Source organism: Caretta caretta, chromosome 9 (genome assembly GCF_965140235.1).
Source record: "Caretta caretta isolate rCarCar2 chromosome 9, rCarCar1.hap1, whole genome shotgun sequence".
Lineage (NCBI taxonomy): Eukaryota > Metazoa > Chordata > Testudines > Cheloniidae > Caretta > Caretta caretta.
Genome location: NC_134214.1, coordinates 81,892,019 through 81,943,870, shown reverse-complemented (window position 1 = coordinate 81,943,870; position 51,852 = coordinate 81,892,019). Strand labels below are relative to the sequence as shown.

Sequence of the window (51,852 nt, the reverse complement as noted above, 5' to 3'; positions counted from 1 at the left end):
CTTGCTCAGCCTATAGTTGAACTGCTCCTTACTACTGTCTAGGCTGCTTGTGTACTGCTTCATGAGCCATGGGAGCAAGGGGTAGGCTGAATCCCCAAGGATAACTATTGCCATTTCAACATCCCCAATGGTAATTTTCTGGTCTGGGAAATAAGTCCCTTCTCGCAATTGCTTGAACAGCCCTGAGTTCCTAAAGATGCGAGCGTCATGCACCTTTCCCGGCCATCCCACGTTGATGTCGGTGAAATGTCCCTTGTGATCCACCAGTGCTTGCAGCACCATTGAGAAGTACCCCTTGCAGTTTACATACTGGTTGACAAGGTGGTCCGGTGCCAAGATAGGGATATGTGTTCCATCTATTGTCCCACCACAGTTAGGGAACCCCATTGCAGCAAAGCCATCCAGTATGACCTGCACATTTCCCAGAGTCACTACCCTTTATAGCAGAACGTCAGTGTTTGCATTGGCTACTTGGATCACAGCAGTCCCCACAGTAGACTTGTCCACTCCAAACTGATTCCCGACTGACCGGTAGCAGTCAGGCGTTGCAAGCTTCCATAGAGCTTTCGCCACTTGCTTCTCAACTGTCAGGGCAGCTCTCATCTTAGTATTCCTGCGCTTCAGGGTGGGGGGCAAGCAACTCACAAAGTTCAAGGAAAGTGGCCTTACACATGGGAAAGTTTCACAGCCACTGTGAATCATCTCATACCTGCAACACTATGTGGTCCCACCAGTCTGTGCTTGTTTGCTGGGCCCAGAATTGGCGTTCCACTGTATCAACCAGCACCACTGCTGTCATGATGTCTCAATTGCCACAGCCCGTGCTTTCAGGAATGTCTGTGTCCATGTCCTCATCACAATCATCCTCCTGCTGGTTCTGCACATACTCCAGGATAATGCGCGAGGTGTTTACAATGCTCACAACAGCAGCAGTGAGCTGTGCGGGCTCCGTGCTTGCCGTGGTATGGCGTATGCACAGGTAATCCAGGAAAAAAGGCGCGAAACGATTGTCTGCCATTGCTTTCGTGGAGGGAGTGAGGGAGGGAGGGGAGACTGACGACACGTACCCCAAACCACCCTCAGCAATGTTTTTGCCCCATCAGGCATTGGGAGCTTAACCCAGAATTCCAATGGGCAGCGGAGACTGTGGTAACTGTGGGATAGCTACCCACAGTACACTGCTCTGTAAGTTGATGCTAGCCACGGTATTGCTGACTTAATGCGCTTAGTCGCACAATCAACTGTATAAAATCGATTTCTAAAAATCGACTTCTATAAAATCAACCTAATTTCGTAGTGTAGATATACTCAAAGTTTCCTCATTCTAGGGCATGTGGTAGCAGACTAGGTATACTTGGTTCAGCCTCAGTTCAGAGGACTGGACTAGATGACCTCTTACAATCCCTTCTAGCCCTACATTTCTATAATTCTATGTTTCTATAGATACCCTGTGCCTCTGCAGTGTCTACAGGTCCCTCCTGCTCATGAGGCAGTATGGTTCCTGGAACTGTGCTGCCATGGATCATTACTGGCCTCTGTTCCTAAGGCCCTTTCACAGAGGGTTCAGAGCACTTCACTACTATGGTGATGGGGCAGGGGCTATATAAGTACCTAGACAGAACATGAATTGTTGTAGGATGATCTTAAGATGGGATGCTCTGTGCGGTTTGGGGTGCAGTGGGATGATGCAATGGAAAATGGCTGTTCCTTCAGCCACTCCACCACCCCAGATACTGATCCATGCAGAACATCCACAAATGGGGTTGGGGGTAATAGGGGCAACCTGAAGCCTTAAATCAACTCATTTATTTATATAGTGAGATATCTAAACATGTGCCTTGCAACTGGTAAGTCTGCTGAACAATAAATCAGAAATATACCAAAATCAGAACTTTCTATGTGAACTGCCCTTCTCTATCCCCTTGAATGTTGGTATTTCAGATAAAATGAAACCCAGATCTTCCTCAGGTACTGATTTTGTAGAGCCGAAACCTGATAGAAGTGGTTTTGTAAAACCAGCTTTCTCATTCAATCCCTACAAAAAGTACTCCCCAAGAGCTTACAGTCTAAAGAAAATAAGTTTGGTACAGTTTGGCGAACAAAAGATTGTTGCTAGCATACCTTGTGGAACAGGTGGATTTGCAGAAATGTTCTGAAGATAGAGGGAAAAGTCTTAGTTCACATTCATTATATGTTATATACTATGGATCCATCTCTGTGTTATGTGAGAATCTCTGATAAATTCTTGATTGTAACCACATGACTAAAGCTGCTCAAAACTCAGGATTTCCATCCCATGGGAATTCTGACACTTTGACAAAGTTTTTGTTTAATTTTCAGCTGCCCTTTAGTGAGGGGAATCCCACACCATGAAGCAGGGAACCTAGAAACCCTGAGAGCCCCATCTCAAACTGGGACACTCATATTTCCAGGATTCCAACTCTGTGGTAGGGAACCTGAAAGCCTTGGGGTCCTTGGCTGAAGACCAGGCTGCATGATCAGGCTGTCATAGAGCCACGGACCTTGGAAGCTCTGGGATCCCTGGCACGAGGGCAGCCCACTTGGTAGGTCCACCCTGGAGCTGTGGACCCTGAAAGCCTGAGTTCCCTAGAAGCTTGCCAGGTGAGTTGGCAGAAAACCAGGCAGGGTTCTGTCAAAATCCAGTCTGTGGCTTGGCAAAAGTTTGTTGAAACCAATATATTTCTGTGAGACATTTCGGTTTCAACCAAGTGGCAGAGTCAGATAAAAAAACATTTTGTTGGAATATTCCCAACAACCTCCATTCATAACCCTATCCTGCCAGGGAGGTAAGCAGTATTATCCCCATTTTAACAGATGGGGAACCAAGGCACAGAGAGATTAAGTGAACTGTTGAAGGTCACACAAGAAGTTTGTGACAGCGCTGGGAATTGAACCTAGATCTCCTGGGTGTCTGTGCCTTAACTAAAAGGCTATCCTTCATCTCTGTAGCAAGATTTTTTCCTAGATCTCGTCTTTTTTCCTAAAAGTCATCTAAACCTACTGCAGCAGCGTGGTAATACTGGTGGTAGTTAAAGCATTAGTCTCTTTGACTGGGTTTACATTCGCAAATTTAGTACCAGTTTCTCAGTGCTAGTGCAGGCAGGAGTCAGGCATTTTCAGCATTGCCTCCTGAAACCCTGCTGAAATGGGCACAAAATTGGCTGGTATCAACACAGACTTTTAGGATTTGCTCTGTCATAAAATTAAGAACAAGAGCCGTTTGAAAATTATTGAATTTTCAAAAATTTCCATGAACATTTTTTAAATGTTGCTGTTTATGACCAACTTTTAGTATAGCTGAAAGATGTCAAAAATTGAAATTTCAGCAAAAGTAATTTACAAAATATGTTCTGCATTTTTTCAGCCAGCTTTATTAAGAGCCTATTTTTTCTTCTCTTTCATCTAGTATTTTGAGTACAGCTAGGTAAAAGTGGCATTGCCAATCAATCACCTTTTTCCCAACCTTAAAAAGCAAAAGGACCCATACATTTTCACAGTATTTGTGGAATTTTTACATAGATTGTTTAAGTATATCAGATGATGGTCTAAGAATCAAGGAGGCAGGATTAGAGACAACCTTAAAAGTTAAATCAAGCCAGTGCTAGGCACCTGCAGAATATCCTAGAACAGCAGACTCAACCTTTTGCTTTCTGAGCGCCCCCTGCCCCCACATGCTATAAAAACTCCATGGCCCACCTGTGCCACCTCTGTTTTTATGCATATCCAGTAGATTAAAAGGTGTATTAAATTAATAGTCATACAGTTAAACACACGTACATACAGAATCTAAAAAAGAAAAGGATAATACAGGTACAAAAATAAAAAAGTGAACATTATTTTTGGTTTACTTACTCAGTGTGAACCTTGTTTCTGGTGCTGATCAATAGTTCTGTCAAGACGTGAGGGGTATCTTCGACAAGCGTGTGTCATGGTCCATGTTCATCCTGGCTGGGCACTTTGTTCTCATTGACTTCATGGCTGATCTACACAGCCACAGCCCCTCCACCAGCTAGCCAGCCATCCAGGCGACCTGCACAGCAACACAGCCCCTCCACCCGTGCGGTGGGGCTTGGCTTCAGCTCCTTCGGCCCTGCATGGCAGAGCTCAGGCTTGGGCTTTCTGCCCTAGGTCCCAGCAAATCAAACGCCGGCCCAGCTTGGCAGACCCCCTGAAACTGGCTCATGGCCCCGCAAGGGGCTGTGGACCTGTTGAGAACCACTGCCCTAGAACACTGTCTGCACACACAGATGTGAAGACACAATCCCTGTACCAAACAGCTTAACTCTGAGACTCCAACCTGCAAAAATGCCAGGTGCTTAGTTGTCATGAGTTTAACTTTAAGCTTTACAAACAGTCCCATTGAATGGACTGGGGATTAAGAAGACAAGCAACATATGAAGGAAGGAGAGGGATACACCCCAAATATGTATAATTTTTATTTACATTTGGCCAGACTCATACAAGCTGAACAGTGACATCCAACTGCTTCTCAGTCTATGCATTATCAATTGACCAGTTACTGACTCCCCCCATTGGAAGCAGGACTTAAAGTGGGGGTAGCTTTCACACTGTTATGCAGACTATATAGGCCCCTGTTTTGATGTGTGCAGCGGCTTTATATGGTCTCAGGCCAATCTTCTTTCTTCCATTCATTATAAGAAAAGGGCACACTTTTGGGAGTGGCAGCAGTGTAATGACATTCTCTTACTTCCCTGAGGAGGGGAGACTAGACAGAGTGGTATCTGCATGGGCACTGGGCAGCAAACCACCTGGGTATCACTGCAGTGCGTGTGTCCCTCTCCCCTCTGGGGGCCAAGTGCCAGGAGAGAGGAAGACAGGAAGCGGCAGAGGAGTTCCCCCAGAGAGAGAGGCGCCAGGCTGAGCCCTCTCTCCTCCTAATCTAGACAGGGGCTGAGAGGAAAGCCCGCGCTGCCCAACCCCTCTCATCGCTGAGCTGTGGGGGAAGCCGAGCCCGAGCTGCGGGCCCCGCCCGTCAGGCTGTTCCGCGCCAGGTGCTGCGGCCGTTCCGCCGGGTGTGTCTGAGCGGAGCGGCGCGCCGCAGGGGGGAGGGGCGCGGCGCCCAAGTTTGAGCGCGCGGTTGCCGAGGGGGCCGGTGCGCGCGGCGCCGGGCAGGCGTTGGTGCCCGTCACACACCGGCCAGGGACCTCGGCGGGGCGCGTGCTGGGGGAGCCCAGGGTGCCGCGCGCGCGCCCGCCCGCCCGGGGCTGGGGAGCGGGCATTGGGGAAGCGAAGGCTGCCGGCATGGCGCTGGCGAGCGGGCGGCGGCGCCAGCAGCACGGTGCCGGGCGGGGCGCCGCTGCTGGGCGGGTGCAGACACCTGAGCGGCTGCGCTGCCTCCTCCTCCTCCTTCCCACCTCCCCCCTCACGCGGGTTTCGGCTTTCTCCCCCGCCCGGAAACTCGCCGGCCGAGCCGCGCTCGCCGCTGCCGCCGCAACAGGCCGGGCCGGGACCGGGCGCCGCCAGGTGAGTCCCAGCCGGGCAGCGACTGCGCCCCCGCGGGGGGGCTGGTTGGAAGGAGGGTCCCAGGGGCTCCCCGTCTGGTGCCCGGCCCCGGGCAGGGAGGTGGCACCCATGGGGGAGCTGGTTGTAGGGGCGGGGGAGGAGAGGCACAGGGCAGCTCCAGTTCTGTACCGGGCTGCTAAAGGCGACTGGGTTGGGTAAAATATTTTACAGATTTCCCCCACCGGCGGTAATCGACACACATCGTTGTAGTGTTTTTAAAATAGTCCCTTGCGAGTGTATGGGGCTGCATAAATAAAGCCTCATCGCAATTGACAGACTCGGCTTCGCTCACTGTTCTGATGACAAGGACAGTCCCACTCCGGCAGTCCCCTGTCACTCTCGGGTCTCCTTTATATACTTTTAAAAATTGTTTTTATTACTCTTCATCGTGTACCTTTGTAAACCTTGCAGAGGAATGGCCGTGTGGGATTTAATTCATATTGTAATAGCAAATAATAATTGAAAATATTTGTAGTTGCTAGTAACTTTGGCAATACCGTCACGTTGTTTCTAGTATAAATGGTTCCTGTTTTTATTGTAATTTTTCTAATTACAACTTTTAATTCTACATTTTTGTTCTTCTATAATGCAAGTTTATTCTTTAGGATTATATGATATAAAGGCTGACCGAGCTTCTGGGTTGGTGTCAAATTTTCCTTCAGTTTCCTTTGATCTGCCAATGGGATTGCCTTTGTCAATTTATTTTGCTTCTCTAGGCAGCATTCTAGTGCTTTTTCACATGTCATCACTTGTGTGTATAACTTCATTCCCAAGTATTCACTAAAGGCCAGGTTGAAAGCACCTAGATGCTTTTGAAAATCCCACTGGTCACCTAAATACCTTTAAAAAATCTGGCCTAAGGATACTATGCTATCTTCTATGAAATCTTTTGCAAAGGCAAATTTCTACTATAATTTTTACTAAATATAGATATGCAACCAAGATTGACAACCACAAGAATTAAAAAATGTGTTATGCATTCTAAAGTTATGAAATTAAATAAATATATTTTAGGTTCTTCTTGCCTTTTTGTTTTCTGAGCCTTTAGGGTGCACTAGCTACATGCATATACTGTTACCTTTCCCAAAGAATCTTTCCACGTAATACATTCCTATAATATTCAATACCATTTTGGACATTATTTCCCTCCACACCCCCCCCCCCACTTTAATTGAAAATATATTACAGATCCTTATTTTTGTGTAAGTAATCCTCCACCCTGCAAACACTGAAACACATACTTTACTCTTCTATTACTTCACTTGTTGCATGCATCTTTTCTTCTACTGAATTGTTTATATTTCTAATTGCGTTTTAATTTTATATCCTCTTATATGCGATATTGTGTCATTTCAGTGATGATCTTCATTCTGACAAGTTTACTGTTTTGTGCTGCCAAAATCAAAGAGGTTTTTTTAAATGAATTATTCTGTCACTCCTTTGCATTATTTGGGAGGGGAGCACAGCGCTTATCTCACCTAAAAAAAGAAAAGGAGTACTTGTGGCACCTTAGAGACTAACCAATTTATTTGAGCATGAGCTTTCGTGAGCTACAGCTCACTTCATCAGATGCATACTGAGCTGTAGCTCACGAAAGCTCATGCTCAAATAAATTGGTTAGTCTCTAAGGTGCCACAAGTACTCCTTTTCTTTTTGCAAATACAGACTAACACGGCTGTTCCTCTGAAACTTATCTCACCTAGTTTGCCTTTTAGTGAAAGTACAGTGCCGTGTCTCCTGTGTTCTTACAGTGGGAAAGCTAATGCATGTTAGTTATTCTGCGGTAAAAACACATTTTCTTAGCACTGAGGAGACAGACTATAATACTGACTCAGATGTTAAATGAAGATGTTGTTCATAGTTTGACAACTCTGATAGCGATTATGGGAGTAACACTGCTCTTTGCCATTGGAGGTAATTGCCCCTGAATATCCGCAATTTGTGTGGGTGGCATGGAAGATTAGTTAAAGCATTTTAAACTAAAAAAATTAAGAGCCCCCCCCCCCAATTTCCCTTATTCCCTTCTTTTTACTTACTAAGGAAGAATCTACATGGACACACTAAAGGTGTGAAGTTAATACACATAATTATAGCACGTTAAACCTCTGTGGGGACGCTCTTTACTTCCAAACAAGTGTCCTTAGTTTTGACAATGGCAGTCAGAGCAGTCATGGAAGATGTCAGGAGTCCTTCCCCAAAACATTATTAATCATCAGGTCTTCGACCTGGCTTGAATGTTTCAAAAGTTTTGTATAGTTCAGGTGCAACTCACATTTCATTTTTTAAGTCCAAAGTGCTCCATTGCTTCCCTCCTTTTCATCTTAACTTTCCTGAGGGTTGCCCTGTGTTGAAAAGCCTTTATAATGTTTCATGGATATTTAAATTTTATAAGACCAAAATTGATATGTGGTTTAAGATTCAAATTTAAGGTGATCTTACTCCTTCTCTCTGCCCTGTGCTGGTCAGGACATCTTTTGTGATGAGGAGATTGAAGGCCTGACAGTGGCATGGTAGATCCTGCTGTGCCCATACAGAGTGTTGATCACTTACAGTTAGGCTCCCTCTATAAGCAATGACTATGAAATGGTGGCACTCTTGTCCCATTAGAGTTAACCAGTTGACCCACATTTTTCATCTTTTAAATTGTAAAGAGTCCTTTTTATCTCATCCTCTACCCAGCTCGCTTACCAAATGTGATGTAAACCTTCTCTTACTGTGTGCTCTCAGGAAAATTTAACGTACAAACCCAGCATTGTCTCTTATGCCTTTCTTACATTATGATGGTAATATTAATGAGTCCATGACTGTCATGTTCACAAAGGAGTGAGGACTCGGTCTGATAGGCTACAGGAAAAATATGTTCAGCTCACTTAAAACATTGTGATGTTGTGTCTCAGCACAGATGCAGAGTGCTGGGCTGATCACCTGGCCCAGAAATAGGGTGTGGCAGTTTCTAGACATGTTCTGCATTTGTTTCTGCAGCTATATAGGATATTTTCATTGTAGGCAACCCACCTGGCAGGTCATTCCCTGTTTACTCATCCGATAGCTGAGCTAATCGGAGCTCAAGGGGGGGAATGTTATATCTCCTTAAAACAGCCACCTCACGTCAGTGGCTGATCAGTGCAAGAGCATGCGTATGTCTGCTGTAAGGGATGGATATGCTGACAATATGGAGAAATGTCTTGGAAAGAAGGAGGCTGACATTCTTAGCAAGATCTGAACTAGCCAGGCATGTACATTCCATAGTATGGCCATGTTAGAGAGACTTAAGGCTAGATTCACAAAGATACTTAGGCATCTAAACTTCAGACTTAAGTGCCTCAGTTTTAGGCTCCACTATGATTCACAAAACTCCTGACGAACTCTGTAGGTGCCTAAATTCACACAGCACTTACATTTTCCAAGTTGAAGTTCCCATGCTGCCTTAGTTTCTGTCTCTCTGAGCATGTGCACTGCTGCCTTACTCTAAGCTTATCTCCTGCATACACTCCAGACCCATTCACAAACCAGGGGAGATAAGACAGGTGGGTGAATGCATATGTGTAGTGCCTGATCTAGTAGGCATGCTCTAGTAAGCTTGCCTACTGGATAAGGTCCCATTCAAAATCTGGCTGGAGGAGGAGGTGGGTGCGCTATCCTCACCCACCATATAACTTTTAGTGAAGTGGTTAGAGCACTGGCTTGGGATGCGGAAGACTGGGGTTCAATTCCCCCCTCAGGCAGAAAGGGAGAGAGGATTTGAAGAAGGGGAGTCCCACATCACAGGTGAGTGTGCTTAACACTGAGCTAAAAGTTATAAGGAAGGCAGTGACATCACCACCACCTGCTGCTGCTGTTTTGTGTGGAGTTAGGTACCTGTCTAGTTCTTTCTCAAAGAAACAACTTAGTTTAGGTGCCTAAACTGCCTGACTCCAGTAGAAGGATTCCCGGTTGTGAAGTGCTAGCAGAGAGAGGTGCATCCTTGCAGTCTCAATTTAGGCTCTGAACTCGGAGCAGGGTGGGGTTTAGGACACATCCCTCATGGGCATCTCACATTGGTTAGGTTTGGCAGTTCCCTGCTTAGTGTGCTGGCTTTGTGGCTTATAGTCTCAGGCACCTATCTCCCCATTTGTTATATAGGGAGCCTAGGAATCTAACTGAGATGGAGCACACTGTTGTTCCTGTGATTTTTTTTTTTCTAGGCACCTAAAAGTTGGGCATTGCAATACTCGGCATCACAACGCCTAGTTCCTTCTGAATCCAGCCTTTACGCCTTTTCCTCGCTGCTAACAAAGGTGTTTTTGTTTTTTGTTTTTTTTTTAAATCTGAGTAGATAAGATGTATGAACTGTCCTGAGGTTTTAAAAAGGGGGGGTGGGGGTTGGGAAGAAAAAGAAAGACAAGGCACTTCAGTTTCCTCACTGATAAAAAGGCCTGAGAAAATATCTCTGAAATAAGATCATAGGGCAATGCGTGTACGTGGCAAAGTACAGAAGTTCACATTTGGCTTTGAAAACTTGTTTTTTAATATGTGTAACTGTGACAATGGGGTGGGGAGACTGTAATACGGAACAAGGTGGATTTTCTGCTTAATACCTTGTATATAAAAGGTATTCATATGTATTCAAAACTGTTTACAATGATGTCTGATATTTTCAGTGTTTTGTATGCATTAAATGTTTGTTTCATATAGAAACCATATGACCTAAACTATAATGGAAAGAGACTAGTAAAGAAATAACACCTTCATTCATGGTTTTACCTACAATAACACTGAATTTTAACTCCGTAGAGTGCTTTTCTAAATCACAAAAATATCTTCATGTGTCCAAGTTTAAAATAGAGATTTCACAATGATAGTAAAATGTGACGGGAGTGCCCCCATATGTCAAAGTTTGCTACCCCTGGACCAGAGGCTGGAGAAAGGCAAAACAGCAAATGTTAACAGGGCAGCAAAACAGAATACCTAGGTGTCAGTAACTACTACCAGCTGCAGATTATGCCAGGAGCACCACACCTGCATTTGGGACCTGCAGGGGAGACAGCCACCAGTCAGCAAGTGTGTTCCTTAGGACTCAGGTGGGAGGGATGTTTAGGCAGCAATGCTGGGCACCTCACACAGGGGGCTAGGCTTCTCCGATGCGGAGGGCTCTGCTCAGCCTGTTTGATTGGTGACACCAAAGCTTCTGCAGGCAACTGGGATTTGTTAATTTTAGGGTTAGAACTTCTCTGACTTTCGAAAGCTACAACAAAAAACGAGTGCCCTTAAATACCAATTGAAAGGGCATCCTCTGGGTACGTACTGGTAGATTAGCCTCAAAATGTAGGTATTATGAACCCCACAATACAGCTCTACAACTGATCTTACTAGAGGTGAGTAAGTGACATTTAAAAGTCAATGAGAAGTTTTGGGGGTTATTCGTGACTATATGGTCCCAGGGAACATTGCAGTATTGGGCGGGTATTAGTTGTGAGAGAGAATAAGAGAGCCTGTAGAAATAAACTGTAAACAAAAAGGAAACTGATCAATCTACTGAACAGTCCAACCTAGGTGAAATACAAAGAGTAAGTCTTCCTTTTCATTAGGTGTTGTTATTAACAGAAATAATGCATTGTGGTTTATAGGTGTCAGGATACGTAGGTTCTATTTTTTGACTGTTATTTTCTCATTATGTGACTTTGGGCAAGCTTCTCATCCTTTCTGTACCTTAGTTCCCCCCTCTATAAAACAGGAGTAATGTGCTCATCCACCTTTTTAAAGTGCTTTGAGATCTATGGACATAAAGCACTAATAATTTCAGAATTACCCTTTTTTTTTTTTCCTTAAAGAATTGAGTTTTAACTTGACAGTGATCTCAAAGTGCAATTTAACTGGAATAGTGTTCTTTATGCAGAACACTTGAGAGTTGAATAATACAGTGATAGGTGAATAATAGAGGGAATAGAGAAATGTGATCTATTGACAAACAAGGAAAAATAAATGGTTTCAGATAATAGTTGGGGAAAAAATGGAGCTGATGAGAAAAGACACTTATTGCTCTAATAAGATACTGTTTCAGTTTTGCATCATGCCTCGTAATCTGAAATAGTCAGTCAGTCAGTCTTGCTCATTTTGTGAGCTGCTGAAAGTAGGGATGGCCTAATTAGCTATCTGAGGGTCCAAAAGTTTGTTTTTATTGAGCGTTGCATATGGACCACAGCTTCCAGGGATGAGGCATAAAATCAAGACACATCCATTTTAGCTGAACTTTTTTCTAGTTTTCGATTATGATTGAGAGGAAAAGTAGATAAAGTAAAATCCTTCTTTTAGAGCACGATAAACCTGAATTGTTCTTTGCAATACGGGTGAAGGTGAAGTCCCTGCCTCAAAGAGCTAAATCATCCAGAGCCACATTTCTACAAAGACAACTGCATGGGCCTGTGCAGAGCCAATTGAAACTCAATACAATTAATAGAGAAATGCTCCTTTACCTCAAAGGGGAGTTACATTCGTTTATATAGGACATAATCCAATGCTATGGTTATAAGTGCAATAGAAGAGCCTATAAATAAAACAGAAGATGACAACATCATGGGCAGGAAAGGACAAGGGAGAGGACAACATGATTATGTGGCGAATTGGGAGGTGTCAGAGTTAAGAAGACTTTTTTCAACTATTTATATCAAGGGTGTCTTTCTGGAAAAGTTAGCATAAGATGTCTAGAAGGAACATTTGAGGGCTGCTGTTTAGCTGGAATAATCCAGCCTTACTTTGTTTGATCTGGCTGTGTAATTCTTTTTGGTCTTTATTTTTCTCTCTTTAAAATGGCAGTGAAGTATTTGACTTTACTTATTTTGCAGTAGGACAAACAAAGTAGAAATGTAAAGTGAGATCTTCAACCTCTTTCTGGTCCCTTTATGCCAGGTGAAAGGGTCAGAGCTGCATAAAGCCCTATATCCAACTGTGGAAGACCACAAAAAGTCTGTCCTGGCTTCTGAAGATTCCTTTGACAGCACTAGTGTAGTGGGTGTCCTGGGACAGGGCTACACATGCAGTGCTGTGGAGATTCTAGGTAGCATAAGGAGACTGCCATAAGTTTGACAACACCCCAGGTTTGTCTAAGTTACACTGGTGACATCAGCTGTCCCCAGAGAAGCCATAGTTGGAAGGGCACAATGTAGCTTAAATTTATCATAGACACCCTCTGCCCCCTGGGCTCCTAATTATGTGCTATACCTTTAAAGGTACATCTGCTCTTTGAGTTGGAGGTGTGACTTCCAGCTTAAGTAGACATTTCTGTGCTAGCTCCAATTGAGCTAGTGCCTTAAAAATAGCACGTAGTTGTGACAGTGTGAGCAGCTAGACACTGTGAGCACAATCCCATCGACGCATCCATGGTGACCCACTATTTTTAGCACACTAGCTTGATCAGAATAGCACGGGTATGTCTCCTTGAGTTGGAAATGACACCTCCAGCTCAAAGTGTAGACATACCCTAAGATGCAGCACCAGTAACATAGTGGTAGAAAAAGTAGTGGGTAAATTAACCTAAATTCCATATTCCCCAAATGAGAAGAGGGTAAACTCAGTTTAGCCGTGTGTACCCTTGACTACACTGTTGCACAGAACCTCACTCTTAATGATTTGATGCCCAGAGCTCATGAGTGGTCCTGTAACAGTAAGAAAAAAACCAAAAACAAAATCCCACACTGAGTCTCCATTCCATTACACAGGCTTTCCAAAGAAAAGGGAATTACTATCTCATGAAACTGGTATAATGGAGTGGAGAATCAGGTCCAAAGTATCCAATGCTGAGGGAGGAAAAATCGGTAAGGAAAGTGGATTTTTGTTTCAGGTTTCCATTAACCCGTGCAGAGAGGTTATTGGGAGAGGTTGGTGTGTGTGGAGAGAACATTTTAAAGCCTGGGAAATAGGTATTGTAATGGGGGTGGGGGGAGAAGAAACAGCTGGATAATGTCTCAAGCAATACCATGAATGAATCTGTTAACCAAACAGGCCTCTCTCTAGCTTCAGATTTCTAAAGTGTGTGCTGCAAGCACAGCTGATAAAACCTTCTGTGTAATATTACATTTAAAATGGGAAACCCAATAACTTTAAAATTAAAAGTTTTGATTAGTGTGTAATAATTTTGGAAATATTTAAAATTTCCTTCTCCACTTACTGAAGTAGCTGTTGGTTTTGTGGCACTGAAAGTTATGTTACAGATGTATAGTTCTATAATCTTGCTAAAAATAGTTAATTGGGCAAGTTTACAAATTGGAGATTGTACTGTCCTCATTTAATTATTCTAATAGGAGACAAAAACCATTTGACATTTGTTACTCACTGTGTGCTTCCTGCTATCTTCATCAGATTTTCACGCAACGCTCTCATACAGAAGTTCTTTGTTTCAGTAAGAAATCCTTGTCTAAATTGCTCCACCAATTTTACTTAAAGCTGCAGAAAATTAAACCACATCATTTTATCCTGATTTGTATGTCTTTCCAAAGTGTTTGCAGCTGTTGTCTTACTCACAGGTGTCAGTGCGTTTTATCTGATTATTGCTGTCCCCTCCACCGCCCCCCGCTTGTTTGCCTGTTTTTGGTCAGATTATTATAGTGATAACACTCCTGTAATAGTTAAGCATAACACTTGACAGTCCCTTATCACCTTACTTTCTAGGGTTTGTAATTCAGACACAAATTTTTGCTCTGGACTGAAACTTGGCACATGAGGTCTCATCACAGGAGTGAGTTGATTCACAAAATATGGAAACACATGGCAAGCTTTCCCCCCCGCCTCAGATTGTAAGCATTCAAATAGTCCAAAAGAAGGCTACAAGAATGACCAGAGTATTAAAAGGCATGAGATAACTGGCAGTGTAGAGTTTAGAAGAAGTGATAGAGGGGATGTAAGTGATCATCAGTTCCTGAAAAGTGAGTATTACTAAGGTGGTCAAGGGAAGGATCTGGAGGTAATATTTAGAAACTAAAGGGGGAAACTAGTAAACTGAGGTTACAAAAAAAAGAAATCCAGAGATAAATCAAGACTTCAGTTCTATGTCCCGGATTTTGCAACAGGCTTTGTATGGGTGGATCTCTACACCTGCACAGAATCCCCCTGAGTTCAAAGGGTCTCCATATGAATTTGAGGAACTGCTCATGTGGAGAAAGTTGCAGTATCAGGAACTATGTGGGAAGGGGAAGTGCTAGACTAGATGATCCAGGAGGTCCCTTCTAGTTTTTTAATTTATGAATAAAATACTGCATGTCCAATTATGAAGATTTATTTTTTCTGACAGCTATAGCAGACTTATTCTATAAATATCTTTCAGTGGCAGTTAATCCTTTCTATGGACTATTGGTTTTTTTTGTTCTTTTTTTTTTTAAGAAAAAACTTAATGACCAGATTCTTTGCATTTTTGCAGCTCGATTTCATTTGCTAGGCCTTAATTCTGCATCTATTAGAACTACAGTGAATCATGACCAGGAACTATATCCGTTCAGATTGTAATGTGCTCCAAACCCCTACATAATAGATGAAGGGAGAATTCAGGGATTTATGTGCTGACATTGTTCTCTGTAAGGAATAGACAGGGAAAGTCCCTGCCCTGCGAGCCTTAGTCTGATGAAGTATCCTGTTTGAATCCAGCCACTTTTTTAGCAACCAAAAGTTCTTACCATCAGGTGGGGTGTTCTGTAGTCTGTATGAAATAAATAAATGCAATGCATGAGCGTCCTTGTGACTAAAAACTGTACAGTTGTTGTTGCCAGCTGGCCACCTTGTTGGCAGTCTTGGAGAAAGGGCAAGAAATTAATAGGCCTAGAGAAAAGATCCTCCCTCTCTTGTGTATTCTATCAAGGCAAACTTGAGGAGTATTGGCAGGTGACAGTCTGGGGAAGCGTGTGCTGTCGCTGCCCTGTTTTTGTGGATAAAAAGAGGACTTCAGTCTCTTGTGTCATCACTCCAGCAACTTTAACCAGAAAGGAGAAGAAACTAAAGAGAAATATCTACATACTCACAGTGTAAATATGTACATACACGCACACAGCATAGGGTAACAATGGTTCTACAGAAGCTATTGATATTTCTGATGTTGGCTCAGACTGACCTTATCTTAGTAAATTCAAGAAAGTGCACAGCTGGAAAAAAAAAACAGAGGAAAAGGAAACAAGTTTTGTTGTTTTTGCTAGTCTCTAAATTCAGTAAGAAACAGCCAAGAAAATTCTTACATGAAAGGACAAAATCCTGCCCTAAATTACATCCACATAACCATATTGAAGCTGGTGGAATTGCATAGGTGTAACTGAGAACAGAATACAATCCTAAATATTTTTTTTAAAAAGTCAGAAAACTCTTCTGCCTGTAAACATGCAGAAGGTGGCAGATTGGATAATTCAATGGTCTTTTCTGCTTCTACTGTCTAGAATTCTGAAGTTTTAAATAATGATGAGCTGCTTTTCACTTTTCTCCCCCATATTCAATTAAGATATGGGGGGGGAGAGTCCAGAAAACAATTGTTTTTAAGAATAGCTTTAATTAAGAATAGCTTTAATTAGACAGTTTGTAGTTTACATATGGAAAAAAGATAGGCTCAAACTTTGTTCCAGCATTGGCCTCTGCCTCCAGAAACTCTAACCGGGGCAGATCACCTCACTGTTGATTGTTGGTGTCCATGGGTGGCGTGGATCTGCCATAGTGGCACAGCCAACAACTGCTGTTGTTGCCTGGCACAGCTTAGAGCAGCCTGGAGGATCAGTCCAGTGTAGTGTAGGCCCAGAATTGGGGAATCTCAGAAGGGCAGTTTGAAACCTGTCTCCTAGATATGCTCTTGGGTTGCCTCTGATAAACCTGAATTCAGCACAGTGAGCCAGATTGAGTCCCTAATGTCCCAAGAAGGTACATTGGGCTATCTTCATCAGATTTTCATGCAACGCCAATATAACAGAGCAAAATTTGTCTTACTGAGGAACTTTCATTCACAGTTCAGCTTCCCTCACTGCTTCATTTTGCCGTTAAAAAGTCAAAATCCAGCAACTGACATCTTTATCCATGGCTATGAAATTGACTGGGATGAAACACATTCCACCACACTGGGTAAAATTCTGCTTTCATGTACATCTCTGATGTAAGAGAAGGCAGAATCTATCCTTGCTACTTCATTGCCAGATCACTTGTGGTGGAAAAATTTGATTCCTTATGCAAATGTCCTGTAGAAAATAATCTTCCTATGGGTATTTCAGCTATCCTACAGAAAATAGAGAATTCTAGCGCAGGAATATAATTCTGAGGTATGACTGTAAAAAGCTCTAAAATTAATTTATATTAAGATATTGGTTTAATCTACATTAAAGTCTAGAGGACTTCCCCATAAGAAATAAGGGGTCAGTATAGAACTGCCATATAATCTGCAAAAGCAGCAATTGCAAATCATGGGATATTGATAAGTGGATTGATGTTTAGATGGAGTAATTTTAAAACAACATTCTGTAAAGTCCCCTTTTAAACTAGGATGGGAACTGTCATCTCAAACACTATTCCCCACCCCATACTACTTTCACTGGTATATGACAATGGGTAGATGTCTTTAATACTGAATTTTATAAAAGTTTCCCAGTTTCAAATACAGTTGTATAATGTGAGGAATGCTGCTCACCATAAAATCTTCAGGAATTATTGTGGTGGGTGGAAAGTAGTGCTGCTTTCTTCTTACGTGTATTATATGGACAACATCCAGATCTGGTATGAGCATTCACATGTGCTCATTAAAGCTACTGCAGTAGCTGGCAGGGTTTTACTGGAACAAAGGCATATGCCAAAGACGTGCCTCTGCACATTACATATTTAAGATCCTGTAAACCATAATGCTGACTTAGTATAATCTTCCCTTCTTTAAAATAAATGGAATTTACAGAGACACAGGAGGATGTGTATTAGGAATTCCTATTGTCTATGTAGTTGATAGACACATGGTCTTCATCTCTTCTTCTCAAAAGCATATCAAAACCTTGGAAAGAAGCTCTCTACTAGCTACTTGGATGAAGCCTGAGTCTTAACTTCAGGTCTCCTAGTCTTTTTGTTTTGGTTTGGACGTTGTGTTTTAATTGCAGGAGAAGTTCAGATTATTAATTAAGTTTAGACACTTTTGATCCTTAAATTGCCCCATTGGATGCCTTTTCCCTTCCCCTCAACAAAACTACTTGCTTAGACAAACATCAGTTTAAGGATGGAGTAACAACCGTATAAACTTATTTTTTTCGACAGACATATCTGCTAAGTTCAAAGTGTGTATCAAAGAGAGAAGTGAGGAGAGATGGGTGTAGCAGAAAAAGCCTTAACAAAAATGTATAATAAATAAGGTATGTGGCAGTCTGGAGGGAAAATGATAAAGCAACTTGCTAGCTGCCTTTCCTGCTACACCTACCACTACTTCTGGTTTCCTGGCATTAATTTTACACATTTTGAATTAAAATAATCATGAATTAAAACTACTTTACCACCTAAAATTTGTCTTCTGAACAATTTACATACCATTGAATCCCTGTTGCATTTGGCCCTCAAGAGACCCATTGTTTAGGTCTTTGCGATAATTGTATTTAGACACTTCTGTAAATATGTATGGTACCTTTTTAATAAAAAAGGTGGTGAGAGGGAACCATTTTGGAATTATTACCCAGACAATGTTCATTTAATGACAGGGCTAGATTCTTTTTGTGTTACACGGATGTGAATTAGGAATAATTATTGAAAAATCAAATCAAATTACACTGTTGTAAGTAAGAAAAGACTCAAGCATAGATTCCCTTTGCTTTAAAATGTAGAATTGCCAGATCAATGATCTTGCAGTATCATGAACTAGTCCAAGAAGTGAATATTCATAAAAGTGCAGAAATGAAAGTTTCCAAATTCTGTACCTCTTATTTGCCTGTCTTGTCTGATTTGTTTTACTTTCCCAGGAAGCTTAAGGTACTAATTATTTCCCAGTAGATGCCATTCAACAAGTCAGCCACATCTTCCTTTGTAAAGGTGTCATTTCACAGGCAATAGCTTTAAAACATTTTATGGTCTTGTAACAAATGCAACTAATATGCTGTAACATTAAAAAACTTGTATCATACTGGGGACCTGATGCAGTACTGCTCATTCTGAAGAGAATTTCCATGGGATAGTTTTAAAATGAGAAGAGGAGATGGTGTATAATAGAAATGCTGACACATCCTCAGTATGAACAATACTGTACTGTCTGGATATTTGAAAGAGCCTGAGCTGGATTCTGATCTTTTACCTGGGTGTAAATTGCAAGTAGCACAACTGAAGTCAATGGAATTACTTTGACCGCAGTAAAACATCTAGGTCTAGTCCTCTGTTCTTGTTCTCTGGGAATACCTTAAGTACTCTACACTGAAATTTATTTTCCACTGATTGCATCCGAAGAAGTGAGCTGTAGCTCACGAAAGCTTATGCTCAAATTTGTTAGTCTCTAAGGTCAGTGGTGTGCTGGAGCTGGTTCGCTAGAACCGGTTGTTAAATTTAGAAGCCCTTTTAGAACCAGTTGTTCCGTGAGGGCTTCTAAATTTAACCGACCAAAAGTGGTGCCTTAGGCGCCGACTCCATGGGTGCTCCAGCCCTGGACACCCAAGGGGAAAACTTGGTGGGTACAGAGCACCCACTGGCAGCTCCCTGGCAGCGGGGGGGCACGAGGAGGGCCACCCGCGCCTCAGCCGGGGGGGGAGGGGGCAGGGGAACCGCTCCCCGCCCCAGCTCACCTCCACCACCCTCGGCCTGAGTGTGAAGCCGCCACTTGTTTCTCAGCCCTCCCAGGCTTCCCGCCTAACAGCTGATTCCCAGGAAGCTGGGGGAGGGGGCAGAGAAGCAGAGTGGGGCAGCGCGTTCAGAGGAGGAGGCAGAGCAGAGGTGAGGTGATCTGGGGCCGGGCGCGGGGTGGGGAGCTGCCGGTGGGTGGAGCACCCAGGGAGTCGGCTGCTCCCCCACTTCCCCCCTAGCTATGTTCCCCCGCCCCTAGGAGCCAGAGGGACCTGCCGGATGCTTCCTGGGAGTTGCTCCAGGTAAGCACCTCCGGGACTCCCCACCTCACCCCCTGGCAGGTGCCTCTGGCTCTTAGGGGTGGGGTGGGCACTGACTATGGTGGCCCAGGAGACCCTCCTGCCTGGTTCTGGGGGCAGTCAAGGAATGCGGGGGGGGAAGGGGGGGTTGGATGGGGCAGGAGTCCCGGGGGGCGGGCAGCGACCCCCTTGTGGGGTGAGGAGGGAACCCATTGTTAAGATTTTGGCAGCTCATCTCTGTCTAAGGTGCCACAAGTCTTCCTTTTCTTTTTGCGGATACAGACTAACACGGCTGCTACTCTGAAAACTGAAATTTGTGGCATTCATATAATTCTGGCTTGTAAGGCACTTGTAGATAAATGGGTAAGTCAGCATTTTCTCAATACTGAAGTGTTCTGATTCTTCCCTCCCTGTTCACTATAAATCAGGAGTCTTTTAATTGAAGTTAGTCACCTGGTATAAAACCAGTGTAAGGGGAGGGGGGAATTGGGCCTACTGCTGTTTCGTTTCATTAGTAGAACATTTCACACCAGTTTGCAAAATTCATATAAATAAAAAAAAGCAGGAAAGAAACTTAGTCCCCTACTTTAAGCACACACTTAAGTGCTTTACTGAATAGGGATGAATTTGAACACATACTTGGGTGCTTTGCTGAATTGGGGCACTTGTTTAGACTAAGGGCTAGTTTACACTGGCAACGCTAAAGCGCAGCCATGGCAGCGCTTTTACGTGGCTTGTGTGGTTGTGGCACAGTGCTGGGAGAGAGCTCTCCCAGCACTCTTAAAAACAAAAAAACACCTCCATCAGGGGCGTTGCTTGCAGCGCTGAAACTTGCTGCGCTCCGGGGGGTGTTTTTTCACACCCCTGAGCAAGAAAGTTGTAGCGCTGTAAATTGCCAGTGTAGACAAGCCCTAAGGCTGTCATACTCCCGGCTTCCTACTTTGTTAAGCCTTGTTCCAGAAACCTTTTTTCTGCCTACATTTGCCAGTCAAACCATGCTAGCACATATCCAATAAGAATAATGTTAATAGACACTAATTTTGAAGTCTGTTCTTAAACATGAGACAATAGTAATTTTTGGTATTACACCTGCCCCTGATGTCCCCTGCCTTTTTATGGTTTTACAATCATTTTCTTATTATTCTGGTAATTAGTTTCTCTATTTGTTCCTGTAAGAAATATCCACACAAAATTCTGTGAAATGAACTAACTGAAAAGAGAAAATTATTTTTCCCCAAATCCCCTTTCATTTATTGGAATCTTAGTGGTTAAACAGTGGGTAAAAATGGTTGGGATAGAAGAAAGATTTTTAAATTGGTGGTATCTCTTTAAGCTTAGTGTGCTAAAGGAGTGCTAACTTGGCTTTCCCTGGTCAGTACACCCATAAGTAGACAGCATCACAATAACTTACTAGAGACTGGATTAAAAATGCTCTGAGAGATGGCTTATTATAAAACTCCCAAAGTTAATCATTAAAAGGATCACCTTCTCTTTAACTGTACAAAGACATGCTGCTTGTAGCTGCTTTTCTTTGGTGCTTTTACCTCTGGTGGTTTAATCTTCGGCAATATCAGTAAGCAAAGAACAGTAAGGAACAGCAATAGAACACCAGAATGAATGGTGTCCCCTTTGAAAACTATTCCTGCATTTTATCCTGTATATTTAAAGTTGACCTACCTTAAGTGTTGTGGGGTTGTTTTTTGTTTGGTTGTTTGTTTTTTTTTAAACCCAAACTTTTTTTTAAAGTAGTCTGTGCTTAGCAATAACAGCAACAATTATCTCTGCGCCATGGCTGGACAGCAACTGAGCTAGGGTTGTGAAATGTATTAGCAACATTAAATGCTCAAAATATGAGCATTCCTGTATTTCACATGAACTTGGTCCCTTTTCTGGATGTCAAACTTTCACTCAAGATGGAGGCCAAATTTAGCTTAAAAAACCAAAACTCTTCATTGTGAAAATGAGCAAAATTCTGCATGGTTTTTCCAGCTAATTCACCGTTTTATGAAAACGCAGAATTTTGCAATTGTGTGAAAACTGGTCACACAAAGTTGCAGAAAGTTTCACAGTTATTTTCCCATTCTTTCATACTGTCCTAAATATATTTGGATGTATAAATTGCACTGGCTACTCACTTTGTTGTCTTTGCTCTGAGCAGTCAGGAGGGTACTGATGCTTACAAGAACTTTATATTTGCATCCATGATCTCAGCCAACCCAGCATGCTCTGGGTTTGTGTATTGTCCATCCAAGGAATTTAGATTAATTGTTGCTGCTCTTATTTGTTTGTAATCCAGTAATGGGAATGTTGCATTTCCAGTCTCCCAGGGGAATGTGTTCATAAACTTAATAAGTAGAATAATATTAATGCAATAAACTATTGCAGTTTACCTAATCTAGGCATGCACTGTGTTTAGTTAAAAATCCATTTTGAGATTTTTAACTTGGGGCTTTCCATGGGATCAATGTAGCAGGTAAGCACTTTCCTTTAAGTGCACAATATAAAACTTTTAAATTACCAAAATATTTTCTGTAGTAATATGAACTAGTCATACGACAAATGAACTTTTCTTTGGAACAGAAACAGTTTGAAGTGCAATATGGTGCAAATTTCTTCTAGTTGTCAGAACCTTTCATGAATAATCCTTGAAGTATCTGATTTTTGTCTTTATCACCATGATTTACAGAGACTAACTGTATGTTCCCTTATTTTGTAATATGTCAAGTTTGGTAGGTCTCGCTGACCAGTCTTGTGTTCTTGAGAAAAAAATCACAGAAGTTTATTGTTTCTACAGAACTATGTCGGCTTTTAGTTCAGAATTACAGATGAACCAGAATGGCTTATCTCAATGCCTCAATTCCCCACTGTCCCACCAATACATAATAGTTTTATGCATAAAGTCTTGGACCCAGGTCTTGAGAGACCTGAGTTCAATTCTCTGCTCTGCCACAGACTTCCTGTATGGCATTGGGCAAGTCACTTGAGGTTCAGTTCCCCATCTGTAAAGTGGGAATAGTACTATTTCTCTACCTCGTTGGGGTGTTGTGCGGATAAATACATGAAAGATTGTCAGGTGTTTAGATATGAGAATTGCAGGGAAGGGACTGCACGTAAGTACCTTATATAGACCTGGATTGGATTTTGAACATCTGTGCTCCAAACAGTTTTTTATTTTTTATGATTGAGCTAAGTGCTGAAAACAGGAAGTAGAAATGTAAGAATGTCAAATGATAGCATTGCAAACAGTGATGCTTTAATATCTGGGTAGTTCAAGAACAACCACAATTCTTTTTCTCTAAAAGAAGTACTACAGTAATATAGAGAAGCTTAGTACAGGCAGAAGTATAACCTTGGGAAGGTTTTTTAGACAGCATTCTTTTTTAAAATATCCTGATTATGAGAGTATTGAATCAGTATTTGCAAGTTTAAGGGTATATCTGAATTTAATTTTAATTGGAATTCCATAGCCTGAAATAGTACTAAAAGGTTTAGTGTTTGTGTGTTTCTTGGCATACTACATAATTTAGTAGTGCTATTACTAATGCTGCAGATGAACACAGAGAGGGGATCTATATCTGACACAAGCAGTGCTGGAAGCTCCAACACTTGACACAGTTAAAACAAGAATAGTCAATCCACTAACATAGTGCAGGGAATAGTTTTGCATTGGCAGACTAGACAACCTAATAGAGCAAGGAAGATTTCTAATTTCTATTATTCTGTGATTCAGTGTTATAGTACAAGAAAATAGGATATACAGTAGAACCTCAGAGTTATGAACTCCAGAGTTACGAACTGTCCAGTCAACCACACACCTCCTTTCAAACTGGAAGTACACAATCAGACAGCAGCAGAGACAAAAGACAAAAAAATGCACACAAATACAGTACAGTACTGTGTAAAATGTAAACTACTAAAAAAAAAAAAGGAAAGTTTTAAAGCTATATTAAGTCAATGTTCAATTGTAAACTTTTGAAAGAATAACCATAATGTTTTGTTCAGAGTTACAAACATTTCAGAGTTACGAACACCTTGGGAATGAAGGTTGTTTGTAACTCTGAGGTTCTACTGTCCTTTTGTTTGTGTGTATGTGTGTAAGAACCCATGATGTATTTGGTGTGGTAAAGCCAAAACACAACAGTTCCTTCCTAAGGAATTTGCACTCTAGCGCATGCAAGACATGACACACTGAGAAATCTAGAGGAAAGTTTTTGCTTTCTAAGATTTATTCCTCCCGCTTTATCCTCTTCCTTTTTTGTAGTGTATAGGAATTGGGTGGTATCTCTTTAAATAGTCTGAACCCTCCAGTGGCATTCACTATATTCTCTGTTTTAGAAGCACCCAGAAAATAGTCAAGGGCAATAATAGCATGCAGCTAGGCCTTACAGGGTTGTGTATATTTAGTAAACACAGTGATTTGGGACCTAACTTTGCCCTGTGGCTTCTTCATATTGTATTTTTGTGTGGTGCAAAGAGTAAAAGACAACATTTTTCTTAGTGTTAGGGTAGACAAGGCATTTGACTGATGTAGTTGGTGTTTGTGGGAAGAATGGATCTTAGGGAGAGATTTGAATAATATAGGGGGCTTGGCACATTGTCTTAAGCCACAACCCGGAAGAAGTCAAAAAAGTGGAAGCAGGGGAAGGAAGTTAAGTGGCGTTGAGAGTGGTATAATTGAAGTGAAGCAGGAGAGAAGAAACAAGAGTGTGTTGTGAGATGGAGTGGAGACAGGTGATTTTTGGCCCTTGAAGAAAAGGATGAGAAGTTTAAACTTGATAGAAGCTGCCCATGACGACTCCAGGCGTATTTTAAATTGCATGTTTAGAACTTGAATCTGAGTTTACAGGGCCTGATTGTGCTCTCACTTTTGGTATAAGAGTGACTAGACTAAAGTGACTCTGAAAGCTAATGCACTCAGACCAGTGTGAGAGTAGAACCAAACCCTCAGTGCTGGAACAGCATCCTCCAAATATTTAGTGTAACAAAACTGATTCTTAAGCAGTTGTCTTTGCTGAGTAACTTCTTACTAATTGTACTTACACAGAACATCTGCTTTTGTTTGAAATCACTGAACAGCCAGTGGGCATGTTCAAGCTTGCCACCTCACTAGTGCTGTTCACAAACTACTACCTTGGCGACGGGTGTGGGTTGAGTTTCGTCGCTGATGTGACAGGTTTAGGTTCCCAAACATCTGAAGCAACTTCCTCTTTGTTGAAAGGACAGTGATGTAAGGTAAATCCTATTTGAGCACTTAGAGTTGTTAGACAAATTAGGTGTCCAGTTTTCCATTTTTAAATATGGAACCTTCAAAAATTAGATTTGGAATTAATATTGGGATTATAGGAAAATAGATTTATAAGAACTATATATTTTTTTACTGGATTCAGATACGGAAGTCTATTTCCCACTAGTCTAGAAATGTAACGTTGTAGCAAAAAGAGCAGAGAATGAAATCCTGCAGGATACATTTGAAAAGGCTTACAGTGGTTTATCAGCAAAAGTAGGAGTGAATTCTTGATTTTCACTGAGAAACTATGTATTATTTAATCACCTGCCAAAATGTTTTATGCAGCTATTAAAACATGTAGTATAAACCCAAAAGCACAACTGTGCCTCTGTGTCTTGCTGATAGTTATTTGGCTTTGGAAAGCGTGGGGTGGACAGGTAGGGGTGTTAAGTTGTTGGTATTGGGCTGACTGAATCCAAGTATTAGGTGGTGTAAGTGCAAACAGGAGTAAAACAGGGCTGTATCATCGCTCCAACCATGTTTGCAGTTTTTATCGCAGTCATTCTTTACCTAATTGCTGGAAAGTTTACAGCTGGCATTGAAATTATTTTACAGACTAGATGGAAAGCTGTTCAGGCTTAGCAGGCTGAAAGCCAAGAGTAAGATCTCTACGACATTGACTGTGGAACTTCAGTATGCTGATGACAACGCAATCTTTGCCCACTCTGAGAAAGATCTTCAAACTATCTTGAAATGTGTTTGCCGATGCTTACGCATCGCATGTCTTGGTCTCACTCTTAATATCAAGAAGACTAAAGTGCTCTATCAGCCCTCTCCAGATGAGGTATTACATGTCCCTTCTATCAAAATCAATGGAGTGGCACTGGAGAATGTTGATGATTTCCTCTAACTTGGACGTCCTCTTTCATCCAAGGCAGAAATTCAACGTCGCCTGAGCTGTGCCAGTGTAGCTTTTTTTCTCGATTGTGGCACAGGGTTTTTGAAGATCACGACATTCGAACAGACACCAGGCTTCTTGTTTATCAAGCTGTTGTTCTCCCAACACGGTTGTATGGGTCCAAAACTTGGACAACCTATAGACACCACTTGAAAGTCCTTGAGAGGCACCATCAACGCTTCCTTCATAAGATTCTGAAGATCAAATGGGAAGACAGGTGCACCAATATTAGTGTCCTGGAAGAGGCAAAGACCACCAGTATCGAGGCAATAATCATCCGTCAGCAATTCCGCTGAACTGGTCATGTTGTCCGGATTCCAGACCATCACCTCCCAAAACAGGTGCTCTTCTCTCAGCTGAAAGAAGAGTACCGTAACATGGGTGGACACTGGAAGCGTTATAAGGACTTACTGAAGGACAACCTAAAAAAGTGTAATATTGACATTGACACTTGGGAGATACTTGCCCAGGATCATTAAAATGGAGTGAAGTCCTATGTGATGGTCCCCTGCATTTTGAACTTGCTCGCCTGCAAGCTGAAGAGGACAAGAGGCACGGAAGGAAGGAGACACTGGCTTCTAGTCATGGTCAGCAGCCTCCTGCTGAGCCTGAAAACATCTGCCCTCATTGCAATAGAACCTGTGGTTCAAGGATTGGCCTTATTAGCCGCCTGAGGACCCATAACTCCCACGGAAGATGATCATACTTGGTAATGAGTGATCGCCCATCATCATCATTAGGTGGTGTCAGGGGCTTGTCTGAAGTTGTAATATTACCTCTTAGCTCTCAAGAGAAGTGAGGATCAAAATGTGTCCTTTTGTGTGAAAAATATGGCAAGAGAGGCTGTGCCTGGATGGTTTAGATGTACTATATGTACCTGCCTGCTGCAGCTGGCAGAACCCTGGGGCTTCTACAATGCTGGAGCGTGGGATACCACGTTCTTCATCTGTACTACATAGGCTTGTGTATTGTTCACATTCTCCCATTATCTGAAATATGCCTCCTATTTTGTCTGGAGTGGGAAGTGATAAGAGTCACTTACAGTAAAGACTAGACATAAGCAAAGCACTTGAACTAGATATCCCATGTAAGCTCCTACTCACGGGGGGACACTGGCACTCAGGCAGAGGGATTGCATGGGGAGCAAACTTGCTGCCTGATTTTATTTTATGTATGTATTTTTACCCTCCGTCTTCCCAATACCCTGGCACCTTGACAGTGATACTGTTCGACTTCTGAAGTGTGTAAGTTTCCACGACAAAGTAACAATGTGCAAAACAAAATGGTTTGATTTGTGATTACTAGCCCTTTTAATTAAAAAGCTGACGTGTGTGTTTGACAGGAATTGAAGTAGCATGGTGTGTGTCTGTTTGTTAGAAACTCATAGATTCATAGATATTTAGGCCAGAAGGGACCATTATGATCATCTAGTCCGACCTCCCGCACAACGCAGGCCACAGAATTTCACCCACCACTCCTAAAAAAGACCTCACACCTATATCTGTGCTATTGAAGTCCTCAAATTGTAGTTTGAAGACCTCAAGGAGCAGAGAATCCTCCAGCAAGTGACCCGTGCCCCATGCTACAGAGGAAGGCGAAAAACCTCCAGGGCCTTCCAATCTACCCTGGAGGAAAATTCCTTCCCGACCCCAAATATGGCGATCAGCTAAACCCTGAGCATATGGGCAAGATTCATCAGCCAGATACTACAGAAAATTCTTTCCCAGGTAACTTGGATCTTACCCCATCTAAAAACCCATCACAGGCCATTGGGCCTATTTACCATGAACATTTAATTACCAAAACCATGTTATCCCATCATACCATCTCCTCCATAAACTTATCGAGTTTAATCTTAAAGCAAGATAGATCTTTTGCCCCCACTACTTCCCTCGGAAGGCTATTCCAAAACTTCACTCCTCTGATGGTTAGAAACCTTCGTCTAATTTCTAATCTAAATTTCCTAGTGGCCAGTTTATATCCATTTGTTCTTGTGTCCACATTGGTACTGAGTTTAAATAATTCCTCTCCCTCTCTGGTATTTATCCCTCTGATATATTTATAGAGAGCAATCATATCTCCCCTCAACCTTCTTTTAGTTAGGCTAAACAAGCCAAGCTCCCTGAGTCTCCTTTCATAAGACAAGTTTTCCATTCCTCGGATCATCCCAGTAGCCCTTCTCTGTACCTGTTCCAGTTTGAATTCATCCTTCTTAAACATGGGAGACCAGAACTGCACACAGTATTCCAGGTGAGGAATACTGACTTTTGCTTACAGTTCTTGATAAGTTACTGTTCCTCTCTACGTTCTCCTCCAGGCATTTGTGTAGACTAGTTTTCTCCAAAATTTAAACTTTTTTTCACATTCTATAAAGGAATTGTTTCAAGACACTTCATCCAAGTACAAAATTTATCTTCTTGCACTTTTCACACTAGAAATATCTCATTCCTAATTATTTTTACGAAAGTTTTAGAGAAGTGCAGGATGTAGAATTCCAGCCCTGTGCGTTACCATATGGCTTACTATATTATAACTAAAAAAGAAAAGAAAAGGAGTACTTGTGGCACCTTAGAGACTAACAAATTTATTTGAGCATAAGCTTTTGTGAGCTACAGCTCACTTCATTGGATGCATTCAGTGGAAAATACAGTGGGGAGATTTATATACACAGAGAACATGAAACAATGGGTGTTACCATACACACTGTAACAAGAGTGATCAGGTAAGGTGAGCCATTACCAGCAGGAGGGGGGGAGGAGCCTTTTGTAGTGATAATCAAGGTGGGCCATTTCCAGCCTTTGCCAAGAACGAGTGAGGAACGGGGGGGCGGGGTGTAAACATGGGGAAATGGTTTTACTTTGTGTAATGACCCATCCACTCCAAGTCAAAGTTAATTGTATCCAGTTTGCAAATTAATTCCAATTCAGCAGTTTCTCATTGGAGTCTGTTTTTGAAGTTTTTTTGTTGAAGAATTGCCACTTTTAGGTCTGTAATTGAGTGACCAAAGAGATTGTAGTGTTCTCCGACTGGTTTTTGAATGTTATAATTCTTGACGTCTGATTTGTGTCCATTTATTCTTTTACGTAGAGACTGTCCAGTTTGGCCAATGTACATGGCAGAGGGTGATTGCTGGCACATGATGGCGCATATCACATTGGTAGATGTGCAGGTGAACACAAAGTAAAACTATTTCCCCATGTTTATTCCCCCCCACCATTCCTCAGACGTTCTTGTCAACTGTATTTTCCACTGAATGCATCCGATGAAGTGAGCTGTAGCTCACAAAAGCTTATGCTCAAATAAATTTGTTAGTCTCTAAGGTGCCACCAGTTCTCCTTTTCTTTTTGCGGATACAGGCTAACACGGCTGCTACTCTGAAACCTATATTATAACTGCCAGATTAAAAAACAAAATCCTCAATGTGACAATTTTGTCTGTGCTTGCCAAGCAAGGCAACGTTCAGAATGCAATTCGATCAATGTAGTTGCAGCTGCAGAGATCTGAATGTGTCCCATTATCTTCGTACTCCACAACTTTTGAGATTTATTTACAAAGCCAATGAAGTTCAGTCATTTTGGGTACACTATAGTGAATTATGTAGTGGCCTGGGTGGGTACTTCTATCCTTCATTATAAAGCAGTTGGTTTTTTTTTTAGTTCCATAGAATACTTATTTGAACACACACACAATGTGTGCCTGTGTGAGTAGTGAACAATACACTCATGGTTAAAACTAACAGGGTTTTCTTTTTGCGAAGGAGAGGACTGGGAGGAAGGAAATGCCTCCTAGATTTAAAATTTCTATTCAACCCTCTCTTCCTTCCCCTTCACCCCCCAAAAAAAATCCATTAACCCCCATCTCTTTAAGACAAACACCAACCAGAAAGGTAGACAAGGAAACTGTCACTTAATCACTTTTCTTGCAATTATTATTGTAATTATAAGGAATAAGAATTTCAGTTAGTTTTACTTTGTGTATTTGACAGAACTATGTCTAGTCAGTGTCACTATTTCCCATGCATAATCTTTTGGGATCCAGATCGCCAAAATGCTTAAACAGATGCACAAATGCTTTGTTGAATCAGGGCCTTACTTTCCCCTGCTGCCTCGGTGGGTCTCTCTCATAGTTACAGTGGAAAGGAAAAATTAAGGGAGGGGATGGGGAGATAGAAAAATGCAAAATCACAAAAATTAGCTGGGGGACTTGGAACAGGTGTGCTTCTTGAAACTGCGTTTAACTTATTTTTAACTGACTAGATTTCAAGTTGACAGTGGCCTCTTAACTAGCATTTTAGATAGTTGAGTGATTAATTCTCTCTCTCCCCTTTTCATTAGAGAAGTCCTGAGAGACCACTAACTCCTGCTCTTCAAACTGACAAGCTCTCTTCTGATGTTGGATATCATGGCTGACCCTGCAGTGGAAGAGCAGGTCTCTAAAATCAGTGAACTTTGCCATAAATGTGGCCAGTTCCACCTGTTACAGGACAATCATCTTTATAACTTCCAAGATGAAGTGGATGATGAGCTGGTTTGCCATATCTGCCTTCAGCCTTTGCTCCAGCCCATGGATACACCCTGTGGACACACATACTGTTTCAAGTGCCTTGAGAACTTCATGCAGGAGTATAACTTTTGTCCCATGGATCGGAAAAAACTGAGTTTCCAATACTGCCGGAAGTCTAGCCTTCTAGTGAGAAACCTGCTGGATAAGTTGACTATCCTCTGTCCCTTCCAGAAAGAGTGTCAGCAGACTATGCAGAGGTGTGAACTAGAAGCCCATTTACAGAACAGGTGCGTATATGTTTACATATTAACTATTAGTTAGTAACATAGCACTATCTGTGGTGCCTTAGTGAACAGAACAATGGTTTCCTTACCCAGAACAAACTAAGTTAAGATGAGAACATCAGGCAGAGATGACAAAGGGAGGGGCCAGTAAGATGAGAGGATGAAGACAATATGCTTATGTGTTTGGGTGGTTAGTGCATCTGTTTTGAGGATGCAGGTTAAACTACTTTTCTGGTCAGACATAGATAAGCAGAAGCAATACCCAACTGAATGTATCTGAATACAGTGCTCCTTTTCACAGAATAGTCCTTGTGCACCTGCTTCGTTGAAGTAATTATAAACATACATACCTCTCGCTGCAAACACAGTGCATGGGTCCTGAGTATTTACAGAAGAGAGACAAGGGGTACGATACCGCCAGCTTAATTGGTCCAATTAGGATGCGTAACACACAAGTCTTTGATCCAAATACTAGAAGTCACTTCACCCAGTGCATTATGCACTTGCTGAATCACATATTTGTAATGCCATTGTCTGCCCTCATTCTTTTCACAAGCATAGATGCAACTGAAAATGTGTTCTGCAAAGAAAGGGAGACTAACTTTTCATTGCACTTCTCAGCACAGATGTTTTTGGCATTTCCACTGCCAACTAGCTGAGCTGGAGCAGACAAAGAACTGTGGTTTTAGAAAAGTGCACACAACAAAGGAGTCTTTCCAATGAGTTTGAAGAACCTTTGTTCCCAGTTAATGATTGCTCAGAATGGAGCCGGGAGCAAGCCATATTGTAAACAAAGGCAAAGTTTCAGTGGCAGCATGTTTTGTTAGTATGTAATAGGTAGTACACAGTAGATTTGATACCGTTCAAATACATCATGCTTGTCTATGGCAATACCAAAGTCAACAAGTGTGCAGATGGTAGTTGAGCTAAGGAAATCTTTGCAATTTTAGCCAGGTATTTGTGTTTCTATTGCATGTTCCTATGGTATGTAGAGGTTAAGGTGCTCTCTCCATACCTTTATCCATACTTTCAACATACAAGTTTAGAGTCCACAATTATTTTAAAACATTTCCCTTCAAAAAACGAATGTATTCCATTCTCTCATTTTACCAGTGCATTCCATCTTCTGTTTCTGTTTCTTACGCTATAAGCTCTTAAGGGCTGGGACTGTTTTACTTGAGCCTTACACACACAGTCAGCATGGAATAATCTGTTTCCCCCACTTCCCAAATCCCTGCAACTGTGAGTTAGAAGCGCCTATATCTTATCTTTGCTAGCTGAAATGTCATTCAGCTTCAGTGAATATCCAGTCACATATGGGAAGGTTCACCTTTCAGACCATATCTGGTGGCTTGCAGTTTAGTTTATTGTGACTTAATCAGTACCGAAAACAAGTTCCAATAATCTAGTATGTTTTTTTTTTTAAATATACAGTCTGTTAACATGATTCAAGCTAAATTCCAACTGGCATAAAACCACCACCTTGAAAGTATTTTGCATCAGGGTTTGTGATGATTTTTAGTGAGACTTAAGCCACATCTGTGCATTTAAAAAAGAATGAGCAGCAAATTTTAGAGACTAGTCTGTGGCATTTTCCCCTCCACTTTGTAAAATTAACACCTCTGAAGCCAGACTGTAGAGATTTCAATAGTGTAGTAGGAAGATGCCAATATTAATAATTGAAATGGCTCTGAGGGCCATTCCTGGGCCTCCGGTTTGTCAACAAGCAGACGTATTTTGGACACTAGGTTTGATTGCCCTGTGCCTTTGAGAGGTATCTTTGGCTACCTTACAATTGGGAGCAGAGTGACCAGGAAGAAATAAAAGAGTAGGTGAAATTGCAGAGGGACCGTAGTAGCCAGAATGTAAATACTCCAAATGGAATTTGATTTGGACACAGTGGTAACCACCCATAACCTAGTATCCTGTATCATTGTTCTGGAGCACTGGTTCAGTACTGACTCAGGGAATAGTATCTGCCGCTGAGCCTCCAACAGCACTTCTGCATCACCAACCTAACTTGCCATTGATCCTCTTACCAAGGGTGGTAATAGCCTGAGTTTGGTTTCCTTCCCCTGCTTCTTCTGTAACATTGATTTTTATGTTGCTGCGTATGGGGTATCGGGGTTCTTTTTAAAATGTTGTGTGTGGTGCTTGTGAGAGGAACTGGATGGATGGTGAGAGACTTCTATTTATTATAACATGGGTACAGCAACTGCCCCACTCAGTCTTGTATGTTGCTGGTTTGGTAGAAACCATGGCATATTCAAGGCTATAAAGCTTCTGAGATTCAAATGTGTGGTTCACACTCTTACCTTGGCTCTGAAAGAGCCAAGGTAATAAGTATTTGCTTATGCCTCACAAAATATATTCTCACCTTCATTGGGAGCAGCAGGGCTTGAATGCTAAATATTTTAACAGGGAGAACTCCTTCCTACTGTCCCTTTCTCAGATAATTAAACTAATCGGTCTCTTAAATAAAAATAAAAAAGTTGACAAAGGAGTTTCTCTCCCCCTTCTTCCAGCCTCAGTTTGAGGCTGAGATGTGAATGAATCTCTGCTAGCACCAGCTGCTGGAAAGAAAACGTGTGACTGACCAGACTTAATCATGCTTTCTGAAGCACCGTGGTTACCCAGCACGTGTATGTGCTGAGTTTACTATGTAAGATGAGATTGTTGCTGCTTGTGTGGATGACTGACTTTCAAACCCTTGCTAGGTGTCCTGGCTTCAAGAAATACAAGTCTGACATAGAAAGGAGAAAAAATCCACATTCCAAGGGCAAGGAAGATCCCATAACCAGGGAGGAAACTAATGCTGCCAGAGAGGCGGAGCTAACAGATGGAGCATCCTCGCTGGTGGCAGAAAGCTCTATAGCGGCTGTGGTATCTCTGGGGACTGTGGAGCCTGGACTCGTTAATCCAGCCTTTGAGGAGGGTGAAGAAGGAGGTGATGTGTCTCTCTGCAGTTCCCAACAGTATCTCACGGACACCACTTTGAATAGCACAAAATGCAATTAAGTTTCAAATCTCCTTTAAAAAATTAAGGATACTCTTTAAAAGAGCTTGTCACAGATTCTGCCCATATCTGTATGAACAAGTACTTGGAAACCTTCAATAGTTTCAAGCTTCTCCTTTTGCTTTTTACTCTTGGCCTTTCAGTTCCAAAAACAAAAAACCTCTGCCACTGACACTAAAAAAGTTCTTTAAGAGCTAAGCCTCCAGGATTTTCCTGGAGTCTCCAGAATTATGTCATGTGATGAAAGCTCCAGGAATACATCCAAACAAAATTGGCAATCCTACTAAGAGTAGCATCTCCCTTATCCCATCTCAGGATGGCTACATGCAGAGTACAGCAAGATTATTTCACAAACCCTAGGTTAACAAGAGCAATACATAAAGCACCAATTTAAAAAAGAATATCAGAAGCTTTTCAGTAACAATGTTCTTTTGCAGCTGTGTGGAAACAAAGTATATGCACCACCCCTATGAGAACAGGGCACCAAACATATCATGAAGATGCCAAACAATCAGTACCAGGAATTTGTGCTAATCTCTCTCTTTATTTTATATTTACTCTTTTGAGGCAACTATTTGTTCAGGTTTTTTATTTTAGTTCCTCCCTACTGATACTAAACAGAAGCATTTTTGGGGCCTGTGCCAGTGCTTGGATTTGAAATTGATCTTCAGTAAGAAAACACATCCCATCACACTACAAATGAAAATAGCTATAGCTCCACTCAAAGATACCACTTGATTAAATCTTTAGAATGTCAATCAGTAGCCTGAAACTCTTGATAGCATGTTTCAAAATGGTTTTCTTAATTCCTGGGCTTGCTTAGATGGGCTGGGTGATCGGTGGGAAAGTCTGTCTCCTAATGAACCTGTCTAATAGTTACCATGTAGATTACCTTGGTTCTGTGTTGGAGTTTCCCCAAGTACATGTCAGTCTCTCTGTTAAAGCCACTGTGTGATAGAGAACTACAGCTGTACTTGGCTGGCATTGTGATTGCCTTCATTACAACACCTAATGTGCTTGGCTTGCACAAATGCTGCAGTGATGGTAGAGTTAACATACTTTGCCAAAAGCGCAGGGAGAGCTAACAATTTTCATCTTTGGAATGGTTTGGAAGTATTTATTAATTCTCCTCATCCCTCTGAAGTAGGTGAATGCTACTGCCATTTTACAAAGGGGGAAGGGAAATTGAAACAGAGCGGTTAAATGACTTGCCCAAGGTCATACATCAAAGCAATGTCAGACCTCTGATTAGAACACAAGAGTTCTAGGCTTTCAGCTCTTTGATCAGAGCACTAAACTAAGTCCTTTTCTGTAATGGCCTGAGCATCAGACTGGCAACCAAAAAGTCCCAAGTTGCAAGTAGTTTGACTTTAAATAACCTGGCAGTGCATATAGAAGAAGAAAAATCTCGAAATGGCAAATTAAGCATCTATTTATAAAAGGCCTCAAAAATGCTTTGTTTGCATTCTTGCTACACCATCTGACAATCAGCTTTGCACTGAGTGAGCCTGAGTTGGGAACATATGGGGAAAAAGTCTAGGAAATTTAACTTTTCTGCTTTTAGTTTGTGATCTTTTCTCTCCCCCCCCCCCCAATACCCTTCCCCACCCCACAAAATACTGTCTTTGAGCACATAAATGCCAAACAATACAAGCCCTACCAGTAATATATACCTCATCTGTGTGTGAAACTAGAATAGAGAAAGGACTAGGGGATATTTTCTGTATTCATGTGTTGTTTTCTCTGATTCTCACAATCAGACCTGCCTCAGAAAGCTAGTCTTGTGGCTGAAACAAGTACAATTGAAATTCACCGAGATGATCCAGAAGAAGAGCTAGGAATGCGGATAGTTGGGGGCAAAGACACCCCTTTAGGGAACATTGTTGTTCAGGAAGTCCTTCGGGATTCTGTTGTTGCTTCAGATGGAAAAATAGCACCTGGAGACCATATCCTTGAGGTACGTTTGTTCCGTTAGTAGTAAAGTTAAGTTACCACCCTCTTTTGTCTAAGAGAAGGCTTTTTATGATAGTGGATAGCAAAAACTGTAAGTCATTCTAAGCAAACCTCAAGAGATTTGGATAAGCATCCCAAAGTTTGGACACTTGTCCAAATATCTTGGTTCTATGAAACTGGGCTGAGAGTCTTAAAAGAACAGGCTGTCTCATGTAATTTCTGACCCTTCCTGCTTTATCAGGCCAGAAATGCCTTGACAACAGCCTCTTTTATAGTGTTTGGTTAGTTCTGAGCCCAGCTGGAGAGAGGTAACAGAGCCACATGGAAATAAGAAGTAAAATTTTAAAAAGGTATCAGAACACTTTTAAACCAAGGAAGGTTGGGATTGGTTCTTATTTTTAACTGATCCAGAACTTGAAGGATACAAGTGCAGGAGAGGAAGTAGAATTGTTTAGAGTGGTGGAATCCGGTGTAACTAAGAGGATTTTTTTTTTAATTTCATCTCAATTTGTCAAACACCTCTTCTGTAACAATAGGCAGTAAAACATTTTCAGACAGATCTCCTTAGATTATTTTTTTCTTGAACTTTTCAGTTTTTAGTAGTCTATTTTATTTATGAATCTGACTGCTTTTTATGAGATTTGTATGGAGTATAGTTGTAGCCATGGTCCAATAAAAGATATTACCTCACCCTCACTTCATCTCTCTAATAGCACTATTGCACAGGGAGAGGCTGTTTTTCAAACCGGCAGGTCCTAAATCATTTAAAGCCTTCCATGTCAAAACTAGCATTTTAAATTCACCCTGAAATCCAACTGGCAGCTAGTGCAGAGCAGAGAACACTAGTGCCATATGCTCATAGCAATATACCCCGCCAAGCAACTGAGCTGCCACATTCTGTACAGCTAGCTTTGTTTTCCAAATTGAATTAATGCTTCATGGAAAGTGCATTGTTGGTAGTCTAATCTCGAGGTGACAAAGGCACATACTTTCTTTAAGATCTGGACCTCACTACCATTGTATTACATCCTCCTGGCCAGACAGAAATCCAAAAACTGGAAATCCAACCAGTTCCTTCGATTACACACTCTAATAAGGATTGGCAGACCCATGCATCAGAGTGGCAGATACAGTCTTGGTCATATCTTCAGGTTGCTTCTCCAAGCCAATCAGTATCACATCCACGGTATCTGATTGAGCCTCATTCACCTCCCAGTCTCAGCCAGGGAGTAAGATATTCAGCAACACTGGCTGGGTGTCATTAGAATACTGAAGATGCTGTCGCCCATGTCTCCTTGCTAACCTTCCCAATAGCCCCATACGCACACTAAAATGAGACGGGATAGAACCCTACATGACTGCTTCCGGGGGAAGGAAGAACCGTTACCAACATTACCTTGAAAAAAGAAAGATTTAGACTGAAGATCCTAGGGCGTGTCTACACTTACCAGGGGATCAACGCGTGGCAATCGATCCACCAGGGGTCAACAGTGGCGTATTAACGCCTAGACCAACAAAATTGCAGGGGCAGCAAATTTATAATAGCAGCCAGAGGCTGCTTCCCCTGGTGCCAGTTCGCGGCCCCCGGCCCTGCCCCAACTCCACCCCTTCCCCGCCCCCTTTTCCCACCCCCTCCCTGCCACTATTGGTCCCCTTCCCCAAATCCCCACTCCGGCCCTGCCTCCCCTCCTGAGCGCGCCGCATTCCCCCCTCTTCCCACCTCCTTCGCGAACCTGTTTTGCACACTACCCAGCGGCACGCTCAGGGGAGGAGGCGGAGTGAAGGTGAGCGGGGGCGGGGAGCTGCTGGGAGGGGGGGTGGCAATTATTTCAGGGCCTAGGGGTGGCAAAATCATTAATCCGCCACTGGGGGTCAATTTAGTGGGTCTAGTGAAGACCCGCTAAATTGACCGCCGATCACTCTCCTATCGACTCCATTACTCCACCAGAATGAGAAGCATAAGGTAAGTCGATGGGAGAGTTTCAAGGAATGGTCTCAGGGATGGCTCCTCGTGCATGGCAGATCCAAGTGTGCTTTTTGCTACCTTTGTGATGTTAGGTACAGTGGAAGACCCATAGGCTCTTCAGGATCTGAATGGTGCATTTTTCCCTCCTCTTTCTAGGTGAATGGTGTCAACATCAGCAGCATGACTCATTGCCAAGCTATCTCCTTGCTGCGCCACCCAAGTCCTGTTCTTCACCTTATGGTCCTGCAGGAAAAGGGATTTTCCAACAGGACTCTCAAACAGGATTCTAACCCTGCTGTTAACCGGGAAGTGATTCACGTTACGCTGATGAAGAGAGACCCATCTGAACCGCTGGGAATCAAACTGATTAGGAAGACCGACGAGGCAGGGATTTTTATTCTGGACCTGCTTGACGGAGGCTTGGCAGCCAAAAATGGAAAGCTGAGTCAGAATGACAAAGTCCTCTCTATAAATGGCCAGGACCTGAGGCAGGGAACACCTGAGGCTGCTGCACAGATAATACAGGTAATTTATTGAATGGAACAGCTGTCTGTCTGTCTGATAACTTGGTGACTGTCTGCACCACTCACACTGCTCCGTTTCTGACCCAAGGGCTAATAAAACATGCCTGAGCAATTAGGATACCTTTAAGTAACCATTTTTGGGAGAGTGACTTCCCTACAGAAGTGAGGATTACTGTTTCCTAGCGATCATGAATACACAGGTGGGAATCTGCCATGAATCATCTGACAATACCACAGTGAGTCAGATGTCTATGGTGGTTTAGTGATCTTCTTTAGGTGTAGCCTTTTTACAAGAGAAATCTCTACACACAGGGCATACATCTGTGACAGAGACCAGGACAGAGTATGTGAAACAAAGCATGTGAGGCGTCTCTAGAGCTAAACTAGGGGGGTCTGAATAGAGAGCGCATGGCCTGGTGGTACAGAACAAAAGCATTTTTAATTTAGGTCAGGATGCTGGTGGTAAAATTCCCAGTTAAACTGCATTTGGAAGAGGGTCCATGAGTCAATTTGAGGCCCCTTGCTGGGAGATGGTCATTCTCATCATGTTAGAAATCTGTCCCATTTTAATGGGCTGAATGTTTGGTGTAAAGTATTTGTGTAAGGATTACTCCAAATGCAGTGGCCTTTGTTTAGATCAGTTTCAAATGCTCTGTCTCATGGGGCGGTGCCCTTAAGCTTCTAAGAGCTGGGTTTCTTTTTTTGCCTGAAGATCGTGACAAACACAAGGGTGTTTCAACAGAATTTACAGTTTAAACCTTGGAAAGGATCCAAAGATAAGGGAGAGTTTGTTCTCTTCCTGACAGTTTGGAGAGTCAGTGGTGGGAGAAAAAGGGAAGAGTTTTGATACTTGTGGAGAGCCTGTGTTCTTACATAGAAATATTTGCACCTATGCAGTGATGTTTATTATTAAAAGTAAGTCAACAAATGTTCCTGATAAACAACTTTCTAGAACTGAGGACTGATTGCAAAGCCCAAAAACATGCTGTTCAAGTTAGTAAATGTCAAAGCACTGGGCCACGAGGCTGGTATGTATAGAATAGAATCTAATATGTTGGCACTCCACCTCCCTAGGTGACCTGTTCCAGAGCTTAACTATCGTTAGGAATATATTTCTAACCATAATATCTAACCTAAATCTTCCTTTCTGCAAACTAAGATGATTAATTCTTGTCCTACTCTTGGTAGACATGGAGAACAATTGATCACTGTCCTCTTTATAACAACCTTTTACATATTTGGAGACATATATTCTCCCCCCACCCCAGTCTTCTCTTCTCTTTAGACCAGTGACTCTCAACCTTTCCAGACTACTGTACCCCTTTCAAGAGTCTGATTTGTCTTGTGTACCCAAGTTTCACCTCACTTAAAAACTTACAAAATTGGACATAAATGTCACAGCACACTACTGAAAAATTGCTTACTTCCTCATTTTTACTATATAATATAAAACAAATCAATAGGAATATAAATATTGTACTTACATTACAGTGTATAGTATACAGAGCAGTATAAACAAATCATTGTTGATGTAATTTTAGTTGGTACTAACTTCGCTAGTGTTTTTTATGTAGCCTGTTGTAAAACAAGGCAAATATCTAGATGAGTTGATCTACCCCATAGAAGACCTCTGAGTATTCCCGGGTTACACATACCCCTGGTTGAGAACCACTGCTTTAGACCAAGTTTTGTAAACCTCTTATCACTTTGTTGCTCTCCTCTGGACTCTCTCTCCAATTTCTTCACCTCTTTCTTCGAGTGTGGTGTCCAAAATGGGACATAGCACTGGTGTGGTCTCAGCTGAAGTGCTGAGTAGAATAGAAGAATTACCTCCTGTATCTTACATGTGACACTCCTTATCAGCTCCTTTCGTACATTTGTTTGGTCTCTAGAGGTATGTGTGCATGCCTATTACATTTTCCAGAATGTTACACAGTCTGAGACATGCAACTTTCAGAGAGATCATCAGAAGTCACAAGGTTAAGTCTCCACATGAGCCATGGTGAAACTTTACCCTTTAATAATAATCCAGTAGTCTCAAGCTTCTCTTTTTGCTTTTCCTGGCAGACCAGTGAGGCAAGAGTGAACTTTGTGGTCCTAAGGCAGTCTGGTGTACAGCTGCCAGATGCTGTTGAGGATGGTGGCACACCAAACAGTAGCAGCAGCAGCAACGGAGGGAGTCCAGTGCACCATCGGAGGAGACCTGACCAGAATCATTACAGACGAAAATCAAACTACCAAAAGGCAAGTCTTGTTGTAATAGCAGTGCTATTTTCTGCTGGGCCAGTGGTTCTTTGTTTCTCAAATCTATTACTTTACCACTGAGCACTATGAAAATATAAACCAAGAATACTGCAGGGTTATAAAGAGTAGGGTTTGGTCCCAGATAGCACCTTTTCTTTACCAGATTTTGCAAAGCAATAGGAGTTGAGAGCTGGCAGAACAGTGAACTGTATAGTCAGACCAAGCATCTGTTATCTACAGAGCAGTGCAGCATCATTTGTGCAGCCTTTGAGGTCAAAGCCTGTCTTAAGGGAAGAAGGAATGCTGGCCAAAACAGCAGAGTTAATCTCTGCTCCTTTAGAAAGGGCCACTGGGTATTTGACAGCTGCCAGTAAAATAACCATTGGGTTTAATTCCCTATCTGTAGGACAGCACCCATCAAGCATAGCTTTCCCCTAGAATTAAATTGCACTGTTAACACTGCATGTGACTCAATGGCGTTGTGGCCTAGAGGTGAGAGCTGTACTAGTGAACCTAGAGAGATACTTTTGCAACTTCTCCAACTTAACTAGTTACTTTTACTCTCAGATTCCCTCCTCGAGAAAACTGTGAACTTGAACAGATTTGCTTTTATGTTGCTGCCTCTGGCAGGTTGTTCCATATTTAAATTAAAATTTGTGTGAAGAAATTCTGCCTGAAATTCTGCCTAGACTTATGTTTAGTTTCCCAGGTTACTGCATCTGAGTTGGTGGCTATCGTATGCAGTTTCAGCCCAGTTATTTCCTTTATAAACTGCAATCCACTGTCTCCTTCTGTTTCCACAACACATGCGTGCGCGCGCGCGCTCTCTCTCTAACTCTTTCTTCCTCCTAAGATCTATAGGACAAGATGTGCTAATATTTCACTAAGCTTAGGGGTGGGATTTTCAAAAGCACTCAACGTTGGCCTAATTCTGCTCCCATCAAAGTCAGTAAGAGTTTTGCAGCTGACTTCAAGGAGAGCAGAGCTAGGATAATGCTGAGCTGTTTTGAGAAATTGCACCCTTAGCTTCTCATTTAAAGTAGATGAGCTATTTGAGTCACTATAAACTGTCCTTTCATCCCATGCCATGATGCTGGACATCTTCAGAAATAAGTTTCCCCTCCTCTTCATACTCTTTATCTTGTGTTTGGAAAAAGATCTGCTGGTTGCCTTCTTACTTTCTTGGCCTTATGGCACAGTAGAACCTCGGGAATGGAGCACCTTGGGAATGGAGATTGTAACTCTGAACAAAACATTATGGTGGTTGTTTCAAAAGTTTACAACTGAACATTGACTTAATACAGCTTTTGAAACTTTACAATGCAGAAGAAAAATGCTGCTTTTAACCATCTTAATTTAAATGAAACAAGCACAGAAACAGTTTCCTGACCTTGTCAAATCTTTTTTTGTACTTTATTTTTTTTAGTAGTTTACACTTAACACAGTACTCTACTATATTTGCTTTTTTTGTGTCTCTCTGCTGCTGCCTGATTGTGTACTCTGGTTCCAAATGAGGTGTGTGATTGACTGGCCAGTTTGTAACTCTGGTGTTCGTAACTCTGCGGTTCTGCTGTATACTGGGCTTGTTGAAACAGAAATGGGGATTGTGATCTTTCCAATGGAAACGGAGATATTTTAGTAACAAGCTCTGTTCTAAAAAATGCATGAGATTGGATAGCTCAGCCTTTGTAGATGGACTTGGAAACGCCTCTTTACTCTGTCACTGGTTCAAATCCATCCCAATTTAAACAAAAGTTCAAAAGATAAAAAGTTGGTAGCACCTGATATGTTTGATGACCTATCTAAAATGAACTGGTAGTTTCTTTCCACTTCCTGGTGGGGAAACTCTCATCACAAAGAGCCTCTATGAAGACAAAGGATCGAATGGACATGTAGATAGGCAGATACCCTCACGTTCCTAGCAGCAACCCCTGTGAGTCAGGGTTGAATCACCTTGGGAGTGCAGTGTGCTATAGCTTCTGCTGACTTTTCTATTTGTGTCTAAACAAACAACTTCACTCTCCAGAGCTGTTAATGTGGCATCTTTCACCAGCCTGAATTAATAGTTCTCTGCCTCCTACCCTAGTTATGGACCTTTCTAAATTCTGCTGCATTGATTAACTCATATAATCATTGCCATCTCTTTGTAGGATCTACCTCAAGGATACCTCAGCCAGGAAAAGACAGTTGCAATAAAAAAGGAGCCAAAGGAATCTTTGGGAATCACCATTGGAGGTGGAAGGGACAATAAAAACAAACTTCCTATTTATGTAACTAGTGTGCAACCCATTGGATGCCTCTTCAGGGACGGCAGGATCAAGAGAGGTAAGGAGACTTTCTAGATCCTGAGTTTCCCTTTTTATAATTTCAGTAATTAACTCCGTGAATGGGTTTTAGTGCTTTTATAAGTGAAAGCTGGTATTTAACACCAGTGAAGTTTGAAACACGAAGTCCTGGATGATGCCCTGAGGCAGAGGTTGTCTATATTGCAAAAGGTCAGTAAGTCTATGCGGCCATGATCATCCTACTTATTTAATCCACAGGAGATGTGCTTTTGAATATAAATGGCATTGATTTGACTCATCTAAACTACTATGAAGCTGTCTCAGCACTGAAATCCAATGCAGCTTCCCACACGGTAGTGCTGAAAGCCCTGGAAATTCTTGTACCAGAGAGGGTGCCAGAACCCACAGACCCATCCTCTGATATCAGGGAACACGGATTCAGTTGGTCACCCCTTTGGATCACATGGCTTGGATTACCTACGTAAGTTTGTTTGGTCAATTCTTTCTCTCCTCAGTATTAACCACTGAGTCAGGTATTCTACCTCATCTGGCATTTAAGCAAAGTGAATCACTGGCTGACTCTGTACCAAGACAAACTTGGTGACAAGCCCTTTTAACAAAAGCAAAAGAGACAATCAGTTGTCAGTGTGTTCTCAGTAAAACAAATAAATTAAGAAACTCCCACTGCTTTTCAGTATTTCTGAGCCCCTACTCTTTGCAATATGGTCGGTCCCTAGTATCTGACAGAGTTCGCTGAACACTTTCTCAAACTGAATAGGTCACAGAAATTGAGAACAAAAGCAAGAGTGTATGTTTGGGGGTGGGGGTGAGGGTGAGGGAGAGGGTGTTCAGTTACACAGCCTGTGTTTGAATTATGACACGTGCACTGCAAAGAATCCTCGGTAAAATGTGGTGAACCCAAGCCACTTTGGCTATTCTACTTAACAGAAGTCAATGATCAGGCACTGCTACTGCCTTTTAGCAGCTAGTCTTATGGTTTTGTTTTGAGGCAAGCAGTCTTTTTTTAACGTTATCTCAGCTGTGTAATTTTTAATCCTAGGAAAGTAATGCCAAATTCTGAATTTCCTTGCTAAAATGCATTAGAATGTAGCTTACCATGTTGCTGGTGCCAAAGGTAGTGGGAATTCTGCTGCTGTGTTCCATGTGGCCGAGCATTTTAAGGTTTGAACTTTTCAGCTACTAATTTCTGGAGAGATGCAGCAGGTTTTTCTCTTTACTGGTCTCTGCTAAAGGTCAATTTGGAGTGAGCTCAACCCAGAGAGGAGGTGCAAGTTATGGCAGAGTTAAAGTTTGAGTGGCTGGACAGGGAGCTTACATCTCTTCTAAGGGTTCTGATTTTATTTACAGGTTTATTTTCTGGTGCAACCAAAGGAATGCAAAGCCTGTGGCTACCTTCCCTTCATGCAATTTATCAGTTTGTAAACTCCCAGAACAAAACAGAGAGGGCAGATCTTATTCCTCCAGAGCTGGGCTTCTTGTCAATAGAGTCTTGGCTGTTTTTTCTTGAAAGGAACCCAGCTTTTTTTTTTTTTTTTACAGTTCTGAGACTAACTAGTCTCAGCTGCACCTGATTAACTCATGTTCATGTAGGAAGCTGGGATTTAACCCCCAAATCTCTATGCCATTATCTAGTGCAATGGGGTTTCCTCATAGGGGTCACTCTTGGGCCAGGTGTATTGGGAGTGCAGGGCAACAGCTCTTTTTACATCTCATCACATGTGCCGGGGAAGGTGAAGAGTGTTCTATCAAAAGACTTCCTAGCTCCAGAGACTCTAATGCTTTCCAAAATTCCATTTCCATTAGGTCAGCCTCTTAATGCTCCAGTTGTCTGCTTTTGTTTTAAGTATAGGCGTTGGAGCTAGCTTCCACCAAGTACCTTGCCTCAAATATATTATGTTTGGTTTCACCTACCCTAACTCACTGTAACTGGCTGAGGACCTGAGCTGCGTTCATAATTAAATCAGCCAACTTTAAGATCATAAAAATGTGCTCTCGTTTTAAAAAGTAGCGTTGGCTGTATGCCTCCCCCACGGGACCCTATGCAGCAATTTTCAGTTTTTTCCACTGGGGTGGACAGCCATGATGCCAGAAGCACCCTCAGAGCACTGAAGCAGTGGCTGGAGAGTTATCTCCTTCTATTGCTCTGACCTGGATTCTGGCATCTCCAGACTTTAGAATATTAGCGCTACAGGCTGCTGACACGCTTTCCTGTGGGCAGGTTTTAGGATATGATCTGAGAGGCACACAGCAGAGCTATTTCATTTTGTGGTCTGCCAATGTTTACATCGTTTGTTCCAAACAATATAAATGGTAATAATTCCTTCCTTGCAGTTCCTCACTAATTTCCCCAGTTGCCCAAAGTGGTGGCCAATAATGACTAGTTGGCTGTGTGTGCTATAATTTCACTAAACCACTGAGGAAAAACAAACCTCTCGCAGATTAGGGCTGAACTCCTCATTGCCCTCGTCAGCTAAACGTAGGTGTTCAGACTTTTTGGCATGCTGACTTTTATGCATGGCACAGTTGGGGGGGGGGGTTGTTTTTAACCTCTGCTGAGAAATTTTTGAGCCACCACTGAGTATAGCTCTCTCAAAACATTCCCTGAGAGCTGTGTTTTGAAATCCAGTGTGAAAATCTGAAGTTTACTGCTAGCACATAGTCAGTCTTTTTTCAGGTAAATGCTTAATTCAGAAGATAGCTCCTGTGGTGCGTGTTCTCTTGCATTCTGTTTTGTTGAGGAAAGCCACATGTTAGCTGTTAGCCTGAGATAGCAGTTTGGTGCTGGAAGAGCAGTCTGAAGAGGTTATGTTTGAAGCCTTCCTGGTATATTCAATCCTTTTCAACACCTCTGTCCACAATGCTTAAAAGTTCTACTCTTTATTGTTGCACTTGCGGCTTTGTGTCAAACATAGTTTATCAGCCTGGCTCGTTTAGTGGTACGCTGCCTTTGTGTTTACACGCTGTCCTGACATTGCTGCACTGCATTGCCAGAAGGGCAGCCTCTCTGATGAGGGCTCCGTCCGTCTCTGATGAGCTGCCTGGCTGGAAGTTAGAGTAGGAAAAAACCCAGGTGTCCTGGCCAGTCTTCTCCTCACAATAATAACAGATTTTTTTCTGCTCTTCAAAGCTGTGTATGAGCTATTAAAAACACAGGAATTACCATACATAACCAGATGGATGGCCATCTGGTCTGTCACCTAGCATTTTTAGGTCTGACAGTAGCAAGTACCAGATGCTGCAGATGGGGATGTAAGACACCTTCATAGTACCATTGGGCTGGTTTTACCCTACCAGGCAGTTAGTGGATGGCTATGTTCTGAAGCAGGTGGCTTGATATCCTATGTTCATTGTTTTCCTCTCTAACATAACTGTGGGTAATTTTTATTGTCCATATAAAAGTCTAATCCTTCTTCATTCTTTGCCTCAGTTAACTTCTGGTAGTGAGTGCCACAGTTAATTACGTGCATTCTGATTATTGCTTGAGTGCCAATTTATGGCTGCTCTGTTTGCTCACACAGCACTGGTGCACTCGAGCCACTCCTTCTGGATATCTAGTATAGGTCACTGGGCTCTCCCTTTCTGTTGAGCAGTGAATTCCAGGAGCAAATGCTGTTAGTGTTTGTGTCATCTTTTGAAGAAGTCTGGTGAGCAGGCTTGGCCTTTTGATATGATAATACATCAGACATTTTAGAAATTGAGAAGCAGGTATACCTCAAATGGTTTGGATTATGTTCTTTATGAACAATCTCTCATAGGACTGTAATATCTTATATTGTGCAGTCCTTCTTATGATAAATCCTGCATGAAAAACCCTTCAGAAACAAACCTTGACTGATTTGATTGTTTGAATCATTTAGTAGAAGAAAGGTTGCCTTACCTAACAACATAATGTTTGCTTTCCGTCTGTGATATCTGGCTGATAACTGCAGCCACTGTACCAAGTCCCCACAGTACATGTAAAACCAGAAAATGGACTCCAGGTTAATTATAAGGGCTGCAGCAGCACTGCTTTCAATTACTTTTTTTTTTTTTTTTTAAATGATGCTGTAAGATAACTCATTAACATAAATGACCCGTCTTCCCTACCAGGCTTCCTACTCTCATCACAGTACTTGTGGTGGGCTAAGGCTTTGTCCCCCAATGGATGCAGGTAGTCTAGCAAGGGTTATTGCAGGTGTCTGTGGGCTCCTACATCACAAAGAAAAATGAAGATTTTTAGTCAAGCAATTCTAGCTGGAAAATAAGTGCTTAAGTTGTGCGCGCCTTTTCTGTGACACTGTCTGTCTTTCCAGCTGTCTTCACTTCTGTCAAGATATTGTCCTTCGTAAAAGTAACTCAGAAAGCTGGGGATTCAGCATTGTTGGAGGCTTTGAGGAGGGCAAAGGAAACCAGCCATTTTTCATTAAAACCATAGTGCCTGCAACACCTGCCTTCTGCGACAGAAGACTAAGGTACGGGTGGTGTTCCTTCCATTATTGGTATCCATTCCAGAAGTTCTGAGCTTAGATGAGCTATATAATTTTATTGAGCTATTGTGCTTGAACAATGAGCCTGACTGAAACTTAGTGATTTATCCAAGTTCCTTTTCATCCCAGCTCTAAGCAATAACCACACAACCAGCTGCCTTTATTTCTACAATTATGATGGAAGAGTCATACAATCATTTGTAAGCCTGAGTGATTTAACATTTTTTTTTTCCTATCCCTATGTAGGGTGTAATTATCAAGTGGGAGAGGGATCAGTTGGGATACTACAACAAGTAATTTTATCCACTTAATCCTAGTTATAGCATAATCAAGGGGATATTTAAAATGAATATCAGGAGAAACTTCCTGACAGTGAGACTTATTCAGTTGTGAATAATCTCTCAAGGGGCGTGGTGGAAGCCCTGTTGCTTGGGATACTTAAAACTAATCTGGTTGACACGCTAGGAAATGCACTGGCTCAGAGAAATGCACTGGCTCTTTAACTTCTATGGTTGTCTTCCCCTGTGAAACTCCCTTTTCAGTGTCTTCCCCTCCAGCTAGGAACATGTACAGCTGGCTCCTTCCAGAGCAGATGTCAGTGTTGCCCTTTCAGCCCATCTGCCAGGGATACTGTCAGAGCAGAGATCTGGCACTGTTCCCAAGGGGATTGAGTTTCAGCGAATGGTGCAGGCATTAATCCAACTAAGGACTTTTCAATTATTTGGCAACTATGTTCTGATATCAAATTAGTCCAATCCTAGCATGTAAAGCGGGCTCACGAACTACCAGCATGACAGAGTACCCTCCATGAGGCCTGTGAGCACTTCCCCATAGCTATTACTAAATAAGCAGCTGCAGCAAGGACCTTTGGACACAGATTATATCATCCACATCCATCTGCTTTTTACAGTTTTTCTCTGGATTGTCTTTCTTTGTGCTGACTGGCTCTTTTCTTGAATTCCCAACCACCCTTTCCCTCAGTCATTTCATTTCAACCTCTCTCATATGCCTCCTCTCCTCCGTTCACTTGTCCCCTCTGCCTTCCTATATCTCTGTATGGCTAATCCCCTCCCAACCTCTCCACCCCAACAATTAAAAAGAAAGCAAATAATGGCACTAATGTGAGCTCTGCGGACCATCCCTTCCCCACACTCCTGCGTGATGTCGATTTGGATTGTAAACTCTTTGGCAAAGGATTGTCTCTTATTGGGTTTGTGTGATGCTTAGCCGAATGGGACCTTGATCAGTCAGGGTCCCTGGGTGTAATAGAGATAATGCAGGGTTTGAGTTTTGTCCTGACAGAAGTTTCCTCTTGCCTTTACTAGATGCGGAGATGAAATAGTGGCAGTAAATGGAGTTTCTGCTGTTGGAATGAGCAACTCTGAGCTAATTCCCATGCTGAAAGAACAGAAGAACAAAGTCACTCTTACATTGGTGTCTTGGCCCGGAAGTCTTGTGTAAACATCAAAGCCAAATCTACGTTCACTTGATTTATGAGCCTCTTTGGGACCAGATGCTCATTAGATTGATGGGATAGCCAAACATGTTGCGGGCCTATCAAGGAAACCCTGAACTCTTGGCATATGATGTATACTTTCCAGTAGGCTTTCATTTCCTATTTGAAGAAAACATTTCCAGAACTTGATGAAGGCAAATGTAGCTTGTTGATATATCTAAATTTTAGATCCAACATTGTAGCAGATTGGAGTGGCACTTTCTCTAGCTTCATCACTGAGTCTAATCAGTACAGGATTATTGTGGGGACAGTTACTTTTCCAGTGATCCTATATGAATTGTGCATCTCTATTTTGAGCCAGTCTCCTTTTTTCCTTCAAATCCTATTTTAGCTGTGCCAAGCCAGTGATTATAACTCAGACCTACCTAATCTCCTAAAATAAGAGCAACGTTTCACAAACTGGTCAAGGGTCGCTGTTGGCTGGGGTACTTGGACATGTCATTTTGTATCTGTTTTTAAAAGCCGCTAATAAAACTCTAAGTATGTGGACCGATAAAATGGTTCATTACCAGTGGTGTTTACATTTTTTGCCCATAGAAGTCTAGTATTTTTTCAACCCTTTTGTTGTCAGGTAGATTAAGAATCCTGTTCGTGCTAATGCATTGTGTTGGCTTGTGCAGAAATCCTTACTGCTGGTGCCAGTTCAGTAAATTGTTGGATTTCTAACCCTTCCTCAACTCTGCTCTCCTTGCCTTGTGATTTTACTAAAAACCATCTTTTTATCATGTAGAAATGGGCCGTCTGAACATAACGGGCCCACTTATTCCCAAGAAAAGTCTGCCCCCAGGAAGTAAAGCTATTGCTTTTATGTGTAGTTTCTTGATAGTCTGAAAGTGATGTTTTTTGCCTCTCCTATTCACCACTTTTCCCTCCCACCCAGCAGAGCTAAGAATTGGGTAGAATGACATGACCAAATTATATACCACCACCTCCAGCCACACTTCAATGGCTGTATGTGAAATGAACTATCTCCAAAAGGACAGTATCCATTTTGCTTTGTGATCTTTGTGGAGTAGATTTAGGCTTGGCCTAATTTCATTAATTTTTTTTTTTATAATTTCAACAGATAAGATGTTTAAGCTTTTTAAAATCTTTCAGTTGCAGGACAGTAGGGGAAGGGCTTATAATTTGACAGTAGACAGATTTAAAAAGTTAAAGCTTTATAAACCATGTAAACACCAATTGTCAACAGCACATGTCAAAATATACAAAGAGAATATCCTTCTCAACCTTGCTGGGTTCCAGATCCCAGGCAACTCCTACACTGCTATTTTTAGCCTCCTGTGAGCCTAAGTCAGCTGCCCCAGGCTCTGCAACTCTCTGCCAAGATTTGTTTTTTTGTGTAGATGTACGCTAAAGTTCTCAAGTAGCATTTTTCTTACTTGGCTTATCTGTAAATTACAATTATTGCTGGAAATATTGTTAGGTGTGTGTGTGTGTGTACGGTGAAATAGAGTGTCGGATTCTTCCAAGCCTAACCCTTTTTGTAGAATTTTGAAGCCTGAGGTATATAGCTATTCAACATTGATAACTTGGGCTTTTTGGAAAATTCAGAATATAGGAGTTATTCCTCAAATATTTTCATTTATTATATATATTACATTTAATTCTAATCCCTAGTAGAAATGGTTTAGAGCTTTCACTGTTAAAACAGAAAACCCTTTTAAATATGCTCTCTACAGCTTTCATTCTGACCAACATGGACTGTAAGAAATGAGTTTCCTTTCATTTCTATTATATCTTTTCCTGTAAAAATACTAGCTAGAGTAATTTCTTTTAAAAAACATAATGGAGTAGGAGTTCCCACTTTTTAAGCAGAGCCTGGCAGGACAGAGCTGGCTACCTGTAAATTAGCCATTACAGCAGATCAGCGTTCTGTTCCTTGCTAGATTAATAGTTTACACACCAAGTGACTTAACTTGCTTTTAGCTATTAGCTAAAGGTTGTATGTAAGGACTCTTATCAGACGTCATTAAGAGCAAATACTTCAGGATCTAATTCCCATGAAAGCTTCCATGGTGCATTGTGCAGCCCCTTTCTTCAGTTGATAAAACATTACTGTGGATTTAGACTGCAGTTTTTCTAGGCCAGCTGGATTTCTGGGCCTCTTACTCCTGACATGTTGAACAGCAGGAGTAAAAATTCAGTCAGCAAGGTGCCTGTGAAAAAACTAGTATGATTAACTCTGCCTCCATCTGAAATGAAGGAAATGCAGAACTTCAGGAGTGTTTAGATTTTTTTTTTTGGTCTTTTCCATACAAAGACACATAAGCAGAGCCTTGGACAATACAAAGCTCTGATGTCTGGTTAGATCTGAGTGATTATTAGGCTTGTCAATTACCAAAAAAAAAAAAAAAGGAATTCTGCCAACTGTTTAAAATTTTTAATCAATTTTAAATTCAGTTGTGCAAGATTATGGGTTTAATTTTTTATTTATGGGAAATTATGAAGGGGGTAAGAATTATTAAACAGTAGATACTGATTTAAAAAAGTTAGCTTTGTAACCATTACAACATGAACTGTCAATCAGGTGTCAAGATATACAAAGTAAATATCCTTAAATCAGATTTATCAAGCAGCATTTTTCTTCTTTTGCCTCTAAATTTATTACCAATGGAAATATTTTTTTCATCAGGTTGTGTGGGTATGGTGAAGTGGATGCATACCAATACTAACTGATCATCTAATCATTCAAAGCCTAGTTACTATTAACTTAGAGCAGTGTTCACTGCTATTGTAACATTTGTCCCTTATTAACAGCCATGCTGTTGTGGTGGTGGGATAGGTTTTTAAATGAAGGGGATGCTGCAAAAGGCATTGTGATTTTACCATTATTTCATCTTATTTCAAGGTGCCTTCAGCATCACTAAGAAGTCTTAGTACATATTGTTTGCATTGCACACAAGAACTTGTAGAATCGTCTTAATAAATGTTGAATTGCTTTGATGCCTTTAAGTTATTCTAAAATGACTAGAAAAATATGGTGAGTGTTCTGACCTGAGGGTTTGAAAATAGGATGCCTGATCAGTAGTGGATATTTCTCCAACAGTCCTATTGTTCTAGATCAAGACAGGGACTGTCCTGGCCTCTGCCAGAGGAAGGAAATAAGCTTGTCATGTTGTATCTCCCGGGAAGAGAGCTGCTCTAGCTGAAGATGACCTGGGCCTGCATCTCCACTGGCCTGAACCTTTAGTAGTGATGTATACTAGTGAATATGAGGAGTGTATAAAACGTTTCCAAATCAAATAGTACCTATTAACCATTGGTGTCCTTGGCTACAGCTATCCAAGTACTTACCACATTTACCACTACCCCTATTTT

The 51,852-nt window shown here is 41.8% G+C and overlaps 1 protein-coding gene across 4 annotated transcripts; it reads left to right on the top strand.

Moving 5' to 3' along the window:
* Positions 1 to 4,879: 4,879 nt before the first annotated feature.
* On the top strand, positions 4,880 to 51,477 carry LOC125642138 (ligand of Numb protein X 2). 4 transcript variants are annotated; one of them, XM_075132477.1, is made up of 11 exons: positions 5,113 to 5,505; positions 28,841 to 28,922; positions 30,088 to 30,543; positions 33,258 to 33,487; positions 35,317 to 35,513; positions 37,632 to 38,000; positions 40,067 to 40,243; positions 42,394 to 42,568; positions 42,787 to 43,009; positions 46,842 to 47,000; positions 48,341 to 51,477. In XM_075132477.1, exons 3-11 carry the CDS (start codon positions 30,143 to 30,145, stop codon positions 48,474 to 48,476), a joined length of 2,067 nt encoding a protein of 688 aa, XP_074988578.1. In that variant the 5' UTR covers positions 5,113 to 5,505; positions 28,841 to 28,922; positions 30,088 to 30,142; the 3' UTR covers positions 48,477 to 51,477. The 4 variants fall into 4 exon arrangements, with proteins under 4 accessions (XP_074988579.1, XP_074988578.1, XP_048718931.1 ...); XM_048862974.2 differs by lacking the exon at positions 28,841 to 28,922 and adding an exon at positions 19,851 to 19,931; XM_075132478.1 differs by lacking the exons at positions 5,113 to 5,505; positions 28,841 to 28,922 and adding an exon at positions 4,880 to 5,054.
* Positions 51,478 to 51,852: the final 375 nt, after the last annotated feature.

Excerpts from the sequence above, each read along its gene's own strand:
- LOC125642138 (XM_075132478.1), top strand. The coding sequence starts at position 30,143 with ATGTTGGATATCATGGCTGACCCTGCAGTGGAAGAGCAGGTCTCTAAA. Across the intron at positions 30,544-33,257 it reads GAAGCCCATTTACAGAACAG|GTGTCCTGGCTTCAAGAAAT; the intron begins GTGCGTATATGT and ends AACCCTTGCTAG. Across the intron at positions 47,001-48,340 it reads TTCTGCGACAGAAGACTAAG|ATGCGGAGATGAAATAGTGG; the intron begins GTACGGGTGGTG and ends TGCCTTTACTAG.